The sequence below is a fragment of the Lycorma delicatula genome, chromosome 3 (assembly GCF_047948215.1).
Source record: "Lycorma delicatula isolate Av1 chromosome 3, ASM4794821v1, whole genome shotgun sequence".
NCBI classification, from domain to species: Eukaryota; Metazoa; Arthropoda; class Insecta; order Hemiptera; family Fulgoridae; genus Lycorma; species Lycorma delicatula.
In genome coordinates, this window is record NC_134457.1 from 176,238,192 (window position 1) to 176,305,793 (window position 67,602).

Below are 67,602 nucleotides of genomic sequence, written 5' to 3' on the forward strand. Positions count from 1 at the left end.
CATACACGAGTGCGTTTCCAATGTTTGATTCTTTCACAGTAAAATTTGATTTGGTTTCATCAGCACCTTTTAAATCTATAGAGACGTACGATTACTGCTTCCTAAACATTATAGAAATAGCTAGATAACGATTCGAAATTTATAAAAAGAAGTCTAATCGAATTTGTATAATATACAAACATCTCTTTACTCAACATACAATTTCGAGCTTGGAAAGTAATGCGCACTTAATTAATAAATAGCTCACAAATAAAAAAGACCTTGAAATTATTTACATCTGTTAAGTTCGCTAACATTCACAATAAGCTGATAATGCACAACGTTCAAAAAGAAGCCTATTATTGTTTTTTTTTTTTAAATTAATGTCTGATAATTATAAGGGACTAACAACCAAGATAATAAAAACAGTAGTATTGGCTGTAATAAATAATTACGAATTACCCACGAGTACAATAATTTACTGGAGGTGGTTGTGCACAAAATGAGTAAATTATATGTTAAGATAACCGGTAACAGTAATCAGTGAATAACTTGCAACGATTAAAGTTAATGTTTTACAAAGATATTACATAATAACGGAAATAATTTTTCTTTATTACAATAAATGATTCGTTATTTAATTACGTATTTTTCTCTTTTTAGCAGCTAATCTTAAGAACATTATATTTAAAAATAGCTTTTCTTCTTACTTTATTACTAATATTGTAAAACAGTTAATTCATTATTATTATTTCTTTCTTTTTAATTTTCTTTAGGGCGTTATTAATGTAAATCGAAGTATAATTATTCCTTATTGACCTAAAAATTAACTATAAAATTTTTTCTGAATTTTAGAAAATTAAATGTGTGAATAAGTTTCCAAAAAAAATGTGCAGAGATTATATATGTGCAGATATTTTATATGTTTATATTCAGTAACTATAAATTTCGATTTGTGTTCTTCGATTTCAAGTACTCACACAGGCTATGTTAATATTCATAAATTCGTTAGAAGTCAGTATTCTAACATTTTATTGTAAAATTTGAATTCAGACTTAACTGCCATTCTTCATAATACAAAAATTGCAGCCATGTCATTTTTAAAATCACTAATATCTTAAATTTAAAATAATTAAATTAAATTAAAATTTTTTTCAAATTTATGTCTTATTTGATGAAATCAGAAGTATCATATTCTTGGTCCGTGCTTGTTTAAATACGATTTTAAATAAATAAGTTATGATGAAATAATTTTGTTAGTAGTTTTCTCCAGTAGAAAAAAATATATAGACCCTTATTTTTATTTTTTTTTAGCACAAAGTTTAGATTTTTTTTATTTGTAAAATTTTATTATATTTTTAGAAATTTTTATTTAAATCAAGTTAACTTATACGTTTTTTAATGAAAATCTGATCGTATGAGAGCATTATTTCACGCATCCTATTTTTTTACATTACAGCTGTCTGAAAAAAGGCTCAGTTCATAAGTAACCAATCTCAACAAATAAAAATATTATTCTTGTAATAAATGTTCTCCGATCACACTATACAACTAATAAAAAAATGTTTATAGTTCATCAACTGAAATTATTGAGCTAGTACTCATTGTCTGACAATTTCCTCAACATTTTTTTTCTGGATGTGTTTGATCATTTCATTTATTACTGGTCGCTGGGTAGATTCTACTTCTTTTTTTCCTTAAGAAAACGCTTTCTTTGAACCCCATCACTATAATTTCATAATATAAAAACTATATTCGTAAAAAAAAAACTTCAGAATTGATAGTGGTTAATGAAAATGAATAAAAACAGAATAATGGGGTAATGAAATTGCAATTAAAGACGTTGAAAAACAGAGTAATTTCTAAGTAAATAACTACTAAACAATTCAAATTTGTATTTGTAAACAAAAGAAATTGTAAACAATTACTATGTGTATTTGTGTGCACAAGCAAACAAATACATAGTACAATGTAACATTAAAATTTATAGTGAAAAGATTAAGTTGTTTTTTTTTTTTTTGTTGTCTTCAGCCATTTGACTGGTTTGATGTAGCTCTCCAAGATTCCCTATCTAGCGCCAGTCGTTTCCCTCTTTCGGTATACTCCCTACATCCTACTTCCCTGACATTATTCCAAACGTTGCCATATTTCAGGATGCTTTAAAGCCTTTATGTGGCCTATAAGTCTGTCTCTTCTTTTAACTATATTTTCCAAATGCTTATTTCTTCACCAATTTGCCGCAACACCTTTTCATTTGTCAATTTATTTACCAATCTGATTTTTACATTCTCCTACAACATCACATTTCAAAAGCTTCTAATCTTTTCTTTTCAAGTACTTCGATCGTTTAAATTTCACTTCCATGTAAAGCTACGCTCCAAAAAAATGTTTTCCTGACATTTAAATTCATTTTTGATGACAGCAAATTATATGTCTGACTGAAAGGTCATTTCGCTTGTGCTATTTGACATTGCATATCGCTAGTTGTTATAAGTAAATTTAATTCTACTAACTAAATATCTTACTATACTGTTGTAGTTGAACAATCTTAATATGGCTGTTTAATAAAATAAGTATTTATTGATAACAAAAAAGTTAATTATAAAGAATGTGTTTCATATCATTACTATTATACAGTACATTATACATTATATAATATTATACAATACTATTTCACAGCTTTAATTGTAATTAATTTAAGTTTTTAGCGCAAAGCAACAGAATTAAAGATAAACCTAATGAAATAAAAAAATCTGATGTGAACACCATATGACTTCCTTGTACGCCTATTAAATTACATATACACATTTTTTTTAAATGAAAATTACATAAAATTTTATTTCATTAATAACTTCTGATATTTCATTTTTTTTATTATTGAATTATTATTCATCATAATTTGTTTTACAATCAGAGATTAATAATTATTAATAAATTAATATATTTAAATTAAAAAAAAAAAAAAAAAAAATGAAAAAAGTCTGATTCGAACCGATCTGCCTTCCCCTTGCAAGATCCAAATATTTCATTAATTAAAATTGTATTTGGCTATAACTCTGGAACTAATGAAAATAAGTACCACTTATGATATATCGTTGAAAAACTCTCAATGAGCCCTCATTGTTGCAGTTAAGAAAAAGTCCAAAATCCAATTTTTTTTGGATTTGCGGCTTTTTTGTACATTTTTGGTCAAGTCGAATGCAATCAAAAGGGGGTACACAACTAGATGTTACAGCAGTCCTAAATCCAAAATTTCAACATCCTACGGCCAATCGTTTTTGAGTTATGCAAGATACATACGTACATACGTATGTACAGATGTCACGCCGAAACTAGTCAAAATGGATTCAGGGATGGTCAAAATGGATATATCTGTTGAAATCTGAATACCAACATTTTTCACAATCACAATACTTCCTTTACTTCACACAAGGAGGTAAAAATGTTGAAAATGTCTGGCATTTGTATGTTAAAATTTAACTACTCCCATTGCTAAAATTGAAAATATTACAATCCTTATTACATTTTTTTTTTCTACTTAGATATTTTATTATTTAATAAAGTTGGTCTAAAATAATTAATTTACCACAAAAACTGTGATTTGTTTTGAACATTTACAACAGCCTGATAATTAATGTTCTGAGAAAAGTAATGAAAAAATTTCATATCGGTAACCAATTTTAAATTAACCGTAAGGAAATGTAAAATGTTACCAGTACAGAAATTCTCTTGTTTTTTAAGGCTTCTATATCTATTATTCCTGTAACCATTTAACAATGGTAGAAAGATAGAAAATTGTTTTAAACTAAAAACATTTTAGTTTTTTAAAGAAAAATTAAAAATTCTAAATAGTTTGAAAGTCCAAAATGGAAGAAATATTATAAAAATCCTATTTTTAGAAATGAAGAATACTTTAATGAAATTCTATTTTTTTTTTAAATTTGTGGTAGAAATATTAATGATCTTGTTTTATATAAACTAAAACATATGTGAGTAAAACCTTGAACTCCAATCTCTTCAAGATATAGATATCAATCCATTATCTTCGTAACATAGGATCTTTCTAACCCCTCATGATGTTAAAACTCAAATTAATAGAATCAAAACCCTATAGTAAAGAGGTTACCACACAAAACTGTAGATTAATGGTAGGTTGTGTTTCGTCTGAAATTTAAGAAAAATAAAGGATAATACACACACACACACACACACACACACACACACACACACACACACACACATACATACATACATATACACACACGCCCACATACACAAACACACACTGAAAAAAGTTAATATTGCCCCTCTCAAAAAAAAAATTGAAATCTACAGAACATCACATTTAAGGAAGTTGAATAAAGTTGAGCAAAGTGAAAAGATATTTTAAGTGTAAAGCCTTCAACATAATTACATGATATTTGCATTTTTAGTTTCTTTATTATTATTATTTTCTTAAATAAATTCTTATATTAGTATCCTTTTGGCACAGATGGCTAAAATTTCCAACTTAAATTGTACGCGTACATACAGTCTTTTGAAGTAGCGTATTTAAAATGACTTCATCAGTTAGCGTAAGTACAGAACTACACTGTCTAGAAATTAGTTAAATAAATTTAAAATCTCAAAGATATTTTTAAGAAATAGATAACTAAAAGCATTAAACTAACATTATGCAAACTACAAATAAATGAAAAAAACTCATTTATACACCATCAATCTGATTTTGAAGTTATCTACAGTGGTGCTCAGCAATTAACCGACTGTTATTTTCTATTAAAAATTTATACCTCAAGAGGAAGCAAAGCAATTCAGAAATGACAGAAGAAGGCTGAATTATTATTAAGTCAAAAAATGTTCAAATGATAAATCCTTATGTAGGACTTTTATTGAATGAAATGACTCTTCTAGATTTTGTTCAACTAGGATTTCATTCATTTCATCTTAATCATTAAAATAGTATGTGAGAGTTTGTCTGAGGGCTTGGTAGATAAAAAAAATCAAAGCATGCAATGTTAATTTCGGCACCCAACAACTCTTTTAAACAGAAAAAGACACATGTCTTTTTCTGTTTAAAAATCAATAAGTTGTGTAAGAAAAAAGGTAATTCTCATCATAAATTTTATATTTTAAGTTTTATAGATGGATGAAGGTGGTTTTTTCTGAAAAATTAAAAAGTTTTTGTTTTAAAGTATTATACTGATATACTTTGTAATACATTCTTGTGCATAACTTGTATTAAGCCTAGCTACTTGGGAGGTGTAAGATATATTTTTACATCCCTGACCCACAACTTTTTTTCACAGTTTTACAAAATATCTATTAATTTACCAATAGACTAATTACATCATGTCCCTGTACTTATTTTTTTTAATCTCTCAATACACAAGTTACCCCAAGGTATTTTATGTTGGTAGTTTAAACCCTTCCTAATATTAGTTAAGTAGTTGCCAATGTATTAAAAAAATCTTGTATTAAGATATTAATATTTCTACTCTAGCATCTTAAACCTGAAAAAAAATAAAATTCCTAGGTGTAGAAATTCTTCATAAAGGATAGCTCTGTTCTATCTTTGGCAGTCTGTTGGTCTTCTTCTTCCTTGGAACATCATTTCTCTTTAAAATACGATCTATTTAGGCTGGTTTTATATAAAAGCTCCTAATCAGATATATATCTTAAATTCAATGGCATAAGGCAATACCTACAACTATAGAATTTAAACAATAAATTAATCTTTCCCTGACTTTTATAATAACCAGTACTCTTAAATAACTCTGTACTCTTTCAAACCACAAATCAAACAAAAAAGTTAAAAATTCAACAAAAGTAGAATCACTTCTTTATTTTACAAAGACAAGTTTTTGTAAAATTGTGGAGAATATTTATTTGTTGAATAAATATTCTCCACCAAAATTTGGTTCATGAAATCATGCAAAATTTTTAATATTTATCTATGTTAAAAATTGAACATCATCTCTAGTCACATTTATTCTTCTGTGAAAATATTCAAACATCTTTAAATTTTCCATCAGTGGACAAACCAGAATAACATAGACATGGTTTGAAAAAAGATCTACAGCCTGCAGGTAGAGTACTCACTTTTAAGTAAGAGAGTATTCCTTCCTTCACACCCTTTACAAAGATATTAGTTCTCATTTCTATTAAGATAAGTGTATAATTCATATTACAAAAATAGAGTATTCCAAATTTATATATATATAAATATTTCACGCTTATTGTGAATCACATTATATCAATTATATTTGTCCAAAATAACCATTATTTTTACCTCATAATAGTAATACTTACACCCCGTTACATTTAGTAATTATATCTGTAACTTAGAATTCATAATTGATTAAATGGCATTTCTATCACCAGATCCCATCTGCACATCAAAGGTTGATCCTAGAAACTGATACTAATTAAACATTGGTTAGTGATCATTTATATAACAAAGATGGCCTAATATGGGAGTTGATAGTTGAAAACTAGCAAATTTGCAAACTAACCAAGCTGAATTATGAGAAGAGTCTATCTTGGAGTTATTTTATTTATTTTTTAATAATACAACGTCAGTTTTAATAGCTAAATTTTTGTGGCGTGGCAGATGCATAATTGAATAGAATCAATTAAGTCATATCCATTATCTAATATATCTTGCATTTCAACTTTGTACAAGAAGTCTTTAAGTTTTAATTTATACATGATTACATGATTACTGAGAAGCAATTTATCGTTGAACTTTGCTTTTCTTGAATTTAAAAGCCATGTAAATAATTGTCCTTAATGATTAAATTTTATTTTCAGTAGTTCATTTTTTATATTAATTTAAAGGATGTACTTTAAAAAACTAAAAACTTTGTGCCAGCATGCATATGCATCAAATTTAAGTTTTTTTTTTTTAGTTCCTTATTTTTAAAATTTGTATTTGTGTGAAATTAATATAATTTTTGTTTTTAAATTTATATTCCTTCTTTGATTTTTTGACATATTTTTTAAAATGAATTTTTAGTTGATGTTAATTTTACATTATTTTTAAATCAGTTCTTTATGACTCTAATGCTAAATTTCAACACTTCGTAAAACTTTTGGAAAATTTTATTTAATATTCGGTGTGTTGCGACCTTTATCAGTGACCAAAAACTTGAATTTTATTTGTACAGTGAGGAATTACAGAAATGAAATTGAATTGTCGAAAGTAAGAATTCAAATTACCTATATATATCATACATTACATCTACATTTGCACATTTATCTACTCAATTTTCAGTTCTACTTGTCTGGAGATTACTTGTCTCCAGAGTTCTACTTGTTTTAGAGTTCTACTCATACCTGCCCAAATTTAAGGCAGGCAGAACATAGTTTAGTCCAAGAACCCAATGGTAATTTAAATTAGTGGGCATGACTTGATAGATATTTTACGAGTAATAAGAGGAAAATATGAAACTAAGAATAAGCAGTAGAAATGTTTTGGATAAATATTCTGATTAACGTTCCTTCAAAACATTACTTTTATAATGACTTATATCCTGACATGTGTCTAAAGTCAAGACTACCTCCATGTTTTAATGAAAATCAGTTAAGCCATTACATTAGTAGGATAAAATTATCTTTGAAATATCCCAATGAAATCTTTTTTTGTGGAGCTGTATATTAATTTTTTGAAATAGAATTATAACTACATAAGCAGGAAATTCACCAAAATCAGTTTAATGGTGGTAAAATTATCCAATTGTTGACAATATTTATAATATAAGAGAGTTTTGGAATACTGCTTAAAAGTTTAACCGTAGTATAAGTACGAGATGTTTAGACTTATTTAGATCAATCTGAACCTTGTATTATCTTGTACATTTAAATCAGTCTGGAAGTTTTATGTAAATCATATTTTTATTCGTGAACAAAAACAGACTTGTAAAATTCGTAGGAATTAGATCAATTCATTAAGCAAGTTATAGTTTGGTATCCAAACTTATAAACTAAATATATTGAGGTAGCCTAATATGGAATTAAAATCAGAAAAAAAAATTGAGAGAAGCAGGTTTATAACTTAACGAATGATTTTTCTTTTAAAGGGAAGCTGTTTTTGTAAGTGTACACTTTAAATAAAAGTAAAAGATGTGAAATAAAAAATAGTAATAATGGTAATAATAATAAAAGTGTATTTTAATTACCTTCATAAAATAACTCTTAAAAATAATACGTTTTTCCAATTATTCCTTAAATTTACACTTCCTGAAGTTGTCGCCTAATTAATAATACTTTATTACACATTTATTAAATTAATTAAATTTATTAAAGATAAAGATTTTTTTTCACGTGTTATTGAAATGTATTCAGGTATTATTCAACTAATATATAGTTTGTATGTAGGTGTACTTTACTAAAGAAATCTACATTTTTCCAATTTAAAAATAAATTATTGTATTTTTTAAAACTGTCATTACACCTTTCTTTTAACGGGTTTATATATATATATATTTTTTTTTTTTAATTTACCTAATAATTTTTCATTTTTCACGATAAAGTCATTAAATATCAGAAAGACATATATATCATTATTCTACAGCACGATAAAAATGTCTTCAAATAACAGTTCATAGACAATTAACATTTTTTTATTTGAAAAATTTTTGTCTTAAAAAAAATTAACATTAACGAAGAAAATATATTTAAAAATAACAATAAGCAATAAGAATACATACGAGTAAAATTGAGAAAATTGAGAACCACCTCCTGTTGTCTAAATCGGTTTTTAGAAGGGGAATGGAGAAAAATTGATTGGTATAGCGTAAAGATAAATACTTTTACATAGTATTTAATTACAAGATCGCATAAAAATTGTACTTAAATACAAAGAGAGCAGAACACTTAAGTTAAAATTTATTGTTAGATAAATGTTGGCATGAATTAAAACGATATTTTAATAGGCTTTGTTGTAGAGCGCGATACTGATACCTGCCAATCACCGAACAGTTTTTAATTTACGCTAGGACGACCGAGCGAATAAAAGCCATCACGTTGAACCTTCAAGCTCACACTCATCCTTGCCGCTTAGCTTTCAGGGTCAGGGTTTTGTCTTTACTAATCTTCAAGTCAGCAAACAGTAAAAAATGCAAAAAATCATAGTTTTATTTTCATTTTATGTAACGAGCGTTTTGTGCTGTAAGGATGCGCAACTTTTACGTAAGTAGTAGTTAAAAAATTTAAATTATATTTTTTAATTTATTCATTTGTTACTTTTATTTATTTCATTAAAAAAACATACATGCACACCTATACATTATTATTTATTAATTTAAGGTAATTTTTATTTATTTATTATAAATTTAAATTAAAATCGATGTTATAGTAGAAGTACGCAGGCATCAATTTTCATTTCTTTAGTTTGTTCAACTAAAGAAGTAATTTTTTTCAAATAATATTGACATCGGCTTTCCTAAACGTAACATTTTTAAATTAATTTGTATAGTTAGAGTTAGAAAATTACTCCATGATTTATTTACAAAATGTAATGAAAATTATATTAAGAAATGAAAATTACAACCTTTTTTTAAGAATAAAAAAACACTAATAATAGAGGTTAAAATTGTGTTTTTAATTTCCCTAAATGTACCTTAAATGAAACATTGTAAGGAATTTACACTGCAGTATAAATTCTTTTTTCCAGTAATGAAAAGTCTGTAAAGTAAATCCAAAATTAATATTTAACAATATATTATCTTTCTATTTGAAAATAGTTTCTTTTATCGTTTCACTAACGAAGAAACTTACACGGAAAATAAATAACAATAGCAAATTAAACTTATATAATATTAAAACTAGTTTTACTTTATTATCAAATAAATATATCTTTAACAAAACTGTAAGCTACTTCAAACCAGTATTTTTTCGTGACCCGTAACTAATTACACAAACCGTGAGAAAATTTAATTTTATACCATCTACGAAAGGCCAGTAATTATTTATACATTAAATGTTGTAACACTTGAACCTCTTGTTCATGCATTGAACATTATTTGAAATGTTAAAACAATTCCCCTCCAATCTAATATACCCATAAATACTAAGTTTTACGCATACTACTGTGCAGTACATATAATAAATTTGAACACTTATTTCTAATCAGAACTGACGGTATACGCTTACTGGCTAAATTACTCGTCAATTTACACGTGTTGTCTATCTCTAATCAATTCATTTTAATCATGATCTCAGTAGGTTATTATTCTTTGAATAGTTTATACACCTGTAATCTACCACTATTTTTTATAATTATCAGTTTAATATTATTGTTTGGGTAAAAAATACTCAAAATAAAAAATTTATCCATAAAGAGTTGGAAATTTAAAAAAAAAGTTGAATAACTTACATCTAGTTCTCAAGTAGGAAGAATTGTATTAATTCATCAAGAACAAAAATGGAAAAAATTTAAGCATAAAATAAACATGAAGTAAATAGAAATTTTCAGATATGGGACATATGTATAATTTAAGTAACATATGGTTTCATGAATTAATCTCCAGTTTGTATAAAATTGTAAGATATTGTTTCAAATACCCTTGAAGACATATAGTGCATAATTCCCAAATAACCATATCCCAAAAGTCTAAAAAAATTAAAAATTATATATTATCAGCTTTTAGTAGATTAAATTACTTTGATTTACCCTTTTCTTCTATTTTAGAAAAAAATTGGTATACTTTATTCAGAAACTTACCTATTTCATACAGAATAAGTAAATCAAACTATTCTGGTTTAGATATGGTTTATTCTGGTTGTCAAAAATACTGACAGTCTGAAAGCAATTTGGTTGTTCCACCATGTGCACAATATTAATTTCCCTTAAGTTATTCAATCTATTAAAAAATAAATCTTTCTATGTTTGAAATGGAATGATAAATATAGTACAATACAAACTAAACAATTTTAAAACACATTCATAATTCAAGTTTATTTAAGAATTCTAATAATACCCATCTAAAACCTGGAAGTGAGAAGTTCAATATAAGGGACAACCAAAGCAGTTCTGCAAACTACTCTTATAACATCACCAAACTGAATCAGTGCAGGTAATGTGGATTGTAAAAAAATTACTGAATTTCTAGTTTTATTATCTCTATGGTGGAGTGGTAGTGTTTTGGTCTTTGATATGGTGGTCCCATGTTTGAATCCCGTAGTCAGGCATGGCATTTTTAATATACTACAAAATTCTATTTCCATATTCCCACACACAAGCTTCAAAACATCTGTGATGAATTAATTTATCAAGCAAACAAAATATATCTAAGTAAACTTGTAAATGTAAAAAAAATGTTCATAATTTTCTCTTCAAAAATTGCATAATTAAAAACATCTAAGCTCATCTTACAATTTTTTAAAATATTTTATGTGATTAAGTGATTTAATAGTCTGTTACAACAATTCTGGCTAATAAGATGGTAAGAAATCTCAATTTGGTATCAAGGCAGTTAAATTTAAATGAAACGTAATAATCTAATAAAGAAAATGGTGCAGCTGAATTCAAAAATAGATTTTAAAATTGATATTAGCATACATGTGAAACCAATTAATTATATGCCAATGAAACAGGCTTAATTTAATAATGTTATTTGTCATGACTATTTTTCCAAATCAGAAAAACAGATGTGAGGTTGCAAAAAAGTAGAGAAATGTTTATTAATCCTATATGTAATTGTGCATATGAGGATTTCTGTCTTTCAGTTAAGCTTATAGGAAATTAAAAATCTTTTCATTTGTAACTGGACCATTACAAGCATCAAGTATGTTGACACTCCATTATAGAAAAAAATTGTTGGGTATCATCTCATGTTTTTAAAGAAAGATAACCATTTGAATAATAAATTGTTTGTTATAAACATCACTAGTTTAATAATTTTAAAATAATAAAATATCTTTTATCTGAGAAATTTCTGTATCCAAACATACCTCACTAACATTCTCCACTTACAAGAAGTTTTATTGTATTTGTATTAAATAGTAGGCAATATTAAGATCCATTTTTCAAAAGAAATCTAAATTGGTGATTAATTTTTCAAATTAATGACAGATTCATAGCCCAATCCCTAATGCAAATTAGTGTTCTCTCTTGAAATTAGTTTGTATGCTTGTGTGTCATTCATCAGTGTTTGAAAAGTGATTTATCATTCAAAAACTTTCATATTGAATTAACTGCACTTCCTTTTAAGAATGAAAATTTTACAATTTTTCAAAGAGAAGAAATGCAGATAAATTATCCACTCCATATTTTAAAATATACCAAGGTATTAAATTAATCAAATCAAATTACCGTCCTCAAAGTTTAGAATTAACTAGTTTTGAATAATTTTTATTCATAGACATGAATAAAAACACAAGTGTAAACTATAATATTTATTTAACATGACAGACATATTTGTCATATCAGAATTAGGTTTCAGAAATTTTGACATAGGTTTTAAAAAAATGTGTTATTAAACTGTTTGTATGTTGTTCGCAGTTAACAAAACATGACATACAGCAAACTTATAGATTATTTCAACAAATTACTTTGAAATATAGCAAATTTTTTTGAATTATTCTTCTTCTGGATGTACGTAAGTTTCTTTTTATTTTGGTTTCAAAATAATAAGAATTTGTAATTAATAAATTAATAAAGAATGATTGACATATTTTCATATCAATTTTTTTAAAAATATTTAACCCAAACTGTCAAAATATTTCTACATTTCTATTATTAAAACATCTTATTACTATCTAACAAGAACCACAAATAAACATTTCACTATATCAGTAGGTTACTAAAAGTTCTTTTCATCAAAAAGCTATAAAACTGAATATCATTAAAAGGCAACTTCTTTCTACTATTTTAGTATTCTAAAAAAGAATACTTTGAAATATCATATGGTTAGGTAGAGAAATCCAAAAAAAAATATAGATGACTTTGGAAAATTTCTCATTTTTTAAATTTACATAATGGTTTTGAGTAAACAAAAAATTCACCTAAGAAGTTTGAGAAACTCCAGAGTTTCAAATAGGTCTCAAACAGGAATCATCAAGAAAGTTCCTGTACACACGGTTTTTTTATATGAACATTGACAGAATTTTTCTTCCATAAAATATAAAATCTATTCTGGTTGTTCAAGTTATCACATCCAAAATTAGAGCTTAAATGATAGCTCACTGACTAAAACCATCAGTTTCAGTTTTTATTCAGGAACATATTTCCCTAATTAAAGTTTGCCAATTACCCAAAACATTGATAGAAGGGTTTAATTAATTACAGTACATTTTTTCACAATCGACAGGAACCCACTAACAGTGAAAAGATTATCAGGATGCTGACAATTGATATTAGTTGTGTTTAACAGGGATATAACCCCAAATTATTAGTAGATTACTTATTTACTATACTTAACACCAAAATAAGTTATCATTTATCTGTCAATACAAAATAATAATGTAACATCAAAAAAAGGTCCCCATTATAAATAGTTATAACTTATCAAGTGATTAATGATTATTATCAAACAAAATGTTAAAAAAATGAAAAAAGAAATTAAAAGTAAAACTATTTTCAACTATATACCATGGTCTTCACCTGTGACTTAATCAAGTAATTTAGACAGATATTAATGTAACTGAATAATTATCATTTAATAACTGGGAAAAATAAAAATTCATAAAATTTATTTCATTTAAATGAAACTTTAAACCTTTTTTCTTAATTAAAAAAAAACCACAAATACATCAAATCTTAGATTTTAATTTTAAATGTATAATTTTTTACTTCTTTTACAAATTAAAAAAAAACAAAACACAATTTTAATTTTTTTAAATAATACATTCTAAATCTAAAATAACTATTTTTTTCTTATTACCTCATAGTCAAGGTTTTTTACTTCAATTATGTAAAAGTAATGGCATACAAATCTTGATAAGGCCAAATACTACTCCACAACACATAGCCCATTATTTTTTTAGTTACCAAAACAGTAATAAACATTATTACATAAACAGATATGAAAAATAGTCTTTAAAACCATAATTAATTTTGTGGTATTATAGTACTAATAAAAATAACCAAGTGAAAGTTAATTAACCTTTATTTATTTACTTTTCAATCTCTCTGCATTTTATTATTTATTTACATTTTCAAGTAGAAATTACTTTTTTTACAAACACATAATATTATGCTCACATTATTAGGAGTAAAAGAATTTTTTTTTAACTGTAAATTCTAAATAATAATGAGTAAAATAATAATTTTACTCATATAGCACCCAAATTACATAGATCACTTCAGAAATGTATAAATATGCAATTCTGATGGTAATACAAGTAACTACTATGGCAAGATCAAGGAAATTCTTGATATTACTCTGATAAAGTTTTAAAAGACATCCAAGATATAAGATAAAAAATTAATAAATAAAATATATAAGTGTTTGCAGTCCCTATTGATACCTGAAAATTAAAAAAAAACAATTAGTGAAGAAAATCAATATGGCAAAAAAAGAGTTTTGAAGGTATTGTTAAAAAAGACTGCATAAATATTATTAGTACAGTTAAATGATCATACAGAAATTTTCAGGTTTATTTAATCAGTGCTACTTAATATTTCATCTGTAGATTAATATTGATGTTTTTATTAAGGAAATATTTAATTTAATTATGAGTAAATTTTGAAATGCTTAGACCTTAAAAATGACAATAAAAGAACAAGAAGACTGTTTTTCATAGGCTGACCCCTATAAGACATTATTGTGACACTGTTGCTGTTCAATGTAAAAAAGCTCTGTTGTTTGGTTTAATGAAAGTGTATATTGCAGTGTTTGGAAAAATAATCATTGTCTTTTTCAGCAAAGGCATCGTATATATAAATCAAAGTATAAATCAAAACTAGAATTTAAATTTACTATATACTATGGAGTGAGTGATTAATATTACTCAGTATCAAACAACAATCCGATAGCCTATTTTTGTCTCTAAAACTATTATGACATATGAAAGAGCCATATGATATAAAATAAAATTGGTACATAAAGAATAATAAATATTTGATAATGGTGAAAAGCTCTGCATTTTATTAAGACCTTCAAAATTAAACATTATGTTTGATGCTGTTTATATATCAGGCCTTTTGGGTTTTATTAGTTTGAATTTTTCAGTGAGATAAGTTTTCTTTTTCTGAGATTAAAATCATAAACCCAGAATTCACTAACAGTTTTATTTGTGAAGTAAAACTGTTTTATCCTAAGGGATAAACTAAAGTAGATAACTAAAGAATTAGTGTGCTAATGTTAGAAACCCAAATTAAGAATTAGTGGTCAACTATCAGAAACCCAAGAACGAATTGCCTGGAATGTGAGCCCAATTTTTCACCAGAATTTTCTGGTCTGTCAAACAATTTCCAGTATTCATGAATGGTTCCATTACAGCTAATAAATGAACTTTTAAGATTTTGCAATTTTGAGGAGTTTTGCTTGCCTTTCTGCAGTCAGCATTATCAACTAATGTTTTCCTCAAACACATCTGCATTGAAAGTACATCTAATCCAATTAACAAATATATTACTCAACAATCACTTACTAAATGTTTGACTGACTACTCTTTTACTAAAGTGGAGGCAAATGTAGTTTTTCTTTTAAATATCTACCTTGAAATCACAAGCAAAATGTGAGCTAAGGCAACTGAGAAAACATTAGCCTTGTTCTGTCATAGTTGGTCCATTGTTAAATGTTAGTATTACCAAATAGAAAAATATCAAGCTACTACCACCAGCCATGAGTCATGAATTCAGTCATAGTTCAAATATCACTTAAGCATTACAAGCAGATTCTTTTAATAGCATGCAATATAAATTAGATCATAAATTTGTAACTCATTCAGTAAACTCTGTGTAGAACCTATTTAGGCCAGAAATCGCAGTCGGTTAGCATATAGTAACTAATATTCGCAGCAGTGAATATTAGTTACTATAGTTGACCACTGGAATTAACTAGTATAGAATACAACAAATAAATTGGCCAGTCAGTGCAGTGATCAACAAACTGAATTTATATTTAAGAGGTCCTGAGTTAGACATCTAGCAACTATCTATTATTTCCCAATTGAAAAAAAGTCCTGTATTAGCTACTGTGATTAACATAATTAAAATGTGAAAAAATGGTGTGAAAATACAAATCATTAATTTGCTTTAATGTAATTTAAATGAAAATTGGGAATAATCTAGTCTACAAAAAATTACTGTCAAAATAGCAAACAAATAGAGATATTAGATCACATAATTACAAGAAAACACAAACAGAAAAACCAACTTCATATTACGATGGAATATTTTCATATAATTGTTACATGTTTATCTAAATTATTTAGAGAGAAAGTGGTTTATTTTTAAAAAATTCACTCTTTGTAAACAAACATTTTGGCCAGAATGAATATGAAAACCATAAATCCCCTCCCACTGATAAAATTTTCAAAAATTGAATTAGAGCAAACCAATAATTTAAAATCAAAAATTCATCATCAGACCCATACACATTAAATTCTCTTTAAAAATTTTTTATTAACTTAATTAACACAAGGTATTTAAAATAAAAAGATAAAAATAAAATTTTTCTTAATTAAAATGGTATAGTTGATGATTCTCCCTCTATGAATCATGAGCCCTTGCCGATGGTGAGGGGAGCTTGAGTGCTCAGTGATACAGAGTAGAGCTGCACCGAAGGTGCAACCATATCTGAGAGGTATCTGTTGAGAGTCAGACTAAGGAATGATTCCTGAAAGAGAGCAGCAGCTCTTTCAGTAATTGTTTAGGACTTAGGTCAGGAGGACTTAAACAGCCATATCAACATCACTCAATCTTCTGAGTACTGCACAGCTGAAAACAATGGAAAACTACAGCTGCTTTTTTTCCAAGAAAATATAATTCTCTGCATTTTCATATGAAAAAGATGGAGGCACCTTCCTTGATAAAATATTCTGGAGGTAAACTAGTCCCCTGTTTGGATCTCCGGGTGGGGACTACTAAGGAAGGAATCACCAGAAAATTAAAAAATAACAATCTACGAGTTGGAGCGTGGAATGTTAGAAGTCTATAAATGGTTGGTAGGTTAGAAAATTTAAAGAGGGAAATGGATAGATTAAATGTAGATGTAGTAGGAATTGGTGAGGTTCAGTGGGAAGAGGAAAACAACTTTTGGTCAAGTGATAGAATAATTAACACAACTTCAAATAAAGGGCAGGCAGGAGTAGGTTTTGTAATGAACAAGAAGATAGGGAAGAGAGTAGAGTATTTCAAAATGCATAGTGACAATCATTCTAATAAGGATTAAATTAAAACCTAAGCCGACAATGATTGTTAACATCTATATGCTTACAAGTGCCCATGATGATGATGAGATAGTGTGTATATGAAGAAATTGACGAAGCAATTAAACACATAAAAGGGGATGAAAATTTAATAATAATTGGAGATTGGAAAAGGCAAGGAAGGAAATATTGTGGGTGAATACAGGCTGGGCAAAAGAAATGAAAGAGGGGACCGACTTATACAGTATTGTACAAAGTATAATTTAGTAATTGCCAACACCCAGTTTAAAAACCATAATAGAAGAATATACACATGGAAAAAGGCAGGTGATACTGCAAGGTATCAGATAGATTATATCATGGTTGAGTAAAGATTTAGAAATCAACTCATCGACTGCAAAGCTTACCCTGGAGCAGACATTGATAGCGATCATAATTTAGTGATAATGAAATGTAGTTTGGGGTTTAAAAACTTGAAGAAAAGGTGTCAGATGAATTGGTGGAATTTAGAGAAGCTTGAGGAAGAGGAGGTAAAGAAGATTTTTGAGGAGAAAAGGAACTATCAACAATTAAGAAATACTACAAACAGGAAGTGCAAATTAGCGAAAGAAGAGTGGATTAAAGCAAAGTGTTCAGAAGTGGAAAGAGAAATGAACATTGCTAAAACAGACGGAGCATACAGGAAAGCTAAGGAAAATTTTGGTACATAAATAAAAATCTAATAATGTGTTAAACAAAGATGATACACTGATTTATAATAAGAAAGGAAAGGTCGATAGGTGGGTGGAATATATTGAATAGTTATACAGAGGAAATGAATTAGAAAATGGTGTAATAGAAGAAGAAGAAAGAGGAAGTTGAAGAGGATGAAAGGGAAGAAACAATACTGAGATCTGAATTTAAGAGAGCATTAAAAGATTTGAATGACAGAAAGGCTCCTGGAATATACCTGCAGAATTACTGTGCAGTGCAGGTGAGGAAGCGATAGATTATTATTAATATTTACAAAAAAGGGGAAGTTCCATCATACTTAAAAAAGAGTGTTATAGTCATGATACCAAAGAAAGCAGGAGCAGATAAATGTGAAGAATATAGAACAATTGATACTAAGAATAAATGTGAAGAATATAGAACAATATAGAACTAGTCATGCATCAAAAATCTTAGCTAGAATTCTGTACAGAAGAATTGAGAGGAGAGTGGAAGAAGTGTTAGAATTTGTGAAGACCAAGTTGGTTTCAGGAAAAGTATATAACATATACTTAACCAACATATACATATGTATAACATACACATAACCAACACATTTGGCATTTATAGACCTAGAAAAGGCATTCAATAACGTAGACTGGAATAAAATGTTCAGCATTAAAAAAAAAAAAATTAGGATTCAAATACAAAGATAGAAAAAGAATTGCTAACATTTACAGGAACCAAACAGCAACAATACTAATGGAAGAAAATAAGAAAGAAGTCATAATAAAAAAGGAAGTCCAACAAGGATGTTCCCAATCCCCATTTCTTTTTTAATCTTTATATAAATCTAGCAGTTAATGATGTTAAAGAAAAATTTAGATCCGAAGTAACAGTGCAAGGTAAAAAGATAAAGATACTACGACTTGCTGATGATATAGTAATTCTAGCTGAGAGTTAAAAAGATTTAGAAAAAACAATGAACAGCATGGATGAAGTCCTATGCAAGAACTACCGCATAAAAATAAACAAGAGCAAAATGAAATTAATGAAATGTAGTAGAAATAATGAAGATGAACCATTGAATGTAAAAATAGGAAGAGAAAAGATTACGGAGGTAGAAGAATTTTGATATTTGGGAAGTAGAATTACTAAAGATGGACGAAGCAGGAGCGATATAAAATGACAAATAGCACAGGCGAAACGAGCCTTCACTCAGAAATATAATTTGTTTACATCAAAAATTAATTTAAACATCAGGAAAATATTTTTGCAAATATATGTTTGGAGTGTAGCTTTAAATGGAAGTGAAACTTGGACGATCTGAGTATCTGAGAAGAAAAGATTAGAAGCTTTTGAAATGTGGTGCTATAGGAAAATATTAAAAATCAGATGGGTGGATAAAGTGGCAAATGAAGAGGTATTGCGGCAAATTGATAAAGAAAGAAGCATTTGGAAAAATAAAGTTAAAAGAAAAGACAGACTTATAGGCCACGTATTAAGGCATCCTGGAATGGTCTCTTTAATATTATAGGGACAGGTAGAAGGGAAAAATTTTGCTGGCAGGCAACGTTTGGAATATGTAAAACAAATTGTTAGGGATGTAGAATGTAAGGGGTATACCAAAATGAAATGACTAGCCCTAGATGGGAATCTTAGAGAGCTGCATCAAACCAGTCAAATGACTGAAGACAAAAAAAAAGTTGATGATCAGAATGTTTATTTATGATTGTGATTATAAATTTAATTTAATAATCTATGTGTTAATAAATTATTTTCACTAAAATCATCGAATAATAATTATACATTTATTTAATATTTTAATCTTTTTAAATGAAATGTTGATAATATGCTAATATATGTTTATTATATACTACCCATATACTGACCCAGCAAAACTTCACTATTGCTAGATTTGAGTATATATATATAATACATATATAGATTAAATGACACAATTGAAAGTTTGATAAAACATTAAAAAACTAAACATTACAGAACTTCATAAAATTTAATCTTTCCCTTTCCCTTTTTTCCTTATTTCACTGTTTCCCCTTTCCCATTTCCCACGCATAAATCGGTCCAGCAGTTTTTTAGTCTACAGCAGACACACATATGAACATTACCTTTTATATATATACATATATAGAAGAAGAAATTCTGTTTGTTGGTTTTATTTGTTTATACCTACCTGGTATAGATTTTGCAAATTTTTTTTTCACGTATGTAATATATATTCTGAATATGAGCCAAATCGGTCCATAAATAAACTTTTTCTAAATATCTCAACCTCAGCACCATATATTGGGTCATTTTTTTGCAAAAATATTTCTTTTCACTTAACTAATATATATTCTAAAAATGAGCCAAATCAGACCATAAATAAAATTTGTTGAAATACCTTGACCCCAGGCACTACCTAGCGATCCAAACTAATACAGAAACCTTCACAAGTGTGCACATAACTCACCAAAGTTTCATTACAATTAGATGAATGGTATAGGAATGCATCTGGGACAAACAAACAAACATTCATTTTTATATATATAACATATATATGTAATATGCTTCATGATAAATTGATAAATGTTTCCAGACTTATAATTCTCTACTTTGAAGAAGAAGTAAACAAATTGCATTGATCTATTGTAAAATATTACATTTGTTTACAAGCACTAACAACTGAGATTCATTCTAGATAAATTACGATATATAAAATCACATAAAGTTTCATTTAATAAAAAATTTATAATGTACACTATCAGGTAAAAAACTTAACTAAAGAAAGTGATTCCATTTGTCATAAGCACATAGAAAAACTAATTTCTCAACATTTTACAATACCTTAGCATATATAAATACCAAATTAACACAGAAACTGCAAATATTTTAGAAGACTATAAAAAACAAAATATGTTTAAGAAAGTTTTCTTGATAACCTACTGACAGCTTAATTGCATGAGATATTTGATCTCTTATCCTTACGTTTCAACAGATGTTTTAAAATTAAAAAAATATAATTTAAAAAAATGACTAAATTTTTTTAAACGTGTTGAAATGTCCTTCCATAGATATTATCATATAAAATATCATTAAATATCCAATAGGTCTTATAGAAGAACATGAAGTGTTCATTATGAAAACATTTGTTAAATTTGCTTTTCCAATTAAATTTTTTCTTTTGAAAAAAAAAATACTTTTTTCCACAATTGCAAGAGTTAAAAATTAACTTTTTTAAAAAATTGGGTTATAAAATAATTTAATAAAAATAATATGAGCAGTAATCACTAATTTAAGAAATAAAATGTTCTTACTGTAGAACAAATTAATATCCGAGAAATTTAGAAGAATTATGTTTGCGAATATCTAAGAAAATATTTTACTAAAAATTTCAAACTCAATTAACAATTTTTCTATTAATGATATGCTTATTTATGAATTTTGATATTGTCGAACACTCACTTTTATACTGTCTTAGAAAAGTGGTGTAGGACAGTTTGGATGGATCATTCTGGAGGTAGTATAAAAAAATAGGCAAAACTCTTGCAATAATATATTAAGAATAAATAAACATTATTAAAATAAGGAAAAATAAAATATAGAATGTACTTAATTCTAGAGCAAAACACAAACTTATTGTTCATAAAAAAATAATTTCTTCTAAAATGCTAAGTGTTTTTATTCATTTAAAAATAATAAAAAAGATGTTAAAATATATTAAATTGAAAACTGAAACAAACATAAAATTGAGAAGGTGGAGTGATTTTAAAGTTAAGTAAGAATAATTATATATCTAATAAACAAAATATATTTTACAATAATACCTGACATTGACCAGGAATTTGTTTAATAATTATATTATTTGTTATTTCAATGGGGAAGTGCAGGAGATAATTTGGTAGTTTTAATAACTTCCCTTTCAAAAAATAAATACTATAAATAATTCACATCACCACAGGAATGAAGGTTGCTTCTTTATTACTCAATCTTGTCATTATAGTTTCAATCTTCTTCCATCCAGGGGGAAAATGTTATTTACAGATAAATATGGTAAAAAGAGATAATTTTATCTATTTTAACGATATGGCCTTGAACAAATAATTTGAATGGAATGAATCATAATAAAACTATACAATATATTAAATGTAACCACCAAATGACAATACATATATGTTACAAAAGATTGTACCAAGACAAAACGTATGCACTCTAGCAGAAATTTTTAATTATTTTATTAACAAAAGAAAGTTTAAAAAATTGTTATTTGATTTTTACAATATTTATTTAAAAAAATCACAGCAGCTGTTTCAGTACATAGTACCTTGCTCATGTACAAAAATAGCTGTTATGATTTTTTAAATAAATCTTGTGAAATTCAGAAAACACAATTTATTTTATTTTGTTATTATGGATTTTTATTAAGGAACAGCTTTATCCATCAATTATTTTATTAACCATTTTGCATTCTGCTTTATCATAATTGTTATGATTGCATGTTGCAATGAACTTGTAAAATTCTTAGTTTTGTTAGTAATAAATATCATTTACAATATACTGTCCAATATAATGAATGAATTACTTTGAAGACTAAATTTTATAATAGATTAAATTATTTTGTACTTGCCAGTCTATCAGGCTTTGGTCAATGTAATTAATAACTTCTGAAATTTTTTAATTCTTAACCCTGCATATATTATTGTAGAAAGGTTGGAACAAGTAGACAATAATCACAGGCAAAATATCAGTCATTTATGTAGGTAGGTTGTGTTAGATGTTGAGTGAGGATAATGAATTGGATTCAACAGCACTGACGAAGGTAGATCAGAGAGTACATTGAGTAATTAAAGCAATTAAAGTACAACAGACAGATACCAGTAAATTTAAATTAGTTAACCATAATCATGTTTAAATTATTTAGTATATTATTTAAAAAATGAATAAATTGTCTATAAACACACAACATAAATATTAAGTAATACTTAACCAAAGTATAAGTATAAACTAACATAAAGAATTTACTTATAGTCATTATTAACTTCAATTAAAACATCTGGTTTTTTATTGCAGATAAGTTACAACGTTTAAATAATACCAAAATTTAAAATAATATTCTAAACAACCCTTGCACCAACACTCTGTTTTCCCTGTTTTGTGATTCATAAACAAAATTTAATTATTTACATAAGAAGCTGCCAACCAAATCCAAATTTTAAAATTCATTACAGGTGTAGTAATGACAACTTTTTTTACATTAAAACACATTTTTTAAATTCATCCTAATGAATAAGTAAAAATTCTATATAAATTTGAAAAATCTAGATATTTTTACTATAATTCGTAAGTATATTCTTAAAAAAAAAGTTTATAATTACATCTACTCGCTGTAATACTAATCTAGAAAGTATATTGTAGGAAAAAGCTACTGCAGAATTAGAAAATATAATTTCTGATCATTTACATTTAAAAAAGTCTTGAAATAACAAAATATAAAGATTTTCCACCCTTCTACAATAGAAAACTGAATTCTTCAATCAGCAAATGAAGAAAAGCGTGTGTACAGATACTAAAAAAAATCACAGATTACAGATTACAGATTATAAGAAAATTTTGAACAATTTCAATACAAACATCATTTAATTTTGTAAATTAATAAATCTTTGATTTTTATGATTTATGATAATAAAAGAACATATGTAGATCATATCAGAAATGGGTAGGTATGCTACTCCATGAATTAAAAAAAAAAAATTGTCCCAGCATTTATTTGGTTGTATCAAGGAAAATCATTGTTCAACCTTTATCAGAACAGCATCATAAAATAGACAATTAATAAAAAATATAAAATAGAAGTGATTGAAGTCCATACTATTCAATATATAAACATGTAAATAATATTAGTAAATACATGAAGCTACTTAATGTAAAAAAATGAATACAAAGTAATACACAGTCCAAAAGATTTAATGAAAATTATTTTAGCACATAATTAGACATACACTGAACAGAGATTCAGAAAATTCAGTGATTTTTTTTAATAAGTTTTGTTTAAGGGGGAATGTAACGGAAAAACTTTTAAAAAAATTAATATTTTGGGTTCTAACCTTATAATATAATTTAAAATTCCCTCTTTCCAATAAAACCAATATTATGTCTCAAAGTCAACTAAAAATACAAATGATTACAAATAAAATATACAGTTTCGTTAGCTTATAAAAAATTAAACTGATGTGTGAGAATGCTTTTTGCTTGTTTAACATATGGGACCACCGTTATGTATTGCTGCAGAGGATCAGATGAAAGATTTGTAGCGTGGGTGAAAATGCCATGACTGACCGGGATTCGAACCCGGGACCTCTGGATGAAAGGCCGAGACGCTACCTCTCGCGCCACGGATGCCACCGACGTGTGTGAATACAGAAAATGATACAGGGAATTTTTTAAAGTTTATCTTGGTATATTGTTCTGCTGGTAATGTCAATGATTGATGTGTCATGTCATGTCTGGCAAGATAGTCGCTACTACAGTGGAGAAAGCGTTTTATGCTCGAATTAGCCAAAATAAACTCTGTTACTGTAACAAGACTTAACGCCTTGTGACTACCTTTAAGACAGAGTAAAAGACAAAGTTTTTGTACCGCCCCTTCCTGTTGACATCGACGACAAAACAACGGATCACAAATTCTGTTGCTACCGTTTACCGGCACATGCTTGCACGTGTTTGGGACGAATTCCTATACAGTGTTGATATCTGTCAACGTTGCACATAATGAACATTTATAAACAAAAACTTAAAGATTTCTTCGATACAATCATGTAAATAATTATCTCAACTGTTCAAAATAAATTTTTAATAAGCTATTGAATGTATACATTTCATTTGTAATCATTCTGTATTTTTATTAATTTTGTAAGAAAATAATGTCATTCTCCCAAATTTCAGTTTTAGTTTGTAGAATTAATTTTATGTGCTTTTTCTTTTATTATTATATATTTATTAGTAAAAATGTAATTAGTTTTTGTATTGAATTTTTTACCGATTTTAATTTTAGTTGGAAGTGATGCATTTGTTTTCAATACAAGGTTATGTGTCTCATGAGTGTTTAAAAGGATTGAGTTATTGTTTGTAAGGGTGGTTGTTTGTGAGCTATATTTTGTGAATATTGCCTAATTATATATAAAAAGATGAGTAGAATTCAAAATTATTTAAGAAAAGGAAGTTTCTTAGAAACCAACAAAAATATTTGTTCCTCTTTAGTTTCAAACGCTACAACAAAGCAGCATTTGACCGCGATGAGAGTGATATATAACCGACCCGAATAATTCTGAAGTTTCATCGCTCTGCTTTAAGTTAAACTCTTCAGTAAATTGTTATAGAGATGAAGGTGAAGGTAGTAACTGTCATTATTGTTCCACTTATGTTATTATAGATAGAAGCAGTTTTAGTCAAGAATTCCAGTCATTTGTTGTTTGTATAGTAAAACATTTAATGTTTATTAAATTAAGAAAAAAGTTGTACATTGTTAAACATACTAAAATTATCTTTGATGGTAATTTTGTTTTACTATTACAGCAGTATTGTCATACATAGTTAGTAGCTATACAAAACAACAATGATATAATGAAATGAAATGATAGACATGAATAGGTTTGTAAATAATTTGTTAAGTTTACACAAACCCTGAAATACTGCTTACATGCATAAAATAAATTAAAAAATATTTTGATTTATTACCATTTTTTGTTGGGTTATCCTCAATTTCTTATGATGTATCATTCTATAAATAATTACATCCACCCAACACTTCATCTTCACTAACATTGGATTCCAAGTAGTCATTTTCAGAATTAATGAGTTTATCCACCTTGATATCAACAAAATAAACCATCTTCCACATTTTTTCTTCTTGTAGCACATGTTTTACACAGTTCTGCCACTACCTCAGCGACACCAGTTTCAAGTAAAATCTTCACATCCACTAATTTGTAAGTTTTGTTATTCTGAGCTACAAATTCTTTTACTTGACTTCACACTAGTTCTATTGGATTCAGATTGCAGTAGCGTGGTGGAAACCATAAAACTGTACGCCCATTTGCTTAAGCCATTTAATCGATTACATATTTGTTAAATTTTTGCTTATTTTTTTTTAACTTCTAGAAATGTAGAATGAAATTGGATTTGTTTTTCTCTCAGCCATGATACTAATCAGCTTTTAGCTATGATGTGTTTCGAATTTTTTCTGATTTTACACAGTGGTATGGTGCATTATTCATAACAATAACAATATTCAGCAGAATTAATTTCATAATCACATTAAACCAGTTATTAAAAAAATTACCATAGATATCTTTATGGTAATCACCCTATTTATTGGATTAAAAAACTAATAATGCACCATTAACAAATCCATCTTCATTCTCTACATGACCTACAATCAGTTAGTTATTTTCGTTTGTTACTTACTGATTTTATATCAGTACTTAAACCAGACAAAGAAACCTGTTTAGATGTTTAATGAAAATGTCACACCAAACCTTACTGAGTGAATGACTTTTGTTCACCCAAGATTCATCCAGATAAAAAAATGTTTTTCTCATTTTTCTTAAACTCTTTAATTTGTTTCAAATATTTCCTTCACCAAATCTTTATGTCATCTCTATGAGATAAAACTATTTCTACTTTCTCCTGAAAATTAGAAACCCATTGATAAAAGTTTATGTAAACTAGCCTGACTAATTTTTGATAAATCCGGATCTTTTTTGACAGCTGAAATTACCTAATTGAGTATGGGCAATTCATTCTTAAAAAAGAAACCATGGACTTTGGATCTGACAGCATTTTTATTGAAGTCGTCAAATTGGCCTAAAACGGGTTTTGAATGTTTTCTTTTTTGGTGTGTATAGTACCCCATATTTTTTCTTTTCAGCTCGCGATCTCTCAATACTTGAAATGGATGCACTTGTGAATGCAGATATAAATTCTTCTACAAATTTAATTTCTAAAGTAGGGTTTGCAAATTTTTTTAAAAAACATTAAGAACTATCATCTTTTCCCCAGTTCCTAATATTTTAATTTTTTTTGTATTTAAGTATACATCAAAAGGCCATAGTTATTAGATTTCACAACATATAAAAACAATTATAAATAGAAACTTAATTTCTAGAAAAAGGAAATAAAGCAAATAAGTCATAAATTTCAGTTTGATACTTATTTAAACCAAATTAATGACAGAAACAACCTCATTCAAAGCAATTTCTATCACAAGCAGTTAATGTCACAGTTAAAATAATAATGAGGTTTCACAAGACCAAGTAATAATTTTTAAAATAGTGTTGAAAATATAAATTTAATTGTGTCATAACACTATAAGTAGCTATGAAGTATTCCTATTGTTTATATAACATTGTACATGATATGAACTGGCCGAATTGCAATTCAAATATTTGTATTAACACATGAAACACGTGTTTATTCTAGGCCTCAAGTAGCAAATATGAGTATTATAAAATTAGGAAACTGAAATTAGTATAAATTTTTCAATAATAGTGCATTGTTTACATTGCTGTAGACCTAACATATTTATTATTACATAATAACTCGTGTGATAATCTGAAATTAACAGCTGGGTAAGTAATGACTAACAATCTTATTGTGCGATAATTATTTTTAAAAGTGATGTGTCATTTTGTCCACCTGGTAGATTGCATCAACTGGTTGAAGGTTGCCATATGTATGTATGTTATGTATTTACATGCACCACACACATGCAGATTGTTTACTTCAGGCCTCAATGTAAAGTAGACAGAAAGTAGAATATCTTACCACACATCAAAGGAATGTGTGGTACCTGAGACTGTGCAAGACTACTCTTCATTTACATTTGTACATATCGTGCTCATTCATCCTCTGAAGTGGTAAAACTTGAAGATGGTAAAGGAATGGGAAGGATGGCAAAGTAGTCTCAGTTATTCTGAGAATGGTAACCTTCAGCATTATTTTCGAAATTCTATTAGAGAAAACTGTGACAATATCAGAGCAACGAGAAAAGCAATAAATACGAGCTGTATATGTGTATAAAATTTCAACCTATTCAAATTGACAACACTATTTTTGTTGCAAGTAACTATTTTTGTAACACTACATGTTGTGGATTTAATAGAGCTCTAAAAACTGTTGAGTCTTATTCATATATGGACATTCACTTCCAAAGTCTGTCATGGAGAAAATAAAACCAATTTTTGGAAATCCAAGTAATAAAGTTTTGGTGCGGAATTGTACTCCAGGAAAAACTTTGAATGCAAATGAGTCTTTCAACACATGATTTGGAAAACAATTCCAAAAACTATTTATCTGGGAATAGTGATTAAAGATTGATGTTTATGAATCTGTGATTGCATTTAAAAAAGGAATGTTAGGGGAAATTGATGTACTAAATGATCTGAAATTAAAAGTGAAAAAGTGTCGCTATTCCAGAAGACATTGATCGCAAAAGAACGGCCGCTGCAGAAATTAAAATGCATTTTTCAGAGAAGAAAAAACGAAGATAAATATGATGAAACATATGGTGTAGGATTGTTTTAAGTAAATCAACTACCCAGTACTTCTTTCTGAATAGTTGGTCTAACTTTAAGTGCTGTTTCTATAAAACCACATTTTTCAGTCTTCATGTACCTTTTCCTCAAAAACTATAAATGCTAGAGACTTGAAATTTTTACCAGGTATTCCCAGCCCTATTTTATCATTATATAAGTATATTTTGCTATATAACTATGTATTTAAATAATTACAATATTTTGTGCCAAAAAAATTGTTCAGTTTTAAAAAATGTTTGAAAATATAATAAAAATAGTTAGGTTTTATTAAAATAATAATTCTGTTTAAGTGGTTAGAAGTACAATGAAAACAATAAAAAAATCCATGGCTCTACCTGTTATAGGAGCTGAGAAAAAGGTACATGAACAAGGCTAAAATTAGCATTATTTATGTTTTGTACAATCCTCCCTTAAAAATTCATTGACAGAGTAATATACTGTTTCTGTAAAAGAAAATATTTAATTGTATTTTAAATAAATTGTTAGGTAGATTTGGTTGATTAATTTATTCAAAATGACTGTGGAAGAATAAGGCACTTTCTTATAAGCCAAAGTGTGTTGAATCACTTGAAAAACGTTTTGTTGTCTGGTTTGATATATTCTTATTGATTGTAATTTTTTAACAATAAGTGACTATTCTTTTTAGTAAAGAATACACATTCATAATTAGTAACATATGCATGAATTAGTTAAAATTTGTAATCTTTTCAATATCAGTTCACATCTTTTGTATTATAGACTTTATATTATAGCTATCGGTCCAACAGCCTATTTTTGGGTATGAAAACTTATTCTCACCTTTTTAGGGAAGTTAAGATATAATATATGCCTTTGCTTAATAAAATTAAATAATCACACTTTTTTTTTAACAGGACTTCTTTCTCTACTTTATAAAACTATTTAAATTACTCATCCATAGCTATTTAATATTTTTCTCATACATAATTTTTCTCTTGCTATTAATTAAACAGTTTTCTAGTTTCATGTGTCATTTATTTTTATATAAATCTTTTTTGCCTTAACATGAAACTTATTGCCATGCATGAAACATTATTTATTTTAGAAGAAACTTATATATTTATCTTATAAGAAACTTAGAAGACTATTATTGCATTTTTTCTGTGTTGCCTTTCTGATATATAAATCAAAATTAGCTTTTCTGAAAAAAAAACAAAAAACTGTTACATCTTCAAACATAAGTTCATGTTAATAAGGTGAGAAACATGTATGACAGAATCTACAACCCGAGTTTAACAGTTATACCTTGAATCTCCAAAACTTTGTACGGCCACCATAATCATTTTACAGATCACCTGTATTAATTTTTACCTTAAAATTTCATACCTAATATTCTCTGTTCTTATATTCTAATATTCTCTGTTTTCATGATGCTTATATTATAATGAGCTTTATGCATATTATGATTTAAACTGTCTGTTTTACCCATTCTTCTACTATATCTGAGAAAATAAACCTCAGCATTTTTGCTACTTCTGTGTAAAACTGAATACTTTCATATAAAGAATGAAATAAAGAGAAAGAGAAAAAGTAATCTTTATCAGAGGTAGAAATATTTAAATAAAGTTTTGATACACTTTATTAAAAGTGAAGAAGTAAGAGTAGAGAATGTAAATATATTAATCATTTTTAATTATATAGTAATGTTAAAATATTAACTCTGAACAAAAAAAAAAATTATCACTTGAGATTGTCAGAAATGTAACAAAATCTTAAAAAGAAAAAACAAAGTAAAATCCTATAGAAAAAGAAGATACCAGAAGCTAAAGGCTTACTGTCATAGAATGTGCACAATACAATACTACCTTAATATCAATCGAGAGTAATAACAAGAACACAACAATGTGTCCAATCTCACCAAATTGTTGTTTTTTGTTTTTTTTTTTACTATCTCTATTACTTTTAACATTTATTGATTATTATGTATAACTATATTCTCATATAATTAATGTGATGCTTAAAATTATTTCAAAATGACAGTAGTATGAGAGCCTTTTAGTTATTCATTCAAGTAAGACCAGTATGTGTAAAGAACCCCTACTGTTTATTTCCTGAAACTAATCTACTAAATTCTTTTTTAATTAATTAATTTTTCTGTTTCAAATGGTTTCAAAATAAAAACCTTAAACCTGAACAATTGTGAGACAAAAAATTATGAGATAATTTAAATTGGATACATTATTCTTTAAAATTAAGTCTGTTAGTATTCCAGACCATTAAAATTTTGAATTTTGATTTGCTTTTGGTACATTTATTTAAATTAAAACTGTACACAATTAAAATTAATGAATAAGGGGAGAGAAGGTAAATGAATGGTCTTAGATTTGAAACTTAACTGAAAAGACTGTGTTTGTTTTTGGAAGGATTGGCAAACTTGGCTTTACCAGGAAAGCATTTCACCCATTATGCTTATTGTGCAGACATGGCACAGGGAAGTGTGTCCCTGAATCTAACTACAGACATCCATTCTACCAAATAACATCAAAAATGCGGTAACTCAAAGCAAAATTCTGGTGTTCTCAGCACAGATTATCATATAAAGTCAAACCTACACACATAGGCCCCATTATTGGTTCAGTATTGGGAAAAAGGTGGTCAAGGGTAAGATAAAGGATGGGTATAAGAAAGGATTATTCAGCCATAAGGATAATTTATTGTTTTGCTGAAAGACCACATTAGGCATCAAGTTACCTATTAGGTTACTAAGGGTTTATGTAGTACACAGGAAATGCAAAGAAAGATGTTTTAATTGGTGTCTTACTATGCTCATTTCCATAATCATCTAACGTATAATACTCATACATTACTTTGGGGTTAAAATTTTTGTAGAATACAGTTACTTGGGCATTAGAAGAAATCTTTCAGATGATCTGTCTTGTATCTTCAAAGATTCACAAAGGCTCCACTTGGATAAGATAAAAATATTACATACATACATAAATTTTGCAATCTCCATGGCAGAGTGGTAGTGTCTTGGTCTTCATCCAGAAGTTCTGTCTTAATAATTTTTTTTTGATGTATAATTTTTATTAATAGGGAGATCTTGAAAGGCAGTTCTACCACACCATGAAAATAAATGCTATTGCCAGGAATATAACAATGTAATGTTAGGACCTTTAGTGTAGAAGTTGTTTATACTAAATTAAAAAAAAAAATTCATTATAAATATTCAAAGAGTCAAGAGTGTCCAAAAATGGCAGTTAAGCTGTTAAACAAGTTATTAATAACAGTACTACTTAATATTTAATTATTACTATATTTATTTATTAATGCCTAATTTTGATACAAAGTCATTAATTTCCATACTTGCCAATAGATCTTTCCATCAGACATCCCTTTACAATTTTTAAAGTAATCACTCTTATTCACTACTTGCTTCCAGTTCATAACGCTGTTTTCCAGCTTACAAATGATACATCTAGATGTACGATATATATTTATTTGGTGCAGATGGGTACAAACACCGTCATGGCCAGTCATTGTCCTGAATATGGCCACTTTCTTGCTTTTTGGACTGTCAGGTATTATAGCTTCATTCTTTACCAGTGAAGACCAACCATATTTACATATGGCAGGAAGTATTGTTGAGTAAAAACTCTGAATTTGTTGTTAATAAAGAGCTTTTTTGAATGATATGATAATATATAGATGGCTGCTGAAGCAAGATGGCTACTTAAACTGCATAAAAGTTTTAACGATAGTCAAAACTATTTTGAACTTTTATTTTTTCCTATTCTGGATGGATTTTATTAGTGTTTACTTCAGACAGTTACAGCACTGTACATGCATGTTATTTAAGTATTCATATATCATTTTCTGTGTGTTTCTTATTATTTATTTATCTATAGTGATTGTAAAATGTGATTGTTATGTATATGAGAACTGCACTTTTTTATTGTGTATTGGCTGTTGTTTCACTTTGTTTTAATGTCTTAAATGATAAATAGTGTAATTTAATAAAATATAATGTAATATTTACAGTATTGAAAATACTTTCTAATCAACTTTTCAGAAAGTAATTTTACGGAGAAAGAAAAGGAACAAATGATCTTATATCATAACAAAGCAAGAGCTTGCATCGCTTTAGGTCCAAGATCAGATGTTTGTAGAAAATATGGTGTAATTTCACACCAGCAACCAAAAGCGAGTGATATGATAGAAATGGTATGATAAAATATTAATTACGTATGTACTTTATAAAAATATCATAATTAATAATAAAGTTTACAGTATACCTAGGTGAATGTGTCCTTGTATTTACATTTATAATAGATTTGATAAAACTAAATTAGAAACAGTGATACTAAAATAAAATGGAGAAGATAGAAAATAACAATTAAAGAATTACTCCAAAAAATTTACGTAGTGTATGGAAATAGCTTGATGAAAAACGAGTTTTCAGTGATATGTTTAAATGCTACATTTAACTTCAGTTTTTGAAAACATTCATATAAAATTTATTCATGCAAAATATATTTACAGGGTTGTTTTTATTAATCTATTCTTATCTATCAGGGTTTAAAATCTTTAAAGTTTTAAAAAACTTGATCTTTTTTGAGTTGATTATAATTTTCTAAATAATAAAGAAGATAAAAAATAATTAAAATAACTGAACAGTTAAAGGGGAACAAAATCTTTATATCTCAGATTTGTAAATCTTTTCAGACTTATATTCCAGGTCCTTTGTTAACAGTACTTTGAAGTTACTAATCCATAATCTCCTTTTACTTGTGCTAATAGTACTATTCTGAATACCAAGGAAAGTATTCAGTATGGAATGTGTTATGATCACATGTACATACACGGAATCTTGATAATATGTCCATTTAATGTGATGTCACGGTCTAGTTTAATGTGTATGTCTAGTGTGTAGTATGTGTATGTGTATGTCTAGTTTTATGTGGTTTTTTTGTAAGAAACCTAGAGATTTCAATACAAATTCTGTTTTAATTTCAAATGAAATGTTAATTCAAATAAATAATTTGTTTTATTTATAAAGTAAAATATTGAAAAATTAGTTAATTAACTCCTACAGTTGTATCCTAATACATTAATTAAAAACATTACCTTTAGTGTTGCTAGTTATTATTCGTTTGCCCAGTTGTTTTAGGAAAGTTTTTTTGTTTGGGTAGATTAGTTGAAAACATATTTAACATATTATAAAACAGAGTGATTCTCTTTGTTAAAGTCTGCAAATGAAACCAATTCAGGCTTTTTATAGAAGCAAGAACGACCAAAAATATTCATGTAAGGGAAAAAAAATTGATAGCAGTGCTAAAGATTAAATTAAAATTGCAATAGAAGATTTAAAGGATATTATCTGTAAACAGGTTATTATCTATGGAATTTATGAGAAAGAGTATCTGTCAAGTTAATGCATCAACACATCCAGAACAATAAATTCAAATTAGAATAACTAAATTCATTACTAAAGATATCAGGTAAGCTGTCATTGTACTGAGTAATGATCCTAGCCCATCAGCATTTGGTTGTAAAAGCTAGCCTGTATTTATTCTAAATTATTCAGTGAACATTTGCAGTTTGAATTTTCATACTGAAGCTTAATTCAGCACTGAACGATAAGCTATGACTAATAAACTTAATCTGGCTCTGAATGTAATTACAAGAGTGGGTGGACATTTTTAATAAAATGTTTCTGTTCATAGTGTTGTTGTTTTCAAACCATACAAAAAAAATTCTAGGAGAGATTTTCTTTATTCTGTGTGTAGCCAAAAATATTCAGCTCCAGTGTAGGTTCTTAAAGTATTTTTATGTACTCATTTCATTTTAACTGGCACAGAAGAGGGAGAACTAGGACAATATCTAATACAGCAACCTTTTATATCAATTAACATTAATGTTAAGAAATGAGGCTCTATAGCAATCTTCTTCAATAAGAAAATACTTCCTGAGTTAAGTTCACAAAAGAGAATTGAAAGATGAACAAACTGTTAAAAAGAAAAGCGAACAAATAACTAAGTTTTCAAAGAATTGAAAATTCAAATTATCTTTGATTGGAAGAAGTAGACATAATCTTGCCAAATAATAAAACTAAATTTTCACCCTTCACAAACTACCTCGTATCTTTATAAAATATTTTAATCTGAATTCATAAGGCTTCTGTAGATAGGTAATTTTCCCAGCTAAGGCAGGAAAATAAATGCTCTTCAGACACTTCAGAGTTGATTTTAATTTTCTTATAGTTGATTAGGATTAAACATTTTTAGTAATTATCCATCTATACTAAATAGGCAACAAAGGATTTACCGACCTTGATTATGTCATGTTCATTCTATTTTAATATTTCACTTATGTTGTATGTTATTTTCAAAGAAGAAAATCATCCTAAGTATGAAGCTAAGAAGCACTTCAGTCTGAGCTTCTCTATCAGAATTGCATTCCCATTAAGTACAGATAAAAAATACATTATGTGCAATACTTGTTTGAGGTGTCTAAAATTACATAGTCAAATATGACTGTGTTCACAGGTAAAATACAGACAGATATTATTATTTACAGGTAAAAGCACAAAATTTATTAATATAAAATAATTTTTATATAGTTACATATCACTCCAAAATTTGATTAAATAAATTTTTAGCTTGAATATTGTTCATATACAACTGAAATGAATCTCACATCTGACATTGTTATTACAGAATTTACAACTGAATTTAACAGTTTTCATAAAATCATTACCACAAGAAACTAATGTTGTTAGTGTATAATATCCATTGTAATGTAATTACATTAAAAATCTAATTTATTGTACTTAAATATAACGTGTTTTTCCATCAAGAAATTAAAATGTATATTTTTTAAAGCCTATTGCAATTTATTAAATTTTAAAGAAGTATATTTATGTTACAGAAATGGGATGATGATCTAGCAGTAATTGCACAACAATGGGCCAACAACTGTGAGTTTAAGCATGATACTGGGGCACAACGCAAAGACTGTAAGTTATTTGATATATATATATTTTTTAATTGACATAATAAATCTTACACTACTGTTTTCATAAATATGCATGTTTTTATTGACACATGAGTTTTATTTATTAAACAGAACTGAAAATTAGGATTAGTAATCTAAAGATGCAATAAATTGTTTCACTTTACTTTTTACTTTAGTATTTCTTTATGGATTCTTTAATGCAAGGTAAAAAATAAATTTAATAAATCTCCACATATTTAAAAAATACAAACAGTCGTAAGTGAGTGTTAGCATAAACTGTTTTGATGAAATTCTAATCAGAAGTGAATTATAGCTATGATTCTTTAAAATTACTTGTTAATGAAAGCCATTTAGGCTATAAAAACCCTTCTTTTTTATTATTTTTTTAATTTGGTTTTAAATTTTTCTTGTTCACTATATTTTTTAATTCACCTGGCAGCTTGTTGCAGTATTTGTTTTCCTTTGTAGAGTTAGTTTTGAAGTTAATATTCTGGTGTTGTTAAAAGATACATGAAGAAAATTAAAAAAAAAATTTGCCAAATTATTAAATTTAATTTGTTTAAGGGTATCAGATTCAAGAAATGAATTATGAAGTCTTTAATTCAAATATGTATTGTTATCTGAAAACGTTTGTCAGATTTTCATTAGGTACTATATTAGTAATCCCTCTTTAATACATATAATTAACAGAAGTCCTATAATGGAAATGGAAACTGTATGTAGTCTTAAGTTCCATAGAAGTGTAGTCTTAACTTAATGCAGTTTAATTGACCAATTATATGTCATACCTGATCTTGATTTTATACATATTGTTCTCATGCTTAAAATAGTTCTTAGATCACATTAGGCAATTACACAAGTTTATCAAAGTAAAACTTCAACAAGCATGCCAAAAGCTGAGCTCTTGAGGACTTGATTATTACTTGTCTTTTTTCCAATGAACATTTAAGAATATTCATAATGTGAAGATAGCTTATAAGATAGATTAATAAAAATAGATATTGGTTAAAAATCAAAACGAGCATATGAGAAGTGACTCAGACTACAGATAGAAAAAATATAGATAAATATATAATGATTATATCATTTTATTTTTAAGTGATTTAAAAGTGTTCACAATGTTCAAACTATTAATTTGTTTTTTTGCTTGAAATAATTAGTTACAAATATGAAGCTGTTGTGCCTTTTCCTACTTATATTTACATGATGTAAAAAGCAATTAAAAATACTGAATATCTGTCATGTATAAACGTAGAGCTAAGATTGTAAAGGCAGTTGATTTCTTATTCTTTTTTTTAATAAAATTCATCACAATCAGTAAATGTGACTTTTTGATTCTATTAAGTGTAAAGAAATGTAATATAAAATTAAATATTAGAGCAAAAACAATCTTATTTTAAGAAATAATATCTTTGAAGCCTACTTCAAACTAATTTCAGAAATTTCAAAAGCTTTTTAAATTTTTGTTTCATGTTATTTTAATGTCAGTGCTTTCATACCATAAAAATAGATTGATAAAATACAGAATTGGATCTTTTTAATTTGTAGTTTTAAAGAGAAATTTCTGTTGAAAAGCATCCTTCTTATTTTAACAAAGACCCTTTTATAGATTCTTTTCAAGTTTGCACTTCAAGAGACGGGTTACCCAAACAGTTTAACAAAATACCTGCTTTTATATAGAGTGATTCAGGAGGAAAGGGAAATAATTTGGGAACTAATTCCACAGCTTGAAATAAGGGAAAAAGTAAATATAGATGTATGTTCGAAAATGGTTTGTTATTGAGTTACGGCTAGTGAAAAATTTCACCTTGATGAAATGAGGTCATACTGAATTTTTAAGATCTTATATAAGGGGTAAACATGATTTTTTCTTATGTTTTTTTACTGAAAAATCTAATAAAACAGGTACCAGAACTGTATATCTCATAGCTATCCAATGTAAAACAGAAAATCTTGGTGATGAGAAATAGGTTTTTTTTAGTTTTGAAATAAAATAACTTTGTTAAATGACTGATAAAAGTATAAATTTTATTATAAAAACTTCTAGAAAACTCAATTCTAACAAAATTGATGTAATAAAGCCTATGAAAAATAAAAAAAACTTATTATTAAAAAAAAAAAAAAAAAATTTCCCTAATGTGTACATTGTAATCTGTTCAATTAGTGAACAAGCAACTCTCCCACGACCCAATGAGATGAAAATGATATGTATGACATAAATGAAGTGAGGTCTTGTACAGACTCAGGTTGACTATTCCATAAATGTGTGGTTAATTGAACCCCAATTACCAAAGAACACCAGTATTCACTGTCTAGTATTGAAATTCGTATAAAATCAATTAGCTTTCCCAAAAAAAAAAAAATAATAAAACTTGACAAAAAAATGTTATGAATTTGTTAAAATTCAAATTGTTAAAACTTGTTAAAAACAGCTGTTTTTAGTGTAATAAATTTAGACCTTTGAAAAGGTAGGTTGGTAACAACAATTGTATGCTTTAAATTAATTTAAATAGTACTCATTGACATAAAATTATGGTTACATGTTAATAATAAATGTTTGGCGGTTTTGTTGTTTTTGACATAATATTGGTTGTCTTTAATTATTTTTCATAATTAAGGTATGTAGTATTTTTGTGTTTGTTGTACCCTAAACCAGGGATGGCCAATATATATATATATTGTTAATTATATATATATATATATGACCAACATTTTTTTTCTTAAAAGTGTGTCACAATCTATCTTCTAAAATCTTTACTCATTCAAATTTGTGTCTTGTGTATTAATAAGTGACAGTGGGGTGGTCTCAGAAAAAATACAGATTAAATTTTATTTTATTATCCTATCATTAATGAAAAGCCTGCATCTGCCTGTCTCTAACCAAGCATTCATAATTTAGTGTGCATCCAGACAAAGTTAATGATAATAGATCTTCAGTATGAGAATCAGTAAAGTATTCACTCGCTTAGATTACTGCTTATGGGGGTGGATGAAATGTGAGGTATACAAACAAAAAAAGTAGAAACATGTGATAAACTAATTGCTCGCATTCTCAATACTGTTGCCCTGATCAAGGAATGCATAGATATCATTAGTTGGTGAGAAAATGTAAGGAAACGAGTTTAAAAGTGCATCAATGTCAGTGGTAGAAATTTCAAGTGTTTGTTGTAAATTATTACAGTATAAATCACAGTGAGTATTTTTTCTATTAGTTAATTAAAAGTATTTTAATTTCTCAAAGGTCTAAATTTACTATATTTAAAATGTCATTTTTTTTGTTAAGTTTTTGTTCTGTTTGTTTTTATTAATAACAATTTTTGATTTGTTTTAAATTTTTTTGTAGACTTTATTACATAAATTTTTTCAGAATTAAATTTTCTACAAGCTTTTAAATAAAATTTAAGCATTTATTAGTCATTAAGCAAAGTTATTGTATTTCAAATTTTAAAAAACCTGTTTTTTGTCACCATATGTTTCTTTGTTATATTGTATATCATGAAAACTATGAGGTATATCATTCTGAGACCTGTTTCATTACATTTTTCAGGCCAAAAAAATAAGAAACCATCAAGTTTACCTTTATCTAACGCCTTAAAAATTTCAGTATGGGCTTATTTCTCACTTACTTCACCATGGGAATGAAAATATGGGTGAAATTTTTTGCTGGCTGTTAACTCGATGAGAAAGTGTTTTTTGACATAAGTTAAAATTTGTATGAACTTTTTTCCTTATTTAAAGTTCTAGAATTAGGCCCCAAATTAATTCCCTCTACTACTTATTCACTCTATATATAAAACCCTCTTTACAAGGGAGTTTTGTTAAATTTAAAAAAATAAATTGTTTTGTTAGTAAAATTCTGTCACGTGTTCTTGGCTCGATCAGGATATTAAGAGATTGACAATCTAGAATATTTAAATAATTTCAGTTTATTGGTTTAAAATATTCATGATTTCAACCAGACAAATCTATAATAATAATGTCAATCAGAATAATTAATGACAATAATAAAACAATAAAAATAATAAGCAAACATATTAATATGGTAATTAAAATCACAATAATAATCAAGATAATTGTAATAATAAACAGTAGGAAACGATAATAATGTTAGATGTCAATAACAAACAAATCAAACAATTCATACATAACATAATCATGACATAAAAACAGAGCATAATCATGATGTAATCAGTGAAGAATAACAAATCATAATATTACACATCAAATAGTTATAAATGCCAATAGTAAATAATAAATAGAGATTACACACAAGACAGAGTTTAAAATAAATAATTGTTTGGAACTTATTCCAGGTAGATAAATAGAAAACTAGAATTCAGACCCATAAACAAAAGAAACCGCTAGCCTTAACTCTTTTTAATCACTAGTCTTTGTATTAACAAACAGTCATATAAAATTAACTTGCAAATACCTTTGCTGCCCGCAAATAAAACTACCTTAACAGTTTATGAATGAAATGTAGTACATTGTTTCTTTCACTTATAGTTTTATGGTAAATTCACCAATAGTATTTCGTGTTTACTGAAAATTACTTGTTGCATTGCCTTAATTGCCCAACTGCAATCTTGCAACCTCTCCTTGCAGAACTGACGTCATAACGTCTCGCAGACTGGTTCTAATTAAACTGATTTTTAGCTGGTCTTACTGGGATATTTATACCTCTAGCTTCTTTACCTGCCGGACCAGATCCAAGTCATAGCGCGAGAACAAAGCCGAGGCTTTTGCTCCTATGAATTCCAAACCTGGTCTCTTCTTACGGAGCAACAGGTATTCATTGTTTGACAGCGGGCAGTGTAACAAAAGACAATTGTTAAGTGGACCTCTTATAATAAAAGGGTTTCTTTTATTGTCCCTTTCTAGATTCTCCCATTATTGTATTTTCTACTTCTTTCACAATAATTGGTAAGAATCCGTTACTCTGGCTCGCTGTACCAGTCTTGTTACAGTACCATTAATTTTTATATCCAGTATTTGATTTTTTAAACTTATTCATTTAAAGCATAATTAAGGATGAAAAAACAAATGTGGGTCTCAGCTGAAATTAGAAGTGTCATTTGTTTGTAGATATTACATTATATGTCATTATTAGAAGTATAGTGATTCATTTATCATTCAGAGCTATTTCTGATTCAGTATCACTTATGATGCCTGAAGAAAATTGGTTTTAACAAAAACTGCACATTAAATGAAAGTGGGACAACTCACAATTTTGATACATCTCTTGTGTTGTTGGAATGTTTTTTGTTTATTAATGTTCTCAACCTAAGCTACTTATCTCTATTATATAAGTCATGTATATTCCAAAATTAAAAGCATGTTTATCCTTTTCCTGTAGAAGATAGTTACAACAATCAGGGTACACTTTACCAATACAATCTGGCATAATTAGATAGATTGCAGTATGCTAATTTTTTAAAATATGAGGTTTGTCTGTATATTGGGTTTTTATATTCTTTTTCGTTTGACTAACATTTGCTTTAAATATTTGATTCATAAATACAGTAATTTTAAACACACTAACTTTTTAATTTATTTCCACTAGTCTTTGTGCATCCAGTCTTTCTGCTGTAGTACTTCTGATAATCATTATACCTTAATTTGTTTTCTCCGGCATTGCTATATTGGTTAGTGTTTTATGAGTGTGAGTGTAGTGTGATTGAAAATAAACTATATAACATCATACAGTAGACTGACCAAATTCATAATCACAAATATTGCAACCCATGCATTGGCGCATACAAGGGATAAAACACCCTGTTGCTCATACTTGTTGCAACATCTTTCTGATAAGATAGCTCAACAGATAAACTGATGAGAAATGTACATCAAAGTTAAACACATATTAGAAAGCAGTTAACAAGTATTTCAAATTACTGATGAAAAAATTTATGGACCAATAAATGCATTCTTAAAAGAAAAACTTGAATAGACATATTTACACTGCAAACAATCCCAACTACAAAAAAAAATTCTATGCTGAAATTATGTTTTATTAAATTAGTGAATAACCTCTGAAAACAGTTATTACATTAAAATGGAGTAAATTATCAACTGATGAGTGTTGTATCAGCTATCTGTAATCCGCTTTAGATAAATAAGTTTGTTTTGCCAAATTTTTACCTAGTCTATGCCATTCCCAGAGTTATAATATTCATTTGGACAACAAATGTGCAAAATTGAATAAGTCTTTTTATGCCTTGTAGAGAAAAGAGTAACTCGAACAAATACATGCTTGCATTGAATGTAATATTAAATTAAAATCCTCCTTCGACTGTTAAATAATTGCAATCCCCTTTGCATGTCATAATCAAATAAAAATAAAAATATGTAACTGTAATAGTTAAAATAATAGATAATTTTTCAATGTAAAAATTAGAATAAATAATATTTATTTTTCATTTTCAGCTCGTTTTGCCGGTGTGGGTCAGAATATAGCTACTACATACAGTACTGTTGATGATGGTGGTAAAAAAGATGCTAAAGAAATTACTAGGTTGTGGTTTGATGAACATAAAGATTACAAATATAGTCCAGTAAAAATTGATGCCCATTTTTTCAAGATTGGCCATTATACACAGGTAAAATTCTTGTAATAATTTAGATTATGAATAATACATTTTTAGTTTAAACTTGTTTTTTGAATAAAATGTTTGTTATTGTAATCACTGACATTATAATTCAGTATAGAAAATAATTCTGATGCTTGAAATCAGTTTAATGTGATGAAGCTTATTAGAAAAATAACACCAATCAAAGAGTCTGAATTTATTTATTATGATCTCATACACGTTTTTAAGTGTATCTTTTTAATAAGATAAACAGTGTGAAGGGAAGGAGATGATAAATGATTAAATGAAATTAGTGACTTGTTTTACTTGTTGATGGACACATTAAAGACCACAATTAAAATATACTGCAGAATCAATTATAGAATTATTACTAAGTTTATAAAACATTTAAAATAATTACAATCAATAAATTATGAAACAGGTTCTAAACTGTATTTCATTAAAATGAAAGTAAACTCCCCAGGATTTTTGTTATATTTCATATACAGGGTGTCCCATATAAAACGCAACCCATCAATCACTCATCCATGAAATTTCAAAAGTCAAGCTTACTCCCCTACTCGTTACTGAAATGGACTCGTCCAACATCTGAACATCGCGGTGACGCAGTAGAACACTCCGAAGTAACAACAATGCAATCATAACGTTCAGTGTATTGCTAGAGACAAGATGGTGTTTTCGCTAGATGAACGTGTTTTCATTGTTGAGTCGTAGTTCAGTACGAAATCAGCGGTTGCAGTGCAAGATTTGTTTCGCCATAAGTACCCAGATAAACCAGCTCCTAAGAAAACATCAGTATTAAGTTTAGTTGCAAAATTTAGCGAGACCGGTTCTGTTAATAACAAGGAACACAAAAGATCTGCGTCAGTGTTGAATACAGATACAGTCACCGAAATCAAAGACCGATTACTTGCCTTGCTAAATAAATTGATCAGTTGTTTGTCTGCTGAAATTAATTTGTCTAAATCAACTGTTCATCGGGCGACCAAACAATTACAATTACGACCTTATCCCAAACAGTTCATCAACTTCTTGAGCCCGACAAAAAGAATGGCTACAATATTGTCAACGGTTCCGTCGATTTCTGCGTGAGGTTATTAATGTTATGGATTCGTTATTTTTCACAGATGAAGCACAGTTTCATTTGGATGGCTACGTAAACAGCCAAAACAGTAGAATTTGGAGTGCTGAAGATCCCCACGTTTATCACGAAAAACAATTACACCCGCAGAAGTTGGGCATGTGGTGCGTGATATCGCAGAAGAAAATAATCGTTCCTATTTTTTTAGAGTACACCATTAATGCAGAACGATATCAGGATATTTTATTTCAGATCATTGCACTCTTGGAAGAGGAAGACAGACACTGCTGGCTACAACATGACGGTGCGACATCGCACTACGCAGGTTCAACTTCTGATTTCGTTGAGGAATTCTTTGGTAATCGTGTTATCGGTCGAGGCTTGTGGCCACCAAGATCTCCAGATTTGACTGCGGCAGATTTTTTTCTATGGGGTTATCTCAAAGAAAAAGCCTACAGCAACAAACCACAAACACTTGAACAATTGAAAGTCAATATTGAACAAGCTGCATTAAATATCCAGCCACAAACTTTGAAAAAAGTTGCAAGAAACACTGTAAAAAAGAATTGAAGCTTGTATTCAAGAAGATGGCGGCCACTTCCAACATTTACTCTAAATGTAAGGTAATGGATGGTAATAATAAAAATTACATTTACATTTACACATGCCTTTTTATTATTTCAATACCTACCAATACAAGGTTGGGTTGCGTTTTATATGGGACACCCTGTAGATGTTTTTTTTTTCTGCAATTTAAGAAAGATTACTATGGGGATATGTGGTCTAGATTTTATAATTACATAAAATAAGAACAAACCAGTGTTTTATTACAGAAAAATGCCAGTACTAAAAACAAATTTCAAATATTTTCAGCGTATTTGTACATATAATTATAGTAACAAAACGTTTATTTAGTTTATTTGTTAAATAATTATCTCATTTAATTTGTTATTTTTAATAGAATGTTAAGCTGGTATTCATTCCTAAGAAATTAGCTTTAATTGAAAAATCTATTTTTATTATTTAACTAGTTTCTTCAAAAACCAGTATTACACACATGTATATATATATATTTGATTATCAACAATTGATTTTTTTTTTATATTCAATCTAAATATTAATTAAAAAATTATTCTCTCAACACAATTTGCCAGTATATTAAACACATTTTCAAAACTTTTGGGAAGAGCTGACAATAAGAATATGTCTAAGATGGGTTTCCTGCTTTAATTATTTAGTTTATTAATGGAAAATTTCAATATTTGTGGAAAAATAGTACGCTGAAGTTATTATTCTCATTTACTAGAGAAGTTATTGACCTAAATTATCAGTAGATGACTTAATGTATTTATTTAAATACCATTCTCTCTAAATGAAGTAATCTTTTAACTTAATTTTTTAATAACATTCTGATTGCCATTATAAAATTGGTATACCACCAATTGACTGTGCTTCTGTTTACTCCAATTCCAGTAAAAATGTTTAAAAGTGCAAAGCACCACAGTGTTATGTAATATTAATTATAGCTGTAGGTTGATTATCATGAAATCATTTTATCATTGTCTTTCTTATAGAAAAAATCTTTGGCTTTTTCTGTTAAACTTTATTTAATTAATAAAAGATACATTTTTAGGAATATTTCTTGTCAACTCTCTTGTTATACCAATTTGATACCGGAGTACTACTATCAAGCACTAATGTTTTCATAGTATAAAATTGGTCAGAACAACTTCCAGAATTCAATAAATTCATATACTTGCTTCAATTGATGAGCACAGTTTTTCCACTATGTTGACTTTTTTCGTTACATTTCTATTTAAATATTTTATCCAATTCAATATACTTCATTTTAATTATTTTAGAACTATTTTTTTTTTTTAAAGATTAGCCTAAATACTTCACATAATTGCTGTAACTCTTTTCCTCAAACCATGTTTAACTTCCTTAAAATAAAGATCAAAGTAGTTATTTACAACAGCCTCATTTATTATTGAGACTATAGTATTAGGTCCTCTTCTGGACCACCACCACATTTTCATTTACCACTTTTGCTTCATTTGTGTTGCGCTTTCTGTTTCATTTTTGTATTTTAATTTTGAGCGAATTGGAACAACTTCCTTCCTTCAGTGCTCAACATTGCTTGATATTTTAAACGTGTTGACAGGTGATTGGAAAAGTTGAGGACAATGACCTGAAATAAATTCATAAACGATAAGATTCACTGTGGAAACAGATAAGAACAGTCACTAATACACTCAAGAGTACCGGTGATACTTTCAGTCTTTTTGCTATTTAACGACATTTGAATTTTTACTGTTATTCATGATTATATGTATTAATAGTAATTAAATTAAGATCATCAAAAAATTTAATAACTTATTGGCATATGCCTTTACCTTCCATCCTTAGAACTTTTGAAGGCTTGCAATTACTGTAACCTGTAATAAGATCAGAAAACTATTTCAGCTCTATCCTCTCTTCCTTTAAAATCTTTAATTAATATTGAATTCTTTTTATCACCATTTCAATAAGCAAATTCCTCCAAAGTCTTCCACTCAGACATTACAATCTGTATTTATCGAACTGAAAACTGACAATAAGTTTGACCACTGTGTAATTTAAAACTGTATAAAATCTTAAGATGTAGCTACTTCTCTTATGCTTTGTTAAGGCAAAAACACAACCACCGCTTGCCCTTCCAAATAGCAAAGTCTTAAGCAGGGATGTATTTGAAATTACAGTATAATTTATAAGGCAATCCAATAAATTAACCTACGATATCATCTCCTGATAGAAAAATTTTAAATAAAAATAATTAATACTTGTACTTTTGTAAAGGAGATGAAGATTCAGTTTTTTGTTTTGCCTTCTGTATTTGTAAAATCAGTAAGCAGTTGCAGGGTCATGTGCTTTATTTTACCAATCAGTTGACACAGAAATTCTGTGAAATTAGTTTAGGGACAAAATATCTATTGGCTTTTGAAGCCTATGATCCTTTTCTTCCTGATTTACCTTCTTTTTTCTTCTTATTTTACACTGCAATGTCTTGAGCAATACCTTTTTGTAGTAAATAATGTATTTTTTTATCCTCTGGGTATGCTTTTATCTGCTACCAGCCTTTTTTTCTCATTGTAGATAACTGTCCCGATTTACATGTTTCCTAATCTCTGTCAGATTTTTGAGCTTCCTTTGCATATCAGCCTCATAAACTTGAGCTGTAGAAATCTTTGATGTTCTTCAACATAAAGTCATTTTGTAGAATTCTTGTTTCTTTAATATCTACAATGAATGAATCCGCAGCTCTTTTAATGAAATTCAATTTAGAGCCTGATCGTTTGGATTAATTACCATTAAATTCATAAATTTCCATTTCCATTATGTTCTTGCTCATCTATTATACCCCCTGTAAATTTTTTATTCTCCCTCAATGCCTCAGAAATTCTGCAAAATATTAGGCTCCTTCGTCATTGGGTATTTCCGACATATGTTTTCTTTAAATTTTTTGTTTCACTTAATTAATTTTGAATTTTTTTCCTACTTATATTTGCCACATATTTTCCTACTTATTTATAATTCATATTTGCATTTTATATATCCCTGATATGTATATAGATTTTAGTTTTTTTTTCCACAATCTCCCTTAACAGGCTATTTTATTATTGAAATTTACCAAAATTAACGTATGTTTCCTATATTAAGAGTTAATAGTGGTCAAGTAACAAAAGAAACAACAGATGAAAAAAAAAGAATTAAAATATCCTTTAACATCTATAAGAAAAACACAAAATTGATAAGAAAAGGCAGAAAACAAGGGATAGTCTATGAGAGCAACTGCAGCTTTGCACAGAAAGGAGAGCTCCTGATAAATAATTTATAGTTAAAAGTATAGAGAAAGAACAGAAAATATTGTTTTTTCTATAATATTAATTAATATTGAGCTCAATATTAGATACCATAATTTTTAAATCTAATTTATTTAAAATATTAACAAAAATTCAATAATTACTGAAATGCTTAAATTAGGAGTAACTGATTTAAATAATTGTTATTATCAATAATGTATTAATTTCTGGTTCGGTAATGAACTTGACAAAAGTAAAAAAAAAAAAAAAATGTTAACTCTACATCAATCCCACCTCAGTTTAACAAAACTCGTTCCAGTTAAATACATAGCCTACTATGAATGTGTAATATCTTCTTCAAATCTAATACAATAACAATGCCCATATTCCAGTCACGATGTTGTTTTACTATAAAAAAGAAGGAGAAAACAATATTAAAAATATATTTATTGGCGTGAGTTATATAAATAAGGTTTGCTTCAGAAAATCTTAGAGCTCCATTCAATATTTATCACATTCATAAAATATTAAATACGAGTAAAAACATAAACATAAACTAGTCATGAAACAACCAACAATCTATAACCAGAAGGTAGTCTTGCTATCTATTTTCACTTGATTAATATACTTGTAGCAGGTCATAAAAAACATAGTGTTAAAATAAATTTTAATCATAGCTAATACGTTTTAGTTACTGTATCAAGAGCACATTTGATTGCTTTTCTCAAAACCAGCTAGTAAGTAGTCAAGCAAAATAATATAATTTTGGAGACATTAAAGGGTAAGTTTCATTTTACTGCACTGTAGATGAACATTTTGAAATAAAACAAAATGTTTACTTTTGCTTGATATCGTTTTTTTTTGTCCATTATCACAGCTATTTATTTTATTTGTAAACTCCAAAAATTGGCTTTTCTTCACAGTTTTGACTGCACAACAAAACTGCTATTACTTTCCATAGTAATAATAGCATTTTTGCTATTATTACTTTACATGTGCTTATAAAAACATTTTAATAAGGAGTATTTTAATGTCGAATAATTGCCGCCTTAGTGAAGTACCTCAGTTAAGTTGAATTATTCATGTAGTTGTGTATATGCTGGTTCAATTATTTAAATAAAAAACCTTGAGTTAATTATGAATAGAAATAGGATTTATAGTTTTTGTTTCTGTCATTCAAAAATATATCGATGATGAATGATGAGTTATAACAAGACAGTGTGAGTCTCAAAGCGATGGAATGAGACTGCCTGATTCTAATTTGGAGCTAGCTTATATAGTATAGATGGAGCCGAGTGAACCATAAGGATCTATTTGTATTATATGGAGCTGAGTGAATCGTGCGGAGCTGACTGAATTGTCAGGAGCTGTGTTAATTTTTACATTGATGAATGTAAAAATATGTGGATCCACGCTAGGAACTAAACCAAGATCAACTTTATTTTATATTTTTTGTACTTTGATTCGAGAGATGTGTTCAGATGTGAAGTATAGATGTGTTCGAGAGATGTGTTTTATTTTAACAATAAAACAATTCCTGTTTTTAAAACATTTATTTTTCTCCTTACAATAATCTGTTATATTTCATCAAAATATTATACTTTTAAAAAAGTAATATGTAAATATATGAATTACATATTTATTCATCCATACTTATTGTATTCATTAAAATATTGAATGAATATTTATATTCTTATTATGGAAAGAGTTACGTGAACTATAAAAAATCTGTTAGATGCTCATAATAATCTATACACAAAGATTTAAGTACACTTAATATACATAGTTCAATATCCCAAGTCAGGTGAAAATTTATTTATATCCTCAAGCAATAAGTTTGTGTATTTATTGTAATGAGAAGACGAAATGAATGAACCAATGCTTGATGATGATAATAAATCTATGAGAATAGAAATGAAGTAGTCAAAATAACAATAACAGTATTATTTCTTGTTTGTTATTAGACCAGTTAATTAATAAACTTTCATTTATATTTATATAAATGATCTGTTAATAAATATTTTATGTAAATATAATATACGTATTTATTTGATGTTATTTTTGCAACTATTACATTACAAGTATCAAACTTTTAGAATAGATCTGTATAATATTAATTTACATTTTATTACATACAAACAATATTTTAGATACACAAATTTCCATATATTAATATTGTATAATTTTTTTAAATTTAATTAATCATAAAAAATTAATATAGACAAAACTATTAAAGATTTTGTAACCAAAACTTTAAAAATATATGATTCATTTATTTCATAATGACTTCTAAGTCAAGGATATGATGTTATTTTATTCTTCTGATTTATGTCCTGCTATCAAGTATGCAAATTACGATTGTGGCCTAAGGGAAAGGTTATTATTACAAAAAAAAACCATGATGTGAAATTTTAAGAGAAAATCCCAAATTAAAAAAATATTGAAAGAAATTAATTTCAAAATAAAAATTCCAATTGGAATTAATTTCATATCATAAATGTTTAAAATTTCATGTAATAAAACTTCCTTTTGTAGACTATTTGAAAATTATATTCCAAAGATAAATCAAGGTTTCTGTTTTCCTAGTCTGTTTTAACTGTGTTTTATTTTCATATTTCAAAGATTAAATCTTCTTGGATTTTTTTTGATGTATATTAAAGTATAATTACATGATTTATTCCTAATATAGGCCTTTTTTTAATTTTTCAGATGGTGTGGGCTAATACACAGTTTGTAGGCTGTGGATTTTCATATTACAAGAAAGAGGATGGATTTTTCCATAAATTATTTGTATGCAACTACGGCCCATCGTCAGTATTAATCAATTTTTTTTACAAATATATATACTTTTGTATTTTTTTTATGAAATCATAAATGAATATTAAAAATAGAATTAAGTATTTATTAGGAATTTATTTATAAAATTAAAAAAAAGAAATTCCACTCCAATATGTTAAAAGTATTGTTAATTAATAAACAATGATTCAGCGAGAGATATGTGTGGATCTCGTAATTGTCTGCATAAAGATATCTGTGAGTTAGGCGAGATACTTTATTGGAAAGAAGTGTTCAAGCAATGAAATGTTGAACTGGATTTTATTGGAAAAGTATAACTTCTATAAATCAATTTGTATTTGATTTTCTAAGATTCAAATTTTCTCTTATCAGCAAGGTGCGTATTAAAGATATTTGTGTCAGAAGAGTATTCAAACATTTGGAATATCAAATAAAATAAATATTAATGTTCATATCACATGATCCATTATTACATAACAATTTGCTGTTTATTTATAGGTACAGTATGTATTCTCCTCCTTTCTCTCTCTCTCTCTCTCTCTCTCTCTGTGTGTGTGTGTGTGTTTTTTTTGACATGCACATTATTACCTTGAAGACTTTTTACTTATGGTAATCCCTTTATTTGTCTACTTCTTTTCTAATCCAAACTCCTGATTCTAGGACTTCTTTGAGTTCTTTAGCCATTTCCTTCCCTCCACAAATATCTTTTAGTTTTAAGTGAATCTGTATTCTTAGGAGTTTAATGATCCGTATGAAATGTTAACTCTTAAACATTGGTGAAATATTTTACGTTAAGATGCATTAAAAGTGATATTAAATTATTGAAAAAAAAAAAAAACAGCTAAAAATGTAAGAATAAGAGAAAAATTCTAATCATTTTCTTATATTATAATTCTTCACAATTCTTCAAATCCCACTCAAATATTAAAATTTCATATTTAAGCAGTTCATAGCTATTTTAATGTTATCTCTGATAACAAAGCCTTGATATAAAAAAGTCCATAATTTAGAGTCTTTTTTGGTTATTTTTTAAAATCTTATTTTATGAAAACATTTCTAAAGGCTAAATGAAGATAAAACATTGTAGACCATTGAACTTTTATATAAACAAACACATTATTTATTAGTTGAAAATATTAACTTAATAAACATAATTAAATGTATTAAAACTTTTTATGTATGTAGAAACACAAATTAAATATTGTCACTCAAGAATAGATGATTTAAAAAAACTTTGAAAAGATGTTTGAATAAGTACAACATTTAGAAATTTTTTCTGAAATTGACCCAGATTTAGAAAGAAGTGTAATTATTGCACACACATACACACACACACACACACACACACACACACACACACACACACACACACACACACACACACACACACACACACACACACACAAACACACAAAGAGAGAGAAAGAGAGATATTTTATTTATCAAGGAACTTATACCAATCCTGTTCGTAATATTTTTACCTCTGATAATGAAGTTTTGTTTAACAATCCAATTTCATGGAACTTCATTAAATTAAATATTTATGTAATAGTTTCCACTTACTAACAATCTTTAATAATGATGTTCGAGCGCTTTCATTTTATTAATCCATCCAAAAATGATTTGTTATACATTACAATTATTTACTTCACATATTAATTATAACTAAATTGAATTTTATAAAAATATAAATATAACAACTGATCGTCAAAAGGTAAAATAAAGTTAACATTATCTGTCATGTCAGTAAGAAGGTCTCAATTTCAATCCAGATAATTTTATTAATATTCTTGAATATTCCAATAACTTTCACAAAACAAATACAGAAAAATATTATGTATACTTAAATAATAAAAGGTTGATAAATGAACAAATGAATTTTGAAAATGATGTATTATTCAAAGAAATATCAAATAATAATTTTGATTCGTAGGTTGGTAATACTGCTTCATACTAAACAACAATTGAGACCTTCTTACTGACATGACAGATAATGTTAACTTTATTTTACCTTTTGACGATCAGTTGTTATAATTTATATTTTTATAAAATTCAATTTAGTTATAATTAATATGTGAAGTAAATAATTGTAATGTATAACACATCATTTTTCTTGAGAATGGATTAATAATCTGAAAGCGCTCAAACAATACTATTAAAGATTGTTAGTAAGTGGAAACTATTATATAAATAATTTATATATCAATACCTATGGATTCCATGATAAAAAAAGGAATCACTTCAATATTTGCCTGGATATTCTATTCTAAAAACATTTCTTGATTTTTAAGAGAATGCCATCACTTATTTACATATATATTTGTGAATCATTTGATTTATAATAAACATTGAATCCACATTTACCCTTTCTATCCAAACAGTTCAAACAAACTTAAATGTGAGTAGTAAACAAAGGACATCGATGTGTTTATCCAGTTTGAGAGACTATGTTTATTTTTTATCTGGGCCATGAAATGTTAAGGATTTAAATTTTTTTTTGCCTCTGGAAACAGTACAACTGGAGAAATTTTTTATTGCTGTCACTAGCCCTTGCCTGCACTCTATTTAATGGAGTAGCAGATACTTTTTTCTGCTTCACCTTGCGTGAATTGATAAATGGTATAAATTATTACAGCGATCTTGATTTTAAAATTTTATCTTAATCCATATAAAATGCGATTTAAAAAATTAACTGTAATTATTAATTATAATAATTTTAATGCTGTTAATGACATAAGTTATTTGGACATACTAACTAATTTTTGTTAATGTTTACTTAAAGGGGTAATTACATTGGTCAATATCCTTATTCAAAAGGAAATCCATCATGTCAATCATTCGGACTTTCAACTAGTAACACCAAAGGGCTTTGCAAGTAAGTTAACATTTAGCACTGATTATTCAAACAAATAGATTAAAAATTGTGTATTATTAATTAAAATTACAACTCGTAAATCGATTTTCGCTTGCATGCAGTCATGATCATAACACACTACATAATATTCTATTATAGTTAGACTAGGAAAAATGCGGGCCGAGGCCTGCTGTGAAAATTTTGTATGGTTTATGTTTATGATTTATCATTATAAATGATTTTGTTAAATGTTTTGCCAATTGCAAGAAAATAATGTTTGTGAATTTAGCATACTAACAACAATAAAAATGTTTACAACGAAAAGTTTCAAAATCCTGAAACTCTTTTGCTGTTTCTTGAGTTGTGATTTATTACAAGTTCTAACCCCAATATTTTCTTTTTTATCCCTTAAACACAAATATAATCTTAGAAAAATCATTTGTATCAAGAAATATAAATTGTTCGAACGAATGAATCATTCGTGCACTGCGCACAGCTGCTTGGTGCCAATAGCAGCTAAAATAAAAATGTGAGCACATACAACAAAAAAAACCCACACACTATCTTCTTTTATGGGAAAGATATCAGTTGCCAGGATTGTTGGGTTATTGTTCTTTGATAACTGAGAGCTCTAATGAGTTTTTAGTGGTCAGGGACATAAGACCAATCATTATTTAAAAATCTCATTGTATTCTCAAAATAATATTTTTTAATGAACTCATGTACATAAGATTTATTCTTTAAATTACCACTTAACTACTGCTAAACATAAATAGTAATTGTTATGTTTTTTTAATTTTATTAACATATCTCAGGGACATATTACAAGTCTTTGAAAAAGCCAAAAGAATATGAAAGTAGCACTGTTAATACCGAAAAATTCTTATCACCTAAAATAATAATTATACTGTTATCCACATTGTTTTGACTATACATTCATTTTATCAGTTAATAAAGGAAAATATAGATTTTAATTTAGCATTACATCAATAATTTTGTTTTAGCACCTTCTCATTTAGCCTTTCCTTTTTAATACTATGTACTTTATTTTGATTTCTAGTTCTTTTATTATATTATTAGTAACTTCTTAACTAAAAAAAAACCTGATTATTAACTGTCTGCATTGATGACTCACTACCACCTTAGCCACCAATGCAGGCAGAAAATCGTTTTTAATATTAGATTTAAACTACTTATTAAAATTATTATTCAAATTCCAATCTAAATGTTGATGCATGGAGATGTGCCATTATAGAAAATATTATAAAAGTTTATATTAATTTTTTATTTAACAGAAATTTCACTCTTTTCCCAGGTGAAACACCAGTTTTCAAAAATATTTTTAAAGTAATGTTTTACAGTAAATATTCTTTATTCGTATGATTTCCTTTATCCCATTTCTGTAGGATTTTATATTAAATATATTTTTTAAGAATTGAAGGAAGAGATCTAAGAACTATCCCTTTGATCTACTTCTGTAAAATGATGAAGTTTTTATTATTTACTTTTAATAATATATATGTATATATTCATTTTTTTACTGAAATTAATCCTTTTAAGACTTATATTATTCCTCTGCTGTTAAATTATATTTAAATTCTATTAAATAAACAACCTAGTACAGAATATTGAGAAAAAACATATCTTACCTTAATTTTTCATGAAATTACTTTCGTGGAATCCTGCATCCTTAGTCATGATTGAAATAATTCTTTTATTGCATAATAAAAATTTTAAGATAAAAATATTAAACTAATGAAAATTTCATATTAATTTACATGAGTACTGTTATCTGTTTGAAGTTTTTATAAGACCATCTCCCTCAAATGCTGTCTGATGATTTATCAAATTGAAAGTTTCTTTGTATTTATCACAAAGTTTTCCCAAGACTTCATAACCAAATAGGTTCCAGAACCATATCTGCAATATTTTTTTTAGAAATCTGGGTTGAAAATCAATAAATTAAGATTAAAAAAAACCTTTTTTTATGTTCAACATACAATAACTTTATTAACTGGGAAATAAATACAAAAAACCTTTAGAAAAAATTTTTAGAGAATTTAATTCTGAACAAAATGATTTAAGATAAATGGAATAAAGCAAAGAAAAGTTAGAAAAATTCAAATTTTATTTAGAAATGACATTACTGCATTCATCAGAAAAGTACTCATTTAATGTAAATAAAAACCAAATCCTTTTTTCGTGATGTGAAAAATTAGTAAAAACAAAAATTTATTGTTAAAAATTTCTGTTAAAAAGTTGAAAAAAGAAATTGTAAATTACAGAACAATTATAAAATAAAAGTAAGTAAATAAATAAAGATTACAGATAAGAAATTTTTTATTAATGACAGAATTATAGCCGAGCACTTATAGCAAGGTGCTTGCGGAGGGGAGTTGATGTACAGCTATAAGTAGAGAAAAAAAAAGCGCCTTGCTAGAACAGCTCTGTTATACAATAAATTATTTGAGAAATGTTTATTTCAAAGTTGTCAGTAAAATAACACAGCTAATCAACAAGGGCAATACTGCATTAGTGTTTAAATCTTTCATACTTACACTTTCTTTAAGAAGAATTGCTGCAGTTGCTTGAAGATGTTCTTCTAATTCTGAGATGCCAAGTATACTTCCAGCACAATGGCATACCTCCCCACTTCTCTTGTGCTGTCTGTACTCACGTAAATCAACATTTCCCTGAGAAATGGATTGGTCATGGAGGTCCACAATCCTGGCCACCAAGATCACCTGATCTAACACCTTTAGATTTTTGCATCTGGTGATGGATGAAAACGTTTGTATACTTATGACATACAAAACAAAAATACATTCTTGTGAGGAATTAGTTGTCCACATTATGGATGTGGCTGAGCAACTTAAGGACAGCCCCAAAGAACTAAAAATTACACAAAAGGAGTACAGAAGCGTGCCAAGAAATGTAATGAAAATGGCAAAAAATTTTCTAACAATTTATTATACACTGGTACGTATAATGCACTTTGATTTAGTGTACTGTTTCTAAATAAAATTCATATTTTTCTCATTTTCTTTGTTTCATTCAACTTATTTTAACCACTTTGTTCAGAATTAAATTCTGTACAAGTTTTGTTTAAAATATTTATGTATTTATTACCCATTTAACAAAGTTATTGTACACCAAACATATAAGACAATCTTTTTTACCCTAATTTATTGGTTTTCACCCCAGATTTCTCAAACACTACTGCGGATATGGTTCTTTTTATGTGTTTTTGTATGGTCTTATTTTATTCAATTTTTCAGGTCAAAAACCATAAGAAATCACCAACTCTGCTCCTTAATTAATGTCCTGAAAATTTCAGTGTGACCTCAATGTATCTGAAATCTGAGTGAAATTTTCACTTTCCGTAACTCGCAAATGAATCATTGTAGGACATATGTTTATAGAAACTTATGTGTTACTTTTATAGTTTATATGAACTTTTTCCATTATTTTCACAAGTAGAATTGGTTATGAAAGTCTTGGAAGAACTTTGTAATAAACTATATATTTTTAATATTTTTCTAATATATTTAATTTTATCATCTTTATTAATTTCTAAATTTTTGAATTAGTAAATAAAATAAATAGCTTAAATCTAAATAAAGATACTAGAATGGCTAGTTATGACAAAACTAACATGTATAGCATACCTATAGACCATACTATTAAAATAATAAAGAAATTAATTTTAAAAGTAACAAAATAGATCAAACATTTATTAAAGGTATTATCACTATTGTAAGAAATATATGTCAACAAAACTATTTTGAATTTAATAACTAAAATACCTACTTATGGTATTTCCACTATCACCAATTATGTCAGAAATTTTTTACAAAATTTTGAGAGTAAAATAATGCATGGTATCACTCATACATATAAAGTTTTAATATGGAAATGGTATGTTGATGATATATTATCATTATAATAACCTGATAATAAACAATGAACATCTAATAATATTAAACAAATTCTTATAATGAAAATTTTAAATTCACATTTGAAATAGGTATTAACAGAATGTTAAATTATTTAAATGTCAATAACGAAGTAAACAAGGACAACCAAATTGGAATATCAGTTTATAGAAAACGTACATCTAAAAATGCAACAATTCTTAAAAAATCAAATCGCCATTGGTCTCATAAAATTAGCACTTATACAAGAATTATTAATAAAGCAGTCGAATATACACATTATAACAAAGAAAAGTTAAATAATAAAATAAATATCATAAAACATATAGTGCTTGAAAATGGATATGATACTACTGTAATTAATAATATCTTTAAAAACCAACTATCAAAACACGATAACAAAATAACTATTACAACCAATACATAATAAGACACAAAAGAGTGAAAAATAAATTATATAAGTACTTATACACTAATAATAATCATTGAAAACATTACTAAAAATTAAAGTAGAGAAATTTTTAAACCAGCAAACTAACCAAATAGCCACATAATAAAATACTGAAAAAACAAAAATAATAATAAAATAAACAATCGGTGTGGAATTTATAAAATAATATTACAAAAATTTTTAAAAAACTTGGTTTATACTTTTTAGTCATACTTGAATCAAATTATTATCATGAATTGAAATTTCCAATATATTAATAAACAATCAAACAAATTTTCAATTAAACATTTACTATACAAAGTAACAAAATAGTGAAGTTTTTGATTGTTGAAATACAATTGTAAATTATCAAAACTTTTTTTGTTGCTTATTATATACATTTTAAAAATTTACCCCCGTATAGGGGAATGTTTGCAAAAGAAATGGTGACATATTGTATTGTCATCCAACCTTAGTAACTGTGCAAAATTTCATCAATAGGCAGTGTCAGGAAGTATATTAAATTATTACACGTGCACCCTTAATTTACCTCCCCCACCCGCCTGTTCAAGGGGGTGTTTGCAAAAGTAATGGTGGGATATTGTAATGTAATGGTTGTGATGGTATTTGTGTAGGAAAAACAAATATATCCTTTAAAACTAGATTTCTTGAACATTAAAGAAATTATAAATATAATAAATTAGGTTGATTTGTCTATCCGAACTTGAGATAATTTTATTTATAAAAATAACAGATTGGCAGACAGGGAAACAAAGGAGAAATTCCCATTTTCCTACGGGTATTTTTTGTTTAGTTTCACAAGTAGATTTGAAAAAGTATAGCCAGCCCATCAGTTTAGAAACACTGTATTTTTTTTTCAATTCAAATAATTCATTAACATATTGATCAACTGTGTTAATAAAATTTAATGTTATATGAAATATGAAGACCAAAAAACAGTAATTAGATAAGTTCCTTTTTAATCATTAAAATAAAAAGCCAAATTATTAATAGAATTATATTTTAATGTAGTTGTAGAATTCAATACCAACTGAAGATGTGGCATTTGATTATTGGAAATTAATTTGGTAAGTTTAACTTATATAATTACTGTGTTTTCGTGATTTTTATTTCATATAATATTAAATATATATATATATATATATATATATTTAATCACCACTGAATCTAACTTTTAATGTTATGTTGAGTTTAATGCAACTTAACTTTTTCAGGTCTTAAACAAATTGAATTTGTGCAAAGAAGATGAAATTGTTTACAAGTGTTTGAACTAACTCAGTTCATTGAAGTTAGTCACCAGACATTCATGTGTTTGTGATGGTAGATTTAAGTAATAGTTCAAATTGTAATATTAAACTAATACTTTTCATAATAAAATCATAACTAATTTCTTTTTGCTTTTTTATTAAATGAATTTGTTTTCATTAGTTATCCTGTAGCTCATATGTTAAGATTTAAGTGTGTGTCTTAACAAAAATCATTTTTAAATTTTAGAGATTTATTTAGTTTCTCCCTCTATATAAGTATGTGTGTGCCCATGCACATACACCCACACACATTTAGTCCCATTTTATTATTGATCTCTGCTGCGTATTATATTTCATTATTTTGTGGCTTCAGAATTTGCTAATTCTTCTGACTGACTGGTGACAATGACTGTTCTAACTTGTTTGTTAGAGCATTTGTTTCTTTATTAACTAAAATTTACCTGGTATCGTATGATCACAGACTGGCCAAGAAAATACTTTAACCAAAGTGTTACCAAAAGTGTTTTGAATCTTTGTCATACTTACAAACTCACACAGATGCTGTATCACACAATTTATGGAGTCTGTTCGTGCTATTAATTGGTTATGAGTTACATTATTTCACACTGTTGGCGTACATAAAAATAGTCTAATTTAGTTATTTAAGTATAAAATAATAATTTTAATCTTCTTTGTTGTACTTGTACCTGTTTTTATTTCTACACCACTATTTACACTGCACACTATTCACTGCACAATGTTTATGTAGATTACGTAACTTATCCAATAGACCTATTTCATCACAGCAAATGTGTCATGCTGTACAGCAGTCTTAGAAATTATCTAGAATAGAACACATTAACTTTCTTTATGAGAATGATCAGATGAGCAACTTTTTATGTTCATGCTTTTTTTTATAAACTTTTTAACCAACTGAGCTATCATATGCATCTAAGGTAGGATATTTTTTAATGTATTCTACAGTTATTTGGCTTCCTTCACATACCCAACCATTATTTATCTTTGGTCGTCACTGGCCTTAATAGATTTCATTTCTAATGAACCTAGCATTTAGGCCTAAGAGAGTAAAAACAATAAAATACACATGTTAATAGAAGTGAAATTAGTGGAATTATTGATTTTAAAGTATTCATAATAATTTTGTTTAGTAAGAGTAAATTAAGCCAATTTATTCAACCTATATCCTTTGTTCCTCATCTCTTCACACCTTAGTGAAAACCTGTTTATTCTTCAGGGATGTGCTGCTATCTATGTGTACTCTACAACTGGCATGGCTTTATTCAATTTCTTTGCTTACATTAGAAACCAATAACTACACTAGGGATATATTTCAAAAATGTCAACTTTTACAATCGTAAATAACTATTGTAATAAAAATGATATATAACTATATTATTACTATCATAATAAAACCTATATTTATAATGCAAACAAAGGTTATAAAAAGAATGTTGTCAGTTATTATTCAAAATCTAAACATGAATGGTCTTTTACATAAATGGTCTTTTCCTATGATTTTATTCATTCTTTTTTTTAATTTAAGTAAAGATTACTTTGTTTAAATTGCTGTCAAATATTTTGTAAACATCCTAACCTATAGTATAAGGCATACTTTCACTACAGAAGTGAAAGTATATTTCTGTTTAAACAGTCTTCCATTCAGACTAACTTTAATGTGTTTTCCCTAATCAGCAATTTTATTTTGTTTATAATAGTTATATCATTGTAAATGTTATCGATTTAAATTGCAGTAAGTGGATATTACTTTATCACACAAAGCGTTGTATTATCAAAAAGTTCTTACGGCATTTTTACCTAATTCTCATCATTTGCACAAAAAGCTTGAACATTACCCAAAAGAAATAAACTGTTTTTAGAATCTGAAAGATGCCTAAATTTGAGAATCAGTCGTGCCAAAATTGAACTAATATCGTTTTGACACATTTTTGATAAAATGATGTCCATTGATCAACTGACTGAAGATTAATTTCAACAAAGTCAAAACTTAAACAAGATATCTGAAATCTTAAATGAGATTAGTGCACTTTGGAAACTTCAGTCCCCCTACAGAATCAGAGGCACCACCCAAGCAGATAATTATTATTGGTAATTCAATCAAACTTCCAAACTTGAATCTTAAAACTTTTGAATGAATTTACTAGTTTTATCATCTAATTTGTTCCTAACATTCATTTATTATAATTGTTTCTTTTTACTGTTTCATATTTTCTTGCCAGAACTGTATATTTTTTATATTAATGCCTGCCCTACTTTTTTTTTCTTTTTTTTTTTAATTAAAACATTTGTTGAAGAATGACAATAGATCTTTATCTAGTTTTTGAAGTACGAAAAAGTTTACACTGTCACTTTTTTCAGATCATATTTGGTGGTTGCTCAAAGAAAAACCAGTTTAGTTATTTATAATGTTTTTGATTAATATAAAAAGGAATTTTACTTAATAGATAGTGCTCAAGTAACAGCTGTCAGAGCACTGATACCATATGTTTACAGTATGGTTTATGATTTTTTTTTAAATAATTGTTTTGAAATAGTGTAAGTGCATAAAAATGCTCATGTTAACTAAGTGGACCAAGGTATTTTTTTTTAATTTCTTATGATTTAGTTCATTCTATTGTTGATTTATCTGACATACAAAAACTACATTCATCATTAAAAGATGAAGCATTGACTAGTGTCAAAAATTTACCTATAAACAATAAAGATTATTTTGTTGCATTAGATTTAGTAAAAAAATATTTGATTACAAATATATAATTTCTATTCCTAATGTGGAAAATATTTTTAAAATAAATTTCTATTAATTAGGAGTCTACTGATAATTTATATAGTTTTGTTAATAAAATAACTTCATTCGTGAATTCGCTTGAAGCCATGAGAATTTTTGTAAATACTTACAAGTTCATTATGATTAAGTTTTTAACTTCAAAACTAGATTCTAATACTTCAAAAATTTGTAAGGAAAACTATCGGATGAAAATTTCCCTAATTTTTAAGGCTTTGTAGAATTTCTTAATACAAGAAGGCAATTTCTCGAAAATACTAACATAAACACAGGATCAAACTTACAAGCAAGCATTAACTATGCTCCTAATAAGTATCATTTCAATAAAACAATTATAGATCGTAATAAAAACTATATTTATAATACCAACAAAGGTTATAAAAAGAATGTTTCAGTTATTATTCAAAATCTAAAGCTATTCGTTGTTTACTCTGTAAGTCAGATTATTATCTCTTGTTGTTCTAAAGAATTTCTAGATCTATTTGCTGAAAGTCGAAAGGCTATTCTGACTCAAAACAATGTTGTTTTAATTGTTTAACTAAAGGTAATTCTGTTTATGAATGCTTTAATAAGAATATGTATAAAATCTGTTCTAAAACACCATTCTCTGATCCACAAAGATGAATTTAATAATTCTATGGTAGAAAACAATATCAAAACAGTACTTATTGTTCTTGTAAACTTCAAACAAATAAAAACATTATTTTATCTATTGCTGTTAGTAATGCTAGTGACAAATATGGAACTGTTCATTCATGTAGAATCTTACTAGATTCTGGCAGTCAAGCAAGTTTTTGTGCATTTAAATTTGCTCATAAATTAGGAGTTTATCTTATATGTTGGGTATAAATAACTCATCATTCAATCTGATTATAGCATCACAAACAAACTACATTCTCGTTTTAAAAATTTTACATTCAAAGTACAATCTGCTGTTTTGCTAAATATAATGGATTCATTCATTTGATGCTTCTTGCCTCAATCTACGTGATAATTTATTTTTAGGCGACCCAAATTTCAATATAATAGATAACACTGACATTTTGTGAAATGCTCAATTTTATTTGAATCTCATCTTACCTAATGAATTCGTTCAAAACCCTCAGTGTCCTATTATCCAGGAAACCAGATTAGGTTACATACTTGCTGGATGTCTCCCTTTAGACACTAAATGCACTAATACTGTTTCATCATTTATCATTTGTAATGACAACCCTAACATCTTGTCCATATTTAAAAGATTTTGATGAGTAGAAGAAGACACTAGATGTTTCAATCACTAAACACAGCCTGTGAAAAACATTTTTCTGATAACACCATTCATAATAAACAAAGCAAGTTTGTTGTTTTTATCCAAATTGCAAATGAAACTGAAAACAATCTTCCACTTGCATGCAGGACAATAAGAAATGATTTTTATTTTGATGATCTTTTTTCAGGATTAGATGTTCTGAATGAAGTAATTCAATTAAAAATTGGTATTTCTCAATTATTAGAGCAGTATGGTTTTCCCCTTCACAAAAGATTTTCAAACAAGGGAATTTCCTGATTATTCCATGCTGATTCTTGTATTTAAATAAAGATCATAACTTATGTTCTTTAGGAATTTTATGGAGTAACAATTCAGATACATTACTTTATGAAAGCAATCATACCAATAAACCCAAAAATTGTACTAATGAAATTTTTTCTCTGTAATTGCGGGTTTTTTCAACTCTCTAGGTCTGATTGGTTCCATTGTATTTTTGTTTAAACATTTTATCCAATTATTATGGGAATTCAAGATCAATTGGGATGAAACATTACCTGACACGTTATTATCTCAATAGTTGGAATTGCACAATCAACTAAATTCAATTAATTTAATAAATTTAAATCGGTCCATTAAGCCAAAAAATGGTAGTACCATTAAATCATTTAAAATACCTGGATTTGCTGACACATCTATGAACAGTTAAGGTTATTGTATTTATGTATGAACTTTATTTGTAAATCGTGAAATTTCATCCAATTTACATAATTCAAATCAAGAGTTGTTCCTCTAAAACAGATTTCTGTTCTGAGGCTTGAACTTTGTGGTTGCTTACTTCTTACTCATTTAGTAAAAAACGTAATTTCTTCATTAAATACAAATATTGATGAAATTCCTCTCTATTTAGATTCCAGTATAGCATTACATTGGATTCATGGGCAGTCCTCTAAATAGAAAATCTTTGTTAGCAATAGGGTTTCTGAAATACAGAAAAATGCTTGAAGAACTAATTGGCATTATGTGAAATACCATGGTAACCCAGCTGATTTACTTTCTAAATGTTGTTTTCCCAATAAGCTGATTGAGTATCATGTTGGTGACATGGTCCACATTGGCTCTCACAAGATTCATCCTGTTGACCAAATGATCGCAACTTTGTTTCTTGTAAGTGTGACATTAACCCTGGATGACTAATTGAAAGACGCCAAACTGTCAAGCATCATTCGTGTCTAGTGTCGTGATCAATTATTCTAAAAATATTCATTGTTATTTAAAATAATTTGTATATTTAGTTTTTGTTTTAGATTTATTCATAATGCTAAATTAAAACATTCTGATCAAATTACCAGTCCCTTGATCACAGAGGAATTAAATCATACTCTTAATTTCTTCATTCATCAAACTCAATACGTACATTTTGGTACAAAAATCAATGACCGTAAAAACTAACCATCTGTTTTTAAACAGAGTAAATTTATTTCACTAGATCCTTTCCTGGATGATTCAAGTTTACTTCGGGTTGGAGGCAGATTGCAACACTTCGCATTATCCTGTTATAACAAGCATCCTCTTATCTTGCATCCTGATGCAAACATTACAAGATTAATCATTGCTAGTGAACACCTATGTCTTTTGCACTCTGATGTCCAGTTAACCTCTCATTCTCTTCATCAGAATTATTGGATCGTCAATGGCAAGACTATTATTCGTTCCATCATATGTAAATGCTTAAACTGGATCCAGTTTAATGCTAAAAAACAGGTCCAACAACTTGGCCAGTTAGCTCCTTCTCAAGTCATTCCATCTAAACCATTTTTTTCTTGTGCTGTGGATTATGGTGGTACAATTATTACTCGTCATGGCAGGCAGAAATCTAAAACTTTAATCTAATCTTATATTGCACTTATAATTTCCTTTGCTACTAAAGCTATTCACTTGGAATTAGTCTCAGATATGACTTAAGAATCATTCATTACTCCTTTCAAATGGTTTATTTTTCATAGTGGCCTTGCTTTTCAAATGTTCTCTGATAATGGGTCCAATTTTCATTGTGCCAGAAACACTTTTCATGAATTATCAAACTCTTCAATTCTAAAAATTCAAGACAAATATTCAATTGTTTTCATCTACTCAAGGTATAAAATGGTCATTCATTCCTCCCTCATTGCCTCACTTTGGTGTTTTATAGGAGAGTGCTATCAAGAGTATCAAATTTATCTATGTCATGTTGTAGATCACACAATCCTTAATTTTGAAATTCTTGACTTATGTTTACACGATTTCAGCCGATTCTAATGACCCAGAACCTCTTTCACCCGGTCATTTTCTTGTTGGTTCTCCTCTTACCACAATTCCTGATCCTAACTTCATAGAAAACTCTGTTAATTGTTTGGGTAGATGGCAACTATTACAAAGATTCGTTCAATCAATTTGGAAACGGTGGTCTAAGGACTATTTACATCATTTACAACAACGCAATAAATGGTGTTTTCCCAGCCAAAATCTTTGTGTGGGTGACCTAGTTTTACTCACCAATGAAAACACTTTATCTTTGCTCTGGAAGCATGGAATTGTAACTCACACACATCTAGGACCCAATAATCTAGTTAGGGTTGTCGACATTCACACGTCTAATGGTCTGTTTAGAAGGCATGTTTTATTGTTTAATTTTCAATTCATTGTAATATTATTATTTAATTTTAAGTCAAATGCTGTATTTATAACATTCTGTATTTTTATAATATCTTCAATTTCAGCAGTTGTGTTAAGAAATTAATCAATTTAAAACTTTGTAAGATGGTAGAGTTAAAAGTGTTAATTTTCTTATTATTCACTATGGCGTTATAAAATAGGCAATTATTCACTAGGCAAACAACATAAAATAGAAATAAAATAATAAAAGTAAACATTTATTATTTAATCTTGTGGAACTAGGTATTCCCTATAATATTATCAACTGTATTGGAGGTTACTATCCATTATTTTTCAATGAGTAAAATAATTAACTAATCATTTATTGAAAAATGGTGGATTTCCAAGTTGATTACAAAATTAAATACAGAATACAAATCTTGCAGTATTAAAATTTCAAACTTATACAAAACAAAATTATATATACACACAGATTAAATAACAAAGAACCATAATTCAATTCAAGAATATAGTGATAAAATTGAAAATGAAATTAATCCTAGATAAAATTGAAAAAAAAATAATGATAATAAAATATGAAACTTTCATAGTAACTGATTCCACCCAGAATCAGACTCCAATTAATGAAAAAGCTTCTCTGTATCTTCAATTGACAACCAGTTGTAAATTAATAGTGAAAACCTTTTAGAGTCTTCTATGAATTTAAATTTCCTTGTAAGCGATTAAATGTTATTGGACCTAAGTATGAATAAACATTTAAATAACCCAATTCGTGACCTAGGAGGAACTATTCTATTCACATGCCGCAAAGTTCTCATAACCAAAGTACCAAGGATCCTATTCTGTTTACAGCTTTTATAATACATCATTAGTATTCTATAGAAATATATATAACACAGTAGCAAGATGTCTAAATAATGGGAAGGATTCATGTCAACTACTTTTACCCAGTATTATATGTATTACAACTTTCTGAGTAATATAAAAAATCTACAAACATTGCAGTAGACTCTACCCCAAACATATCACCCCCATAGTTTAACTTTGACTCTACAAAAGCATAATACAGCGATTTCAGAACTCTGGCATGGCAATATTTTTTTTAAATAATAGAACTTATTTATACATCGCCTAATTGCTTTTTGAGATTAGTAATATGGACATTCCAGGATAGCGTACCGTCCAAAGTAATGCCCAAGTATTTCACAAATGTAACATGTGGAATGTCCTCACATGAACAACCAGTATTCACATTACATCCCAACAAGTGATATTTAATTCTTCCAAAATTTTCTGTCATACTTTACAAGCTGATGTTCACGTAATTTGTCTTATTTAAAAGAGGTTATCTCTAAAGTAAAGACTGTTTCATTGTAAAGAAAACTTTATAAATATTTCTTATTTCTCTTAAACTACATACCTAATTAGTATCAGGTATGTATCTCTATATAATCAATCGCCACATGAATTAAGATATTTATCATAGCAATACACCAGCTTCAATTCACCTTCGTCGTATTCTTCTGCTGTCAGTCCATTTAGTCACTAATTAATAGCATTTTTAAGTTCATCGTCACCTGTGAATTGCTTACCACTCAAATATTCTTTCGATTTCCCAAACAAAATGGTAATCAGAAGGAGCTAAGTCCAGACTATATGGTGGGTTATTAAAAATTTCCCATCCAAATGTTATCAGTAAATCACATGTTGGACTTGCAACATGTGGACTTGCAGCAGGACGACACTGTCCGTCAGCCACCCTCATCACCAATTTTGTATGGAGCGCCATAACTTACATAGAGTTTTGCAATAGGCTTCTGCATTTATAATCATTCCACATAGCATGAAATCGATCAGCATTATGCCAAACTGATTCCACAAGACTATGGCCATCAGCTTGCGTCCAAAGGCTGTGGCTTGACCTTTGTTGGTTTGATTGCTGATTGAGGATAACGTCATTCACTTGACTGCCACTTTCTCTTTGGCATGTAATATGAAATCTGTGTTTCATCGGTGGTAGCAACTGAATTAAGGAATTCACCACATTTTTTCTGTGTAATGCATCAAAAATTCCAAAGCAGATCTGATTCAGATTTTTTGTGATGTTCCATTAAAACATGCGTGCACAAACCTTTCTGAAGTCTTAAGTGGTCATGAACAATGTGAAAAATAGCAGCTTTTGAAACATTAGGAATAAGAAGGGTCAGGTCGGAATCATTGACGTGTTTCAACAAGTCCTCAGTGATTATTGAGGCCCTCCTCGAACGTTCTTCATCATGTACATTAATTCTGTTATTTCTAAACCCTTCATACCATTTTTGGACATCTCTTTCATTCATTACATTATCACCATACTCAGCAACCAACTGCCTATGAATTTCAGCTTGCTTAATGGTTTAAAAAACGTATACTCCATGTATTTCACAGTCGGCAGCACATCGATTTTCCTATTTATTTTATAATGTAATAACTCACATGTAATCAAAAATACTATAACACGACAACTTATAGAGAACAATGCAGTGT

General features: G+C 27.6%; 1 protein-coding gene across 6 annotated transcripts; it reads left to right on the forward strand.

The window, feature by feature from the left end:
* Positions 1 to 9,009: 9,009 nt before the first annotated feature.
* On the forward strand, positions 9,010 to 58,491 carry LOC142321042 (salivary antigen-5-like). 6 transcript variants are annotated; one of them, XM_075359043.1, is made up of 7 exons: positions 9,010 to 9,168; positions 32,608 to 32,759; positions 35,466 to 35,553; positions 41,979 to 42,151; positions 49,775 to 49,875; positions 52,644 to 52,736; positions 58,316 to 58,491. In XM_075359043.1, the coding sequence occupies exons 1-7, from the start codon at positions 9,096 to 9,098 to the stop codon at positions 58,320 to 58,322; spliced, it is 687 nt and encodes a 228-aa protein (XP_075215158.1). In that variant the 5' UTR covers positions 9,010 to 9,095; the 3' UTR covers positions 58,323 to 58,491. The 6 variants fall into 6 exon arrangements, with proteins under 6 accessions (XP_075215158.1, XP_075215163.1, XP_075215159.1 ...); XM_075359048.1 differs by lacking the exon at positions 9,010 to 9,168 and adding an exon at positions 24,779 to 24,800; XM_075359044.1 differs by lacking the exon at positions 9,010 to 9,168 and adding an exon at positions 25,060 to 25,375.
* Positions 58,492 to 67,602: the final 9,111 nt, after the last annotated feature.

Excerpts from the sequence above, each read along its gene's own strand:
- LOC142321042 (XM_075359043.1), top strand. The coding sequence starts at position 9,096 with ATGCAAAAAATCATAGTTTTATTTTCATTTTATGTAACGAGCGTTTTG. Across the intron at positions 35,554-41,978 it reads TGGGGCACAACGCAAAGACT|CTCGTTTTGCCGGTGTGGGT; the intron begins GTAAGTTATTTG and ends TTTCATTTTCAG. Across the intron at positions 42,152-49,774 it reads AGATTGGCCATTATACACAG|ATGGTGTGGGCTAATACACA; the intron begins GTAAAATTCTTG and ends TTAATTTTTCAG.